The sequence below is a fragment of the Aotus nancymaae genome, unplaced genomic scaffold (genome assembly GCF_030222135.1).
Source record: "Aotus nancymaae isolate 86718 unplaced genomic scaffold, 86718_ANA_hifiasm-v0.15.2.pri h1tg000036l, whole genome shotgun sequence".
In the NCBI taxonomy this organism is placed as follows: domain Eukaryota; kingdom Metazoa; phylum Chordata; class Mammalia; order Primates; family Aotidae; genus Aotus; species Aotus nancymaae.
Genome location: NW_026988450.1, coordinates 51,701,275 through 51,772,944, shown reverse-complemented (window position 1 = coordinate 51,772,944; position 71,670 = coordinate 51,701,275). Strand labels below are relative to the sequence as shown.

General features: G+C 42.9%; 1 protein-coding gene across 8 annotated transcripts; it reads left to right on the top strand.

The window, feature by feature from the left end:
- The first annotated feature begins 13,481 nt into the window (after positions 1-13,481).
- Positions 13,482-52,876, top strand: AZIN1 (antizyme inhibitor 1). 8 transcript variants are annotated; one of them, XM_064384469.1, is made up of 13 exons: positions 13,482-13,879; positions 19,501-19,638; positions 29,334-29,479; positions 35,878-36,074; positions 39,094-39,267; positions 40,142-40,314; positions 42,961-43,095; positions 44,412-44,493; positions 44,911-44,985; positions 46,135-46,297; positions 49,354-49,466; positions 49,810-50,024; positions 50,590-52,876. In XM_064384469.1, exons 4-13 carry the CDS (start codon positions 35,973-35,975, stop codon positions 50,699-50,701), a joined length of 1,344 nt encoding a protein of 447 aa, XP_064240539.1. In that variant the 5' UTR covers positions 13,482-13,879; positions 19,501-19,638; positions 29,334-29,479; positions 35,878-35,972; the 3' UTR covers positions 50,702-52,876. The 8 variants fall into 8 exon arrangements, with proteins under 8 accessions (XP_064240539.1, XP_012311299.1, XP_064240542.1 ...); XM_012455876.2 differs by having other exon boundaries at positions 49,351-49,466; XM_064384472.1 differs by having other exon boundaries at positions 42,814-43,095; positions 49,351-49,466.
- Positions 52,877-71,670: the final 18,794 nt, after the last annotated feature.

Here is a 71,670-nt window from a genome sequence, read left to right as displayed (position 1 = left end):
CAGTGGAAACCCCAAGTAATGTCAGCTCATACCATCTGGAAGAACATCGATTTTGCTTTTCCAACCATTGTTCTCTAATAATTAAAAGGTTTAGTTCATGATTTTATGGCACTATGAGCAGTAGGATGTTGGATCCAAGTGCTCCACAGACCTGTAGCTCTGCTGCCAGTGGTTTCGGTGCCTGGGAAGCAGGAGGCATGCTACAACTGACTTACTCGCACTAAATCACCTCCCACTCAAGGGTGGCTGCTGGCAGCTGGAAATTTGATTTAGGAACCAATATATTGTTAAGCACCATTGTTTTGTGGACAAAGAACAATTCTGAGACTGTTTTTTTTAAGCATTCTTGATGTTATACTATTATAGTGTCTCCCATTTTCTATTCATTCACTTTATTTGAATAGCATTCTTGTCTCAGTAACTAGGAACAAAAATAAATATAAAACATACCATTTTTGACAGTTCATTTTCACTTTCCTGACTAAAAACTTAAAATTATATAAGTTTCTCTCAAATTAGGCATGTTTTGTTTGTTTGTTTTGAGACAGAGTCTCAAAAAAACAGCTCTGTCACCCAAGATGGAGTACAGTGGTGTGATCTCAGCTCATTGCAACCTCCCCTTCCTGGGTTCAAGCGATTCTCCTGCCTCAGCTTCCCCAGTAGCTGGGATTACAGGCATGTGCCACTATGCCCAGCGCCCCCCTCCTTTTTTTTTGAGACAAGGTCTCACTATGTTGCCCAGGCTAGAGTGCAGTGGAATGATTATAGCTCACTACAGCCTTGACCTCCTGGGCTCAAGCGATCCTTCTACCTCAGCCTCCCAAGTAGCTGGGACCACAGGCATACCCCACCACTCCCAGCTAATTTCTGTATTTTTGATAGAGACAGGGTTTCGTCCTGTTGCCCAGGCTGGTCTTGAACTCCTGAGCTCAAGCTATCCATCTGCCTCGGCCTCCCAAAGTGCTGGGATTACAAGTGTGAGCCATTGTGTCCAGTCAATACAAGCATTTTCTTATTTTCTTTCTTTCTTCTTTTCCTTTCTTTCTTTTTGAGAGACAACAGAGTCTCACTCTGCTGTCCAGGCTGGAGTGCAGTGGCACAATCTCGGCTCACTGCAACCTCTGCCTCCCAGTTTCAAGTGATTCTCTTGCCTCGGCCTCCTGAGTAGCTGGGACTATAGGCACATACCACCATGCTCAGCTAATTTTTCTGTATTTTGTACAAATCGGGTTTCATCATGTTGGCCAGGCTGGTCTTCAACATCTGATCTCAGGTAATCTGCCCACCTCAGCCTCCCAAAATGCTGGGATTACAGGTGTGAGCCACTGAGCCTGGCAATTTTTGTATTTTTTAAGTATAGAAGGGTTTCGGCATGTTGGCCAGGCTGGTCTCGAACTGGCCTCAAGTGATCCACCCGCCTTGGCCTCCCAAAGTGCTGGGATTACAGGTGTGAGGCACTGCGCCCAGCCATAGGCATTTTTTTTTTCTATTGTAGGCTGCTGATTTCCTACAGCCTCCTCCTACAGGGGAGGAGGAGAAATCAATAAAATGGCCAACACTGATTAAAAAGTATCCTAATTTTAGTATAGATAAGCAAGGCATTATAAAGAAATACAACTTATTTATATGTGACTATGCAATCATCATATTTAAAATTAAAGCTTATTATATTTTGAAAAATGTAATATGTAATGAACACTGGAGTTAAGGAAGTAAAGTGTTTAAGGAGTTCCTCTGGTCGAACATTCAATGTAGACATTCCCTCTGTATCGCTGAACAAATGTAGTGACATAATAGCTTTCTGCTCTATGAGACATCCCATTCCATTGTCAGTTACTTACCCCATGGTCAGGAAGTCACTAGAAGTCTGTGTACAAGGCACTGTATGGAGTGTTCTGTGAGATTAAAAAAAAAAAAAAAAATCCAAGCCTGGCGCAGTGGCTCACGCCTGTAATCCTAGCACTTTGGGAGGCTGAGGTGGGTGGATCACCTGAGGTCAGGAGTTCAAGACCAGCCTGGCCATCATGGTGAAACCCCATCTTTAAAAAAAAAAAAAAAAAGAAAAAGAAAAAAAAAATCCAAAGTTTTTGCCCTAAAAAAACTTAATACCTTGTTCACAGAGTTCAGACAATAATATAACAGCTGGGTGCGGTGGCAAGTACCTGTAGTCCCGATACTCAGGAGACTGAGGTGGAAGGATCGCTTGAGCCCAGGAGTTCTGGGCTGTAGTGTGCTATGTCGATCAGGTGTCTGCACTAAGTTCGGCATCAATACGGTGACCTCCCGGGATCGGAAGACCACCAGTTTGTCTAAGGAGGGGTGAACTGGCCCAGGTCAGAAAAGGAGCAGGTCAAAACTCCCGTGCTGATCAGTACTGGGATTGTGCCTGTGAATAGCCACTGCACTCCAGTGAGACCCTGCACTCCAGCAAGACTCTGTCTCCAAAAAAAAAAAAAAGAGAGAGAGAGAGAGAGAAAGAAAATAAAAGAAAAAGAAAAGAAAAAGAAAAATAGGCCGGGCGTGGTGGCTCACGCCTGTAATCCTAGCACTTTGGGAGGTCAAGATGGGTGGATCACCTGAGGTCAGGACTTCAAGACCAGCCTGGCCATCATGGTGAAACCCCATCTTTATTTATTTAAAAAAAAAAAAAAAGAAAGAAAAATAATATAACAACATCAGACAAGAAATTCAAAGGGCATGCTGTAACAGGATGTTTTAGACTAGATTGAAAAAAAAAAAAAGAAAGAAGATAGAAATTCAAAGGGCATTAGAAAGGCACCAACCAAACCTCATGGAAATTCAGAGGGAGAGACAAGATAGCCTGTCTGGCTGAGGGAACCACTGGTCCTCCTAGCTCTGTCTACACTGATGCTAATTTATTTCATGTACCTGTCAGAGCTTGATATATTCTTCAGTGAAAGTTATCCAAAGAGGTGGTATAGCTAAAGGGCTTGGCTTTTGGCATTAGACATGTTTGGATATGAATGTGGACCCTCTCTGTCTAGCCAGGTGACCTTGAGCAAACTACATAACCTCACTGTACTTCTGTTTTCTTATCTGTAAAATGGGCATAGTAAGACCTATCTGGATGAGCAGTTTACTGAGGATTAAATAACAATATAAAGTGTGTGAGCACAGTGCCTGGCACTTGGTGTTTAAAGATGGTAGCTTTTGCTTTTAGTTTTTTCCATTTCCCTTGTGATTTTTCACCAATCTTTCTCTAGCATTTTTATCGTTACTGATAATGCAATTTTTCCCCTAAATCTCCTCACCTTTATGGCTATCCTCCTCCAAACCATCTAGTTTTCATTCTCCTGTAAAATGTGCTATCTAGAACTTTACAACAACACAACTTTTCCCCAAAACAGAAAAGCTACAGCAAGGATCTGACCAAACATAGTAAATGAAACTGATACCTCCCTGCTGACCTATACTTTTACTATTGTAATCCAAATTGGATTCAAGTTTTGTTTTGTTTTAAGCAATTCTATGCCTTCATTGGTTCATGGCAGGCTTTTGGTTAACTAATATTTCTAGGTAGTATGCAAACTGTCAACAATCAAGCTTCTTGTGTCTTGTACTTGAGCAACTGATTTTTTGAACCTAAATATCTCTTTGTTTCCCTCTCTTGTATAGACCTGGACTTTTGGTTGCAAGTGACAGAAAGCTAGCTAGACTTACCTTAAATAAAAAAGAAAAATTTCTTTGTGTGGATGACTGAAGAGCAAGAAAAATGGGACAACTGGAATGCTGATCCACCCCTTATGATGACAAGTGGTGGGTTCATCTTCTCACATCAGTTTCTTCTGGGACCCCAGTTACCGGCAGCTCCTGACTCATAGTGTCATAAGTTGAGCCAGAGAAGAAATGAGTCCCTCTTCAAGTCCTCCTTCCTGCAACCATGTATTAATAGAAAAATCGCAGGGAAAGAATGGTTTGAATCAAACATGTGCCAATCATTATTGAGCTGCACCGACTCCCAAGATTGGGCAAGATAAGAAGTTGTCAGTCCTTATACCAATTACTTAGTCTAGTTGGCCCAGGTTATGATGACAGCTCACAACAGAACTCAGAGTATAGCAGGGGGAAAGTACTTCCAGAGAAATAGAAAATACATTTTCTGAAAGAAATGGAGGTGGTTTACAGTTAAGTCACTTAGCCACGTAGAGCTAGGACTGACTGAGGTCTTTAACTGCTGTTACACTATAGGTGACTGGATAATCTTTTTTTTTTTTTTTTTTTTTTGAGACAAGGTTTTTCTCTGTCAACTACCAGGCTGGAGTACAATAGCACCATCTCAGTTCACTGCAACTTCCACCTTCTGGGTTCAAACAATTCTCGTGCCTCAACCTCCCAAGTAGCTGGGATTATAGGCAAATACCACCATGTCCAGCTATTTTTTATTTTTATTTTTTGGTAAAGATGGAGTTTCACAATATTGGCCAGGCTGGTCTTGAATTCTCAGTGCTAGGATTACAGATGTGAGCCACTGCACCTGGCCTGATAATCTTTTTGAGTCCTATACAAAAAGATTATTTTTGTGAAAGAAAGTTGTTCATGTTTCTTCTCCCTATTTTGATAAAGAACTAATCTTTTTATTGTCTTTATTGCATGGATTTTTCTTCCTCCAGTTACAAAGGCGGCAAATTTAGATTGATAAAAAGGTTAACAAGCAAACTTGCAAAACATCAAATTAAATGACAAAGTAATCTTAAAAGTCTCATTCAATAAAATGCAGCCTGCAGTTACCATTATCAACACTCATTTAGGAAGCAGAATTAGCTCATGTGACAACATCCAGGCTACATTATTAAAGAATATAGAGTAAACCACAATTCAAACCCAACAAGACTCAACTTCAGAGCTCCCATTTTCTAAGCTGTTAACCAAAATTTTAGGCTGGCTGCCAGGTAGCTATTTTGAGACAGAGAGATACAAACCTATCTTACAATATTATCCAATAAACAATATACTTGCATCAGAAAATGCAAGTGAAAATGAAATTAATGTCACAAGGATTTACTAACTTCTAAAGCAAGCTCATGGATTTGTCCATTTGTCCATTGTTTTTTCTAATCATCTGTGGTGTTATGCTATATACATTGGTTTTTATCCATAATTCCTGGCTCATAACTCCTATAGCCCTTGTTATAAGCTTTTGTTATAATGTGAGGTGTGTCAAGCCTCAAGAGCAGGACTCTGACCTTCTCCTGCACTCCTTTCACCTGCCCTAAGACAGGACTCTAATCTTCTATCTTTCTGACTGTGGGTTTTAAGAGCTTTCTCAGAAAGGGTCTGCCTATACCCTGGGGGAAGGAATGCTGATGTCAAGAAGCCTCCATAGACACCCAAGAGAACTGAGTTCAGAGAACTTCTAGATAGCTGAACACATGGAGGTTTCTGGAGAGTGGCCGGCCCAGGGCAGGCATGGAAGTTACACGTCCCCCGACATCTTGCCCTACGTGTCTCTTCATTTGCATTCTTTATAACAAATCAGTAAACATAGGTATGTGTTTCCCAGAGTTCTCTGAGCCACACTAGCAAATTAATTGAACTCAAAGAGGAGGTCATGAGAACCCCAACTTGAAGCCTGTAGGTCAGAAGTTCTGGAGGCCTGGACTTAACGACTGGAGTTAGGGGTGGGCAGTCTTGAGGACTGAGCCCTCAACCTATAGGTTCTGACAGTATCGTCAGGTAGACAGTGTCAGAACTGAATGAGAACACCTAGCTGGTGTCTGCTGCTTGGCGCATGGGGAAAAAACCAAAATAAAACAAAACCCACATTTGGTCACAGAATTCTTCTCGTGTTGTTGATTGTTGTTGTGGTGTGAAAGTAGAGAAAAATCATAAATTTATTCTACACATCACCTAAGTTACATTTAACTTGTAAAACTGGATTCTTGCTTTGGCCTCTTACAGAGGTTTCTAAAGCTGTCCTTTTAAATCAACAGTGAGTAATTTGTTGTTTCTGGAAGTAATAAAAGCCATCAGTGTCTGCTTATGACTTGGTTATTGCAGAAATCTCCCAAGTCACTCAGAAGAGGGAAAATGCTGACCGACATCTACTGGCATACAGGGCCACTGAAATGAAAATAGGAAAAATGCTTTTCTTTTCCCTTACATGTGGATTTTAATCTGGACTCCATCACCCTTTGTTTGCCATGCACACCATTCCATAGGTTAAATTATCCTGTGGACAAAGATATAGGTGACAGATATGAGCCAGTGCTAGGATGCAGGGCACCTCTAGACTGAAATGGCATAGAACCCTATTGACCTACTGCTACATTTTCTGAAAAGAATTAAACATGACAATAAATAAAATGATTTCTCATCTGAGGTGAAAGCCAACCCAGGTAAAGAAATTACAACTCCATTTTGCTGTATATTACATGCAACAAGGCTGTATAAAAGAAAATAAAAAAAATTAAATAAAAATTAAAAAAAAAAAAAAGAAAGAAATTACAACACCAGGCTGGAGCCTCCTGGACTCCTCAAGTGATTCTCCTGCCTCAGCCTCCCAAGGAGTCAGGACTACACGTGCATACCACCATGCTTGGCGAATTTTTGTATTTTTTGTACAAACAACATTTCACCATGTTGTCCAGGCTGGTCTTGAACTATTAGGCTCAAGGGATCCTCCCACCTCAGCCTTCCAAAGTGCTGGGACTATAGGCATGACACACCATGCCCAGCCTTACCTATTATTTTTTCTATTCAGTTAAAAGAACAGTACGACTTACCCTTATCAATCATCTAATTCACTCAATCTTTCATATCTATTGGCACAACAGCATATGAGTTTGAATCAATGGACCAAGGTGATCTAAGTAGGAACAGTACTATATCATTTTAACTTAGGGTTCCATTTAATGATAGTATTTTTGCCGGTATTACCTGCATATTAGTGTATTAGTAACCTGACTTGGCAAAATAATCAAAATCCCAAACCCCAGATTACATCATTCTCATTAGATAGCTATCATTCCATTAAAGTTAGACTTCGTTGTCTGTATGTAGTATAGTTTTCTTTTCTTTTTTTTACATTATTTAATTTTTTTTTTCTTTTAACAAGGACAGCTTGGAAGTTAGAAGCCATAATTTTTTTTTTTTGAGATGGAGTTTCGCTCTTGTTACCCAGTCTGGAGTGCAATGGCGTGATCTCGGCTCACCGCAACCTCTGCCACCTGGGTTCAGGCAATTCTCCTGCCTCAGCGTCCTGAGTAGCTGGGATAACAGGCACGCGCCACCATGCCCAGCTAATTTTTTGTATGTTTAGTAGAGACGGGGTTTCACCATGTTGACCAGGATGGTGTCGATCTTTTGACCTCGTGATCCACCCACCTCGGCCTCCCAAAGTGCTGGGATTACAGGCGTGAGCCACCGCGCCTGGCAATTTTTTTTTTTTTTTTTTTTTTAAAGATGGGGTTTCACCACGTTGGCCAGGCTGGTCTCGAACTCCTGACCTCTAGTGATCCACCCACCTTGAGCCACCACGCCCGGCCTGTAGTATAGTTTTCAAGGCTCTATTGTATTCATGTAAAGCTAGCATTATTCTTTAAATTTGAGTACACAAATACTAATCATGTGGGCACATAAATGTTGTTGAGTTGCTTCATGGTGTAAACAACATTGGCTTAGGCCCCAGTCCAGTATCATCCACTTAAAGAGAGGTCAACATTCACTGACTTCAACTGTTCCTCACTCAACCCTGTACAACTTCCTATTTCTCCCAGTCCACTGATACTACTTTGTTAAAGGTTATAGAAAAAATTCTTTCCAGGCCCTTACCATTCTCCAAGAATGACTACAATGGCTTCTCATGTGTTCTCCCTGCCAAAAACTTAGAGTATTTTATCTTCCCAGCCCCACTTTCTCACCATTTCTAAAATGCAAATCATTTCCATGATTGAAACCTTTCCAGTGCCTTTGGAATATGAACCCAAACTTTTTTTTCCTTTAAAGATTAACAACGGTTTATTAGCTACACGTTACCCCAGACAAGAGGAGGAAAGTAGTGTAAGCTACACAGGCTCACATAGAGACTGCACTTGGGAGCAGAGAGAACAAACAGGGGGTCTGAGGAAGGTTTTATAGTGTCAAGAAGGTGAGATGGGCTGGGTGTGGTGGCTCACACCTGTAATCCCAACATTTTGGGAAGTTAAGGTGGGAGGATTGCTTGAGCCCAGGAGTTCCAGATTAGCTCTACAGCAACGTAGTGAAACCCCGTGTGTACAAAAAATTTTTTAATTAGCCATAGTGGTGCACACCTGTAGTCCAAACTATTTGAGAGGCTGAAGCGAGATGATTGCTTGAGCCTAGGAGTTGGAGGCTGCAGTGAGCTATAATCATGCCACTGCACTCCAGCCTGGGAAACACAGTGAGACCCTGTCTCTTAGGAGGAGAAAAAAAAAATGAAAAGAAAGTGAGATGCTCCTTGAATTTCAAAACAAAATGTTATTGGTTTGTCCGAATAATTCTGTGGGCTGGCAGAGAACTAAAACACAATATACTCCTAACTGTTTAGACTGCAATAATATACTATATAATACTACAATGCCATAATCTACTATATATAGTCATACTTAATATGGTAAATCTTCACTTGATGTCATCCATAGTTCTTGGAAACTGTAACTTAAGTCAAACCATGTACTGTATAACAAAATCAATTTTGCCAGAGACTAATTGATTTAAATAAGAGTTAGGTTCCTATGGCATATAGTTCCCATAGCATTGATAAACCCAAACTTCTTAATATGAGATTAGAGTTTACCAATGATTTGCCATTTGCCAAAATCAGAATCCCTTTTCCAACCTGTTTGAGGATATGACAACGCTGATCACTCACTCCATTTTGGAATAAGCATCCTCTTCCTTGAATAGCACAGGATTGCACTATCATGATTTTCTTTGGCCTCTTGGTCTTCTCTGCTGCTGTCTTTTCCTCTGGCATTCTCTAGATCCTATGCTTTGACCCTTTTCTTGTATACCTCAACAATTCCTTAATGATTATGTCTGTAGGAAAGGCTCCCAAATTTATACCCAAAAGGTCCCAGATCTCCCCATTTTTAAGGCCTCTGGACCATTTTTACCTGGATATTTCTTTCTTTTTCTTTTTCTTTTTTTTTTTGAGATAGAGTCTCGCTCTGTTGCCAGGCTGGAGTGCAGTGGCGTGATCTCAGCTCACTGCAATCTCCTCCTACCGGGTTCAAGTGATTCTCCTGCCTCAGTCTCCCGGGTAGCTGGGACTACAGGCATGTGCCATCATGCTCGGCTAATTTTTGTATTTGTAGTAGAGATACTTTTTTTTTTTTTTTTTTTTTTTTGAGACGGAGTTTCGCTCTTGTTACCCAGGCTGGAGTGCAATGGCGAGATCTCGGCTCACCGCAACCTCCGCCTCCTGGGTTCAGGCAATTCTCCTGCCTCAGCCTCCTGAGTAGCTGGGATTACAGGCACGCACCACCGTGCCCAGCTAATTTTTTGTATTTTTAGTAGAGATAGGGTTTCACCATGTTGACCAGGATGGTCTCGATCTCTTGACCTCGTGATCCACCCGCCTCGGCCTCCCAAAGTGCTGGGATTACAGGTGTGAGCCACTGCGCCCGGTCCGAGACAGGGTTTTACCATGTTGGCCAGGATGGTCTCAATCTCTTGACCTCATGATCCACTCATCTTGGCCTCCCAAAGTGCTGGGATTACAGGTGCAAGCCACCACACTCAGCCAATCCTGAATATTTCTTCAACAGCTCAAACTCTGTATCAGAGCAGCCTTAGGACTGGTGTGGTGGCTCATGTCTATAACCCCAGCATTTTCCAAAGCCAAAGTGGGTGGAATACTTGAGTCCAGAAGTTTAAAACCAATCTGGGCAACATGGCAAGACCTATCTTCACGAAAAATACAAAACAATTAGTCAGGCATGGTGCTGCACCAGTAGTTCCAGCTACTTGAGAGGCTGAGGTGGGACGATCACTTGGGCCCAGGAGCTGGAGGTTGCAATGAGCCGAGATTGTGCCTCCTCACTTCAGCCTGAGCAACAGAGTGACATGCTGTCTCACACACACACAAAAAGCAAAAAACCCCAAGCTCATCTTATTCCCTCCAAACTGAGTCCTTGTATTTCTATCTCTGTTTACAGCTCCAGAATTCTACCTGTTGATAAGCTTACTATCGCCAAATCATTTGACACCTTCTCATCTTTGAAAGTCGTTAACCTCTACTCTCTCTGTGCCTTTTCCCTCCCATCCATTCTGAATCCCCTTAGTAGTTTTATTATTGATAATAATTATTATTATTTGAGACAGAGTCCAGCTCTGTTGCCCAAGCTGGAGTGCAGTGGTATGATCGCAGCTCACTGCAACCTCTGCCTCCTGGGTTTAAGCAATTCCCTTGCCACCACCTCTCAAGTAGCTGGGACTACATGCATGCACTAGCATGCCTGGCTAATTTTTGCAGCTTTTTTTTTCTTTTTTTTATTTAAGATAGAAATAAAGATGAGGTTTCACCATGTTGGCCAGGCTGGTCTTGAACTCCTGACCTCAGGTGATCCACCCACCTCAGCCTCCCAAAGTGCTAGGATTACAGGCGTGAGCCACCGCACCTGGCCAATTTTTGTAGTCTTAGCAAAGACAGGATTTTGCTATGTCAGGCAGGCAGGTTTCGCTACGTTGGGCAGGCTGTCGAACTACTGGCCTCAAGTGATCCATCCGCCTCAACCTCCAAAAGTTCTAGGCCACCATGCCATCACTAGGCCACCAAGTATGCCACTATGCCCGGTCCCCTTAGTACTAAAAAAAGACAAACCAAAAAACCCCCACAAAACTGCTGTAAGAGTTTCCTTCACTTCTAAACTTTCTGCCTCTTTTCAATCCCATCCACTGGTGCCAGAGTAATCTTTTAAAAAAACGTATCTTTGGCTGGGCACAGTGGCTCACGCCTGTAATCCCAGCTCTTTGGGAGGCCGAGATGCATGGATCACGAGGTCAGGAGTTCAAGACCAGCCTGGCCAAGAAGGTGAAACCCCATCTCTACTAAAACTACAAAAATTAGGCGTGGTGGCAGGTGCCTGTAATCCCAGCTACTCAGGAGGCTGAGGCAGGAGAATCGCTTGAACCAGGGCAGCAGAGGTTGCAGTGAGCCGAGATCACGTCACTGCACTCCAGCCTGGTTGACAGAGTGAGACTCCATTCTCAAAAAATCAAAAACAAAAAACAAGACATACAAACAAACAAAAAAACCAAAACCCATCTCTTTGAGTATATTATGTTCCTGTTTATACGGTACATCTATAAACTTGGACTTTATATGGTTCCAGAATAAAGTCCAAGTTCCAATGTCATCTTTTTTTTTTTCTCCCTCCCTCCCTCCCCTCCCCTCTCCAATGTCATCTTGATGTCCCCTAATCTACCTTTTCAATCTCATTTGCAGCCATGCCCCTATGCTGGAACCAGAAAGGTTGCTCACAATTCTCTAAACCCACCCACTTTGTGCTTTCTCTCATCTGTTTCCCTTGCCTGGAACACTGGAACATCTGCTCTCAAAATCACCTAACAGGCGAGTTTAGTCAAACAGGAAACACCTTTGGAATGGCTTTTCTCAAAATCACGCTGTACCTTTCCCCAGCAGCCTTTCTCTCACTTAGCCGCAATCATCTCTTCCTTCGACTAGGTCTTTGCAACATTTTATTTGTATCTGTCAACAATTTAGTTATTTTGTATCGCTGTCTTATTTCCCCTGCTAGATTGTAAGCAAGGTTTCAAATGTTGTATTCATTGCTATTTTCCCTCTTCCACCAGAGAGGGTCTAGTGAAATTGCTGTGCTTTTAAATGTTCTGAATAGAAGAGAACTTTTTTTTTTTTTTTTTTGAGATGGAGTCTCGAATTGTTGCCCAGGCTGTAGTGCAGTGGCAGGATCTCGGCTTACTGTAATCTCCGCCTCCTGGGTTCAAGCAATTCTCCTGCCTCAGTCTCTGGAGTAGCTGGAACTACAGGCGTAGCTGGAACTACAGGCATAGCTGGAACTACAGGCGTGCGCCACCACGCTCAGCTGATTTTTTTTGTATTTTTAGTAGAGACGGGGTTTCACCATGTTGGGCAGGATGGTCTCGATCTTCTGACCTCGTGATCCACCCACCTCGGCTTCCCAAATTGCTGGAATTACAGGCGTGAGCCACCGAGCCCGGCCCTGAATAGAACAAAACTTTCAAGAAATGAAAGATAGAGCCAAGATATAGCTGAGCAAAATAAGGAAAAACAAAATCAGGAATGCGTCCCCAGCTCCTGATTTCTACCGAATACTCTCTCATCTGAGAGACTACAGTTCAGTCTTGGAAGATACCCTGCCTTTCCACTTAGGAAGGCCGCTTTCTTCTTTTCATATATGATGATTTATTAATCAACCACAGTGCTGCTCAAAGTACACAGAGGGTTGAAGAATGAAGGGGGAGAAAAAAGGGTCCTAATATCAAAGACCTTAACTTTGGAGGAATGTGCCAATTCAAATTCCATTTGTGCTATGTGGGTTGCAAAGCGCAGCACGAGAGAACTCGAGGTCTCTGATCACGATCACTAGTGCTAAGCCATCTAAAAACGATGGAAATAAATTAAAAACTATGTAGATCATCTTCGACCCCCTGGTAAAAATGTCTGTTGTGGAGTAGAAAAATTAAAACGATCGCAAAAATGACACCTAAGGGATTGAAATAATGCGCGCTTGTAACATCAGTAATCCCCTCGCCAACTCTGGTCCTGTTTGGGACTGACTGCACCAACCCTTTTTAAAAATGAAACAAAAGCCCCATTCCTTTAAAAAATTTCCACTGCACCACATTGCAACGTATGAGCACTGAGGACATTTTCACAACCCCTTTTAACACTGGAACACTGGGCAGGTCCTTTCTGGCCACGAGAAACTCGCTTCCCTAAAGGAGCACCGCATCCCCGAGTGCTGGCGCCTCAGTCTGGGAGGGCTGTCCCCACGGTGGATTACAGGCCTTACAAAGCCAAGGGAGCTCGACGGGAAGGCTCGGATGCGCCCACAGGCTTCCCCCACGACCACTGTAGGCCGCAGAGTGGTCGCGCCACCTCAGGCCCAGGACAGATCTCAAACGCCGCCAGCGTGGAGCCCGACTCCGCTCACCATGCTCTAGGCCCCGCGGCGTGAGCGTAGGCGCCTGAGAGGCGGGCGCGGGGGTGGGGGGAGGTCGGGCTGATGGCGCGCTCTGGCCCAGCCGCCTCCATCTCCCGGCCCACACCCGCGCGGCCGCCCTCCGCCTACCCGGGAGCTGCGGGTGGCGGGAGGGCGAGAAGCGGCCGGCCAGTCTACACCTGCATGACCTGGTCGCGCGCCGCCCCCTCCCCTTTCTCTCCCGGGCTCAGTCCTCCTTCCTCTTCCGCCCCCTCCCTTCTCTCCGGGCGACAACCGGGCTCCGCCCCGCTCGCGCGGCTGTCGGGCAGGCTGTGATGTCACCAGGCCACGCCCCCTGATGTAAATACTGGCGTCGGCGGCACCGCCTTCTCACATTCTCAGGCTCCCGTCGCGGCCCCAGGTTTACCTTTTTTTTCCTCCTGTCGTCGCCTTTTCTGCCTCTTCTCATCCTTTCTCTCTCTGCTGTTCGGCGGTGTGACGAGTCCGAATCCTCTCCCCACCCAGCCCGCGCCTTTCTTCTTTTGCTTGCGCTGTTCTATTTCTCTCTTTTGGCCGCCGCCGCCACTGCTGCACAGCTGGTGTCGGTGCCGCGCTTTTACCCCCACGTCGTTCCCGCAGCCTATGGCCCAGGCCGCCTTGGGTATTTCTGCTCAAGGTAACCACATCCCTCTTTAAAAATTCCGCCAAAAAAGAGAAGACGCTTTACCCGACTCTTTGGGCCGTTATCTCACGTGAGTACCGAGCCAAGGGGTGCGGGAGGGTCTGGGACGCGGGGTCGACCTCGGGGGGCTCCGTCTGGGCCCCGCCGCCCACAGGCGTCCCCGCAGTGCCCCGCGGCCGGCCGCCTCGAACATGGCGGCGGCGGCATGTGTGGCGGCTGTCGGTGCCCCCGGCGGCGGCGGCGGCGGGCCGAGCCTCGGGACCTTCGGGCGGCCTCCGGACGCTCGGCCGACCCAGAGCCACAGCGGTTGGGGCGAGGGGGCGTGTACGAGTGGGGCCGCGCACGGGGGTCTCGCCGCCGGGGGTCGTCGTCCCTTCCTGGCGGCGTGCGGCCCCCACCCCTCTCCCGTGGTGCATTGCTGTTTCCGGGGAGGGGGCCCGGCCGCAGCCCTTAGGGGCCGGGGTCCCGCAGTCCCTACTGCGCGCTGCGCCGCCGCCGCCTTCGTTTCTCGGAGCCCGGCTGGCGGGCGGGCTGCGCCGTGGGCTGCAACGGCTGGGGTCCTGGTTATGAATGGAGCGGGGCGGGCCCCGCGCCGGCCTCTGGTGACAGCTGCAGAGGAAGTCGTATTTCCTGGGGGGTGTGGGGAGCGCGGTCCCCCTCTGGTGGAGGAAAGTTGACGCCACTTGGGGCCTGGCGGCGGGGAAGCCCCGGTGTCAGGTAGCGAGCGAGAGGCCTTTGGCCCCTTCTGGAAGCCTCGGGCTGCTGCTCCGCCCCTGCGGTGTTCCTGATTGGGTCAAGTCGCCTTCACTCACCCCAGTCACCTCCTGGGGCCTGAGGATTAGTCACCATGGCTTCGTTTTTCCGTCCGCGCCACGATTCCTGGGCTGAAAGAAGGAGATTGATAGAGTGGCTTATCAAGTACTGTCTTGATTGCCAACAGTTATTGGTGGTGACGTGTCCTAACCCTTAACACTGTATCTATCCTGAACGTGTGTTTCATAGACTAAGTTGCTGATTCAGAAACCCAAAACAGTCGGGAACACAGTTTACTGTCCCAAGATGTTTCAGCACATTTAATTGGATTTTGTGGTGGCATCTTGGTTATATTCGTTCTGTGTCCCGTCGTGTTTCTATCGTGATTTCCCAGACTGGGTGGTAATCTTAAGGACTCCAAGGAGGGAGAATTGCTGTGTGCTCAGCAAAGGTTGTCGTAGAAATACATCAAAGCACATCAAACACAGCAAGGGTTGGCAGAAGTATGGCTCTTGATTGTCTAGAAAGGCCCTCATAATTCATTAATTTCTTTTACATATATGAGAGCGTGCATATGCTGATCATGAAGAGAAAGCCCAAGGAGTTTAAGTAGGAAAGATAGACTCCAAAAGAAAATGATTATCGGTGGTGATAAGTGAAGTCAAGTAGTCAGTGCCTTTCTCCCCCAAGGTTTCATTACTTACATTTCCAAACAGAAGGTAAGAATGATACCTCCACCTAGTTTCTGCAGTTAACATTTTGCCTTATTTGTTGATGCATTTCAAAGTAAGTTGGAGACACCAGAACACTTCACCCCTCCAACTTTAGTATGTGCATGTTAAATAGGGCTCAGTACTGCTTATTTATTTTTTAAATCTTAGAGGGTAAAGTTCACATCAGTATGAATCCACAGTCTTAAGTATGCAATTTGATAAGCTTTGACAAAAATACAGCTGTGTAACCTAAATCTCTTACCAAGATGTAGAACATCGCCAACACCCTTGAAAGTTTTGTTTTTTCAGATCGTATTCTACTTACCACAGAACCAACCACGATCTTGATTTAAAAAAAAAAAAAAAAGACTCTTTTCGCTTGTTCTAGAATTTCTATATAAATGGACTCATACAGTATGCATTCTGTGGTGTAAAAGCCCTCTAACTCAGCACGTTTTTAATATTCCTGTTGCCTTTATCAGTAGATTATTTGTGTTGCTGAGTCCATTAGGTGACTATCCCATGCTTTTTTTTTTTTTAAATAAACTTTATTTTGGTATATTTTAGTTGCACAGCAGTCGCAAAGATACAGTTTCTGTATACTTTCCACCCAGTTATTTTATTAGTAACATTTTATATTATTACAGTACATTTGTTAAAACTAAGAAACTAGGCTGGCTGAGGTGGCTCACACCTGTAATCCCAGCACTTTGGGAGGCCCTGGCAGGCAGATCCCAGGTCACCAGTTCAAGACCAGTCAGTCTGGCCAATATGATGAAACCCCATCCCTACTAAAAATACAAAAACTTATCTGGGCATGCTGGTGGGCACCTGTAATCCCAGCTACTCCGAGGCTGAGGCAGGAGAATTGCTTGAACCTGGGAGGCGGAGGTTGCAGTGAACAGAGATTGGGTCATTGCACTCCAGCCTGGGCAACAGAGCGAGACTCTGTCTCAAAAAAAAAAAAAAGGAACGGACGTTGGCACTATTAACTACATTCCAGACTTGCCAGTTTTTAGTGTCTTTTCTGTTCCAGAATCCGAGTTACCACATTGTATTTAGTTGCCATGTCTTCCCCAGTTTTCTTTGGTCTGTGACAGTTTCTCAGTCTTCCCTTGTTTTTCATTACCATCACAGTCTAGAAAAGTGCTGCCAGGTATCTGGTAGCATACTCCCCTCCCCTAAACTAGGGTTAACCCAATGTTTTTCTCATGATTAGACTGGGGTTTGGGGTTTTTATAAAGAATACCACAGAACAATTTTAAAAATCACTGTTGAAGGCGTTGTGTTTTCAGAGACATACCGATAATTTTGAGATACTAAGTTTGGAATACGAAGTTATTTGTAGTTGAGCACGGTGGCTTGCACCTGTAATCCTAGCTTTTTGGGAGGCTGATGTGGGTAGATCACTTGAGCTCAGGAATTAGAGACCAGCTTGAGCAATGTGGTGAGACACCGTCTCTAATTTTTAAGAAAATAAAAAACAAATACTTGGCGTAAAATACTTCTTGTATGTTACTGACCAACTGAGCTGTGTGCTAGCTATTCTCTAAGGTATTGTTTGAGAATTTGCAGGGCTTACATACACCATTCTAAATGAAAATAATTTATCTTTTTCCATACTGCTTTTTCTATATTTAACAACTCATTCTTGCTTTTTTATCTTTTTTTTTTTTTTTTTTTTTTTTGAGACAGAATCTTTCTCTGTTGCCCAGGCTGGAGTCCAGTGGTGCAGTCTTGGCTCACTGCAACCTCCACCTCCCAGGTTCAAGTCTCCTTTCTCAGTCTCCTGAATAGGTGGGACTACAGGTACATGCCACCATGCCTGGCTGATTTTTTGTATTTTTAGTACAGATGGGGTTTCACCGTATTAGCCAGGATGGTCTCCATCTCCTGACCTAGTGATCCGCCTGCCTGGGCCTCCCAAAGTGCTGGGATTATAGGCGTAAGCCACTGCACCGCCATGCTTTATTATCTTGACTGTCCAGACAAACATTCTATTTATCCTGTATGTAAGTGCTTACAAGAAGTGTTTATCTGTGGGGTGTGCCTGTAATCCCAGCACTTAGGGAGGCCCCAGTGGGCAGATCACAAGGTCAAGAGATAAAGACCATCTTGACCAATGTGATGAAGCCCCGTCTCTACTAAAAATGCAAAAATTAGCTGGGCATAGTGGCGTGCACCTATAGTCCGAGCTACTTGTGAGACTGAGGCAGGAGAATCGCTTGAACCTGGGAAGCAGAGGTTACAGTGAGCTGAGATCCCACCACTGCACTCCAGCCTGTTGATAGAGCGAGACTGCCTCAAAAAAAAAAAAGTGTTTGATTATCCTGTAGGTAACTGCTTATAAGAAGTGCTTATCCTATGTGCTTTTTCAATATACAGGGTCTTGTTGTGTTGCCCAGGCTGGATTTAAATTCATGGGCTCAAGCAGTCCTCCTACCTTAGCCTCCTCAGTAGCTGAAATTATAGATATGTACATCCTGACACACCTGGCTCCTTTCTTTCTTTTCCTTCCCTTTCTTTCCCTCCCTCCTTTCCTCTCTCTCTTTATCTCTCTCTCTCTCTTTTCCTTTTTCTTTTGTCTCTCTCTGTTGCCTGGGCTGGAGTATAGTGGCACAATCTCTGCTCATTGCAACCTCTGCCTCCTGGGTTCAAGCACTTTTTATGCCTCAGCCTCCCAAGTAGCTGAGATCACAGGTGTGCTCCACCATGCCCAGCTAATTTTTGTACTTTTAGTAGAAGACGGATTTCACCGTGTTGGCCAGACTGGTCTTAAACACCTGGCCTGAATTGATCTGCTGGCTTGGAGCCACCGTACCCAGCCTTATTTTTTCTATTCAAATAATGCCTTTCAAATTCTAGAGCCTTCATTCCCTGCTAGTGTCTCTGTTAAATGGAAATGTTGGAGGGTTCTCACTGAGGAGCATTCTGGAATGTCTGAAGTTTAATGTCCTTAATGTTTCACATCATTGCTCTTGGGTTGCATTAAGAAGCAAAATAGCTGTGGATCTATGTATTGAGGAAAAGATGAGTAATGCCTGACCCAGGGTATCTTATCCTATTCTTTAGGATAATTGAGAATGATCTATTCCCAGCATGACTCAACTTTTTATTTATTTTAAAAATTATGTTGGTATTGAAAGAATCAGAATGTTATGGAGTAGTACATTATTTGGAATCTAATGTAGGATTATTATCATTGCATGTTTGTAGGAGTTCTTTCCTCATCACCCATAAGTGTCATTCATTGAGCATGTGATCAGTTTCTCCTTCTAGACAGAATGGAACATTTTACCTCCACCAGGAATGTCTTGATCCTGGTGAGATACACATTAGGTATGCCTACAATGCTTTTGAAATCCCTACAACTCTTATAGTTTCTGGTTTTCTGGCTTCCTTCTTACCACCCCTTTCTAGGAAATACTGTGAGATTATATTACTTTAAAACAGTAACCATTGAATTTTAAATAGAAACATAGGTATATCATTTTAACTTAGTAGAGGTGATGAGTGGTAACAATGTCTAAAGCTCATCTAGCATGTTGCATAGTGTGTTGTGCACTTACCACATTTATTTGCTGCTGGTGATAATAAAACGAGTTATGTCTAAGTAAGTTAGGTATGAGGAGATAAACCATAAGAGAATACTTGCTTACTATTATAAGGTAGTTATCAAGTTATTTTTTTCAAAAGTTAGATACGTATATAATGGATTAGCTAAGTTATAAAGTCTTCTTTTGGTATTGTGGTGGAATTGTACACTTAAAGTATAAAAAGCAAAGAAGTATTTGAGGAGTAAGAGTGTCCTGGGTGGTTCCAAACTATTAGGTCATGCTAGTACATTGTTCATATAAAGACTTGCATGTTGGTGAGGGTACTTGGAATTTTTAAATTCTGGTCCACTTAAAAATGTGGAGTTTCATAGGACAAATGAAAGCAAAAATGAAGTTTTTTTTTTTTTTTTTTCAATTTTCAAAAATGAAGGCTGGAAATTCATGAGTAAGCAGATAAAACAATTTGGAAAGATGGCCATGACGTCAGCTTCTGTGAATGTTATAGTACAGCAGCTTGGAAATGTTTACTATATAAAGTACTTGGTACTTTGGTAAACTCTTTGAAAACATCATTTGTGTAATGCGACTTTAATGAAACATTGTTAAGTTAGCCTAAATGTTTTTTTAACATAAAACTGTCTTCTGCTACTTCTATTTCCTTCATTTAGGGCGAACTTTCTGACCAAGTATACAACTACCCGGAGGGCCTAGGAGAAGTGCTGTATAGAGAGCAGTTCGACTTCAACGCTGAGCCACCTTGGGAACCTAGCTGATGATAGGGGGGTTCCATCTCCCAACTTGTCCATGTAAGTATTTGCACTTTTGTTGGGGGTGAAGGGGTCTTAAAAATTGAAGGAAGAGTGCTGCATTGGTTAATATTTTTCAGAATTTGAAATTGTATTTACCTCTTAAAGTGCAGTGACTTTTAAATTTCTAAAATAGAGAAATGACAGTTCCCAGTTACAGACTTGACTGATTTAGTTGTGTGTATTATTTACCAATGACTGGATCATTTAAAACATTATCTTGAATGCATAATTTAGAAAATACAAGTTGAAGAGGGGTTTGGGGATTTAAGTTGTAGTTTATCACATCATTCAACCACTTAATAGTGAAATGATTTTTAATACTCAGCTGGTAGGAAAAATGAATTTTTTTTTGTGGACTTACTGAAAAATGATATATGTATGTCTCCCAACATGCCACCTTCCAAACAGATTTTCAAGGATGGTTTTTGACTGTACGTGGTTTTCTACGTGTGGATTTGACTTTAGAATTAAGCCCCTGCGCAAAATGTAATTCCACAGTAAACTGAATTTGAGCTGCTAGATTTGTGTGGGTTCATTAAAAAATTCTGTAGTATGTTGACTAATGGAAATTTGGATTTTGGTATTAAAATTTAAGTGTTTTTGAGTTTGATTAGAAACTTGGAGGGAATAATAGCATTTGAAGTTTTCAAGAAAGCTGAGGGTATCAGTTTTAGTGTTCCTAATCTGATCTTGTTAAACAGATTCCTATTGGATAAAAATATTTGCTCTAATTAGAGTATATTAAACATTTGATGGTAATGCAAGTTAGAATTTTAGACTCAGATTTTTAAGGCTAAAGAGAAGGAAGCACAGTTTAAATAGTAAGATTTCTTGAAGACTTTGATGTAGAATGCTGACGAGAAGGTTTCCCATACTGGCTTTCTTCTACCTGTGTAAATTTGAGCAAATATGAGTGTTTTGAATCCCAGCTATAACATAATGTTGTACTGGCATAGCTTCTTTTTTGAGTGCATTACTATGTTTAGTTATGCTGTATAGTCTTCAGATGAATTGCATTAGCATCCTCACCTAGAACAGAAATACAGAATCTCAGCCTCACCCATACCTGAATCAGAAATCTGTATCCAGGTGGCTTGTGTGCATATTAAAGAGAAGCAGGGTCATTGCCATTTCAATACTAAGTCGGTTGCCTAATTTTTGTTAGTCCATTTTTTCTATTTGCAGCATACCTGATGTTTTTGTCCCAAGTTGGCTTGGAGATTTAAAACCTTTTTGGGTGGTAGGATCTATTACAGTTATGTTACCATCATGGTTACAAATAGATTCTAAGGCAGTAATTTAAGAACAAGCTTCATTTTTGTTGGGAAGACCATAATTAGAGGATAATCCTTCTGTTCAAGTTTCTTGCTTTAAAGAAAACTTACCTTGCATTATGTTTAATATTTCTACTGGTGTTTCCTCTTAGAAACTTTGAGACTGTTGTCAGTGAGCTGAATGAGTGCAAAATCAGGGAAAAATAGTCTTTAGATTAGTAACATAGAATTCAAAAAGCCTGTAGTGTCTCCCTCCTTTTGGGTAGGAGGGAATGGGAGCAGGTGGAAGCTAAAGATTATTCTGCAGTTTCTGGCAGCCAGAGTGACTGGCTTTTAACTTTGTTATGCCCAGGTACAATGTATATTATGTCAAACAAATGTAACTTGTTTAAATATTCACATTTAGTTTTCTAATTTTGCATGTCTGTTATTTGATGCTTTGCTATAAAGCTACAGGTCCACAATACCTTTTTCATAAAATTGTGAAATCCAAAAAGTCCTAACAAGAAATTTTTTTTGTAACTTCCTTGATGTGACCTGAACTGATTTGGGGGAGGGGGAGAACTTGACCTGAATATGTGCTGATTTGAGGCTATTTTTGTCTTTACTTATCCCATTTAGTGTTAATATTCCTAAATTTTGCTGCAGAAATATTGTAGTTGCAGGGTGCTGACTCATTCTCCTGAAGAGTATTATATAACATATGTAAAGTATGTGTACTACATTATTGTTCAAAAATCTAAAGAACTCTGAATTCAAAAAGATACCTGGTCCCAAAGCTTTCTTGACTAGAATTAGTAAAATTGACAAAAGAAAATTCCACATTCCAGAAATGTGTTTATCTTTACATATTAATAACAGTTTGCTCTATTGGACACTGAAATCGTGGGGTTAGTTTTCTGTAGATCAACAGTATTATTTGGAAAGCATTAAAAGGAGTAAAAACGGCCTTCATGGGAATTATTTGGCCCATAGCATTGCAAAGAGTGTAGCTATGTGAACTCTACTTTAACTGGTCCACTAGGATTTCCGTCCAGGTGGTCTGAGATTCAGAATTGACTTCCGGGTTAGGGTTTTTTTTGTGTGTTTTTTTTTTAAATTATTATTTTTCTTTGGTATTTCTGCTAAATCAAGCATTCAGAACAGGGTTAGATTTTAAAGCAACCAGCTGAAATTTGAGATAGTTCATACCATTAAGTATCTGGAAACTTGGAAGTTGCTTACATAATCATTTTCTTTCATAACTTAGAATATGTGTATGATTTAGTGTGTGAACACTGCAAAAATATCTTAACAGAATATTTTGAGGTCAATATCAAAGATAAATGTAATGGGCCCCTAATAAAGAAGTTTTTGCATGCCTTTAAGAAATCCCCTAGGACTTGATGCTGGAGTAAAGGTTTTCTAGTAGGCTAGTTTTCTATTTGTTTTGGATATACCTTCAATTATAATTAATGAATTAGGGCCGGGCGCGGTGGCTCACACTTGTAATCCCAGCACTTTGGGAGGCCGAGGCGGGTAGATCACGAGGCTAAGAGATCGAGACCATCCTGGTCAACATGGTGAAACCCTGTCTCTACTAAAAATACAAAAAATTAGCTAGGCATGGTGGCGCGTGCCTGTAATCCCAGCTACTCAGGAGGCTGAGGCAGGAGAATTGCTTGAACCCAGGAGGCGGAGGTTGCAGTGAGCCGAGATAGTGCCATTGCACTCCAGCCTGGGTAACCAGAGTGAAACTCTGTCTCAAAAAAAAAAAAAAAAATTAATGAATTAGCCTAACGGAAGATATTTTAAAACTTGAAAAGCTAAGTTTGCTTCTAATAGTGGATCCAGTGATGAGATCAGATTGAATTAACCATTATCAGATAACCTTTAATGTTGTGCAATATGGAAAAGGGAAGGGATTCAGTTTATTGATTTGCTTAATGTATTCCTTACAAGTTTGCTTAAAAAAATTTATTTTTGCCTTGTCATTAGTTGAATCTATATGTATATGTGGGAACTTTAGAAGAACATCAGCATTTTAAATATTCTCTTTTTGTCTTCTAGTCTTTAGTATTTATATATTCCCTAGTAGGACCTGTCCTACCTAATTAGGATGATTTTAACTAGGAAAGATTTTTTTAATTTTACTTTTTCAGATGGAGTCTCCTTCTGTCTCCCAGGCTGGAGTGCAATGGCACAATCTCAGCTCACTGTAGCTTCTGCCTCCCTGGTTCAGGTGATTCTCCTGCCTCAGCCTCCTGAGTAGCTGGGATTACAGGCACCCGCCATCATGCCCGACTACTAATTTTTGTATTTTTGTAGAGACAGGGTTTCACCATGTTGGCCAGACTGGTCTCGAAATCCAGACCTCAGGTAATCCACTTGCCTCAACCTCCCAAAATGCTGAGATTACAGGCGTGAGCCACTGTGCTGGGCTGGAAAGATAGTACTCCTCCTCATGTTTCACTGTTAATTGTCAGTAGAAGAGAGGTTGTTGCCAGGTGTGGTGGCTTGTGACTGTAACCCAACGCTTTGGGAGGCCCAGGAGGGCATATCACCTGAGGTCAGGAGTTTAAGACCAACATGGCAAAACCCCGTCTTTTGCAAATATAAAAATTTGCTGGGTGTGGTGGTGCATGCCTGTAATCCCAGCTACTAGGGAGGCTGAGGCAGGAGAATCGCTTAAACCCAGGAAGTGGAGGTTGCAGTGAGCCAAGATGGTGCCACTGCACTGCAGCCCAGGAGACAGCAAGACTGACTCCGTCTCAAAGAAAAGGGAGGTTGTCGACTCTGACTACAGAGAAAGGAGAAAATTTTAGTTTTGATGTATGGTACTTAACGTTTTTCTTTTCTCCTCCCCTTGTCCCAGATTTAATTCCTCACAGATATTTGGTACTTTAAAGATACTGTGATACAAGCATATTAACAGAACATTCATTAATGGTGTAGATTGTGTTTGACCAAAAAGATGAGTAAAACCACTGTCGTTGAAATAGTCTGTATATCCCCTTGGCATGCATAAAGTAGTAGTCAGTGGCATGTCAATGCTTGGGTAAAGTAGCAGAAAAATATTCTGTAAAAGCACAATGTGAATGATAGCATATTAGTGGATAAACAAGGTTTTAGAGACATGGTATTTCTTGCTTTAAGCAAATTTAGCATTTTTTTCTAGGAAGGCCAAAACGATTGGAAAGAAATGTAGACCAGTTTTTTTTCGCCCCTTATTTGAGACGGAGATTCATTCTTGTTGCCCAGGCTGGATGCAATGGCGTGATTTCGGCTCACTGCAACCTCCGCCTCCCGGGTTCAAGTGATTTCCTGCATCAGCCTCCCAGATAGCTGGGATTGCAGGCATGTGCCACCACCCTTGGCTAATATCCTATTTTAGTAGAGAGGTGTTTCATCATGTTGGTCAGACTTGTCTTGAACTCCTGATCTCAGGTGATCCACCTTCCTCCACCTCCCAAAGTGCTGAGATTACAGGCCTGAGCCACTGCACCCAACCGTAGACCAGTGTTTAAAGGGGATAAATGGCTTTTGCATTTATAAAGGTTACTTGAGCTGAGAAAATTAATAGTGACTACCAATCTGTGTGTTCCATTACAGTCTTCACCTAGTCTGGTAGTCCTCCCCCACCCCTACCCCAACCCAGGTAAACCAATCTCTTTTGGGGCATTTAATTTACATTAGAATAAATGAGATATTGCATATAAGAAAGGCTTGTAAACTGTAAAATCTAGTATATGGTAGGCTACTGTTCTAGACTGGCCATTGTTCAGATAAGCCTAAGGAGGCTCTTCCAGGTGAGGGGGTTAGGTACTGGTAAGGCCCAGGGAGCACAGATATTTTGTCCTTCCTTTATTCCAGGGTCATCCATGTCCACTCAAATCAAGCAGTTTGTCACATGTTAACTAAAGCAGGTATTTAGCTATCCTTTTCGCTAATCCACTGTTCTTTACATTTTGCATGAGTGAAAAATACAGTATCGTGTACTGGGTTAAGGGATTAGGATAGTCAAGTTCAACCTGCCCAGGCCATACCCAGCCATCATGAGGTTTAAAGTGCCTTTAACTTACTTGCAGCAAGAGCCAAGACAAACCTTTTAAACTTTAAATTTTTGCCTTATTTTATGTAAGCACATATTTCAAGTCTCTGTTCAGGACTTGATAAGGAGTTTGTTACATACTGTCTTTGTCAACTTGTGAATTGATATTTGTTAGCTTAAGCAAAATCATTTTAGGGACAAACATCTATTTTATTTTACGTTATTTTATTTTTATTTTTATTTTTGAGACAGAGTCTCGCTCTGTCACCCAGGCTGGAGTGCAGTGGCATAATCTCGGCTCACTCTGCATCCTAGGTTCAAGCAATTCTTCTGCCTCAGCCTCCCGAGTAGCTGGGACTACAGGCAAATGCCACCACACCCGGCTAATTTTTGTATTTTTAGTAGAGACAGGGTTTCACGACATTGGCCAGGCTGGTCTCGACTCCTGACCTCATAATCCACCCACCGGGGCCTCCCAAAGTGCTGGGATTGCAGGTGTGAGCCACCACACCCAGCCCAAATACTTTTTAATTTGTGATGTTTGTGGACTTGATCTTAGTAGTTTGAACATAACAATAACCTCTAAAACTGCTCTGTTAAGAACAGTAGCCATTAGACAAGTGGCTATTCACATTTACTAAATTAAAACTAAATAAAATTAAGAATCAGTTCCTCTGCTGTATGAGCTCCACATTTCAAAATGTTTGGGAGCTATATGTGGTTAGTGGTTATTTAAGCATCACAGGGAGTTCTGTTGGACAACACTGCTCTAGGATAATAGAGTAGCATTAGCTATAATAGTCTTAAAACATACATAAGAACTGTATAAGTCACACATGCTTTGTTCTTTCTCTTTAGATATGTCTTATAAAAACTTAATTGTAACGGCTTTTTGGTTTTATATTCTAGTTGAATTCTTTAGTTGCTTAGCATGTTCTTAGGATACAGCTCCTTATAGTGACTCTGCTCATGTAGACCAAAATTAATTTTAGCCCCCCCACCCACCCATTATTTGTTTTGAGATGAAGTCTCACTCTGTTGCCCAGGCTGGAGTACAGTGGTGCCATCTTGGCGCACTGCAACCTCCGCCTCCCAGGTTCAAGCAATTCTCCCTTCTTCAGCCTCCCAAACAGTTGGGATTATAGGCACCGGCAACCATGCCTGACTAATTTTGTATTTTTAGTAGAGACAGAGTTTTGCCATGTTGGTCAGGCTGGTCTCTTGACCTCAGGTGATCTGCCCTCCTTGGCCTCCCAAAGTGCTGGGATTACAGGCCTGAGCCACCGTGCCTGGCAGTGTATGAGCTTTATGTTGACTTCAAATACTTTTTTTTTGAGACGGAGTTTTGCTGTTGTTGTTGTTTTTTTTTTTTTGAGACGGAGTTTTGCTGTTGTTGCCCAGGCTGGAGTGCAATGGCTCAATCTCGGCTCACTGCAACCTCTGCCTCCCAGGTTCAAGTGATTCTCCTGCCTCAGCCTCCCAAGTAGCACATGCCACCATGCCCAGCTAATTTTGTATTTTTTTTCATTTTTTGAGACGGGAGTTTCGCTCGTTACCCAGGCTGGAGTGCAATGGCGCTATCTCGGCTCACCACAACCTCCGCCTCCTGGGTTCAAGCAATTCTCCTGCCTTAGCCTCCTGAGTAGCTGGGACTACAGGCATGCGCCACCATGCACAGCTAATTTTTGTATTTTTAGTAGAGACGGGGTTTCACCATGTTGACCAGGATGGTCTCGATCTCTTAGCCTCGTGATCCACCCGCCTCAGCCTTCCAAAGTGCTGGGATTATAGGCGTGAGCCACCGCGCCCGGCCCTAATTTTGTATTTTTAGTAGAGATGGTGTTTCTCCATGTTGGTCAGGCTGGTCTCAATCTCCCAACCTGAGAAAATCCACCCACCTCGTCCTCCTAAAGTGCTGGGATTACAGGCATGAGACAGCGGGCCCAGCGGACTTAGATTACTTTTTTTTTCTTTTTTTTTTTGAGACAGAGTCTCGCTCCGTTGCCTGGTGCCAGGCTGGAGTGCAGTGATGTGATCTCGGCTCGCTACAACCTCCACTTCCCGGGTTCAAGCAATTCTCTTGCCTCAGCCTCCTAGTAGCTAGGACTACAGGCGTGCGCCACCACGCCCAGCTAATTTTTGTATTTTTAGTAGAGACGGGGTTTCACCATGTTGGCCAGGATGGTCTCGATCTCTTGACCTCGTGATCCGCCCACCTCGGCCTCCCAAAGTGCTGGGATTACAGGCCTGAGCCACTGCACCCGGCCCAGATTACTTTTTATCTACTTCTTGATCTTTATTGAAAGGATCCCTTGATGCCCAGTTTGCAAAGAGGTCCTAAACAAGTATGGTATCTTCTTGGCTCAGGTTCCTCGTGAATATGCTATATTTGGCATGACCAAAGGTAGGATGGCATTACTCTGGTGTGTTCAACATGGAAACTATGACAAAATAACAATCCCACCCCCAAAATAATCTTCCTAATGAGAGGTTTGCTATCCTAAATTCATAAAGAGCTCCTATAGATAAATAAAAGTCAAAAACAAGAAAATGAGCAGAAGACTTGAAAACTGTTTGGCATTAACAGCCTAGCAGTTCCAGTCCCAGGTATGTGTTCTAGACTATATGCTACTTAAACTGCCACTCAATGGAATATAAAGTACCACACTGCCCAACACTGTTTTAGGGTCACATAGAGAATTTAAAAATTAAGTAACAAAGGAATGATGATTAGAGACGGTCTGAACAAATTTTAAGGGATATGTACCCATCACCACCTGGGAGAGATGTACAGGGGCCTCTGAGGTATTGCATCTTATTTTATTTTTTTTGAGATGGAGTTTCACTCTTGTTGCCCAAGCTGGACTACAATGGTGTGATCTCGGCTCGCTGTAACCTCTGCCTCCCGGGTTCAAGCAATTCTCCTGCTGCAGCCATCCGAGTAGCTGGGATTACACGCACACACCACCATGCCCAGCTAATTTTGTGTATTTTTAGTAGAAATGGAGTTTCACCATGTTAGATAGGCTGGTCTCAAACTCCTGACCTCAGGTGATCCACCCACTTCGGCCTCCCAAAGTGCTGGGATTTCAGGTGTGAGCCACTGCACCTGGCTGCATCTTATTTCTTAATAACCTACTTAACTTGGTCTTCTTTGCAATTACTGTATTGCACATGTATTACTTTGTTTTCCTTGGGTAGGTAGGGGATAAGCAGGCAATGAGCTCTGCCCTAAGGTAGCCAAAATAGTGCGTCTCTTTAAAGGATTATTCCCTATGCTTGATTGAAACCAGGAAAACTAGAAAACTTGAAATTAATATGATTATGTACTTCATGTTGTATTGTAATAGTCATCTTTAATGTTATTAAATTGCCAAAAGGGATGTAAATATTTCACTTGTGTGCAGGTAAACACATACTTCAGTACACACAAATTTTCTGCAGAAATAAACAAGTCTACACATTTAATAGTCAAGACAACATTTTTAAGGGAGTCTAATTGTGTTAATTCCATATGCAAAAGTAATAACGCTGTGAGAATTGTGTATTTCGTTTTCTCATTAAGCTACATTTTAGTATTTATAGTGAGGCAGTGCGTTGGGCAGTCTTTACACAAGCACTATCAGACTTAGCCTGTTAGGCTTGTTCCCTTTAGGATTTTTCACCCCCTTACATATTTTCTATTCATTCTTGTTCTTCTCCTTTAAAACAATTACTTAGCAGTCACCTTTAGTTTTCTTCCTGTAGGGTTACTTAGTTTTTTGCAACCTTATCACCTGAAAAATAATTTTAGGAGTATGCATCGTGATTGCTGGCTTTCTTATTGAAGCAAGCCTTGTCCTTGATTATTCTGAGTACTCGATGTAGGCTGTTGTTACTGTCTGTCACTTATATTGGGGTCCAGGGTAGCAGAAGTTTGATCTTATGATCACCCAATTTATAGGGTTTTTCTTCCAGTTTCAGTATGTAGCTTCACTCTTTCGTAGTGATTCAGACCTACTCGAGGCTTCACATCTATAGTACCAGAGTCATTGTTTAGAAGCTTCTAGTGCTCTTCTAGTCAATTACTTTTAAAGGTATTCTGTGCGGTAAGTAACATTATTTTCTGTTGTAGGTAGAACGCAGAGGGGACTTAAGCAACATTGTGTATTTTTAAAGCTGTGAACTGAGTGCCAAATCATCAAATGCCTATGTAAAAATAAAAGTAGAAATGTGCTTAGGCATCTTCAGAGTAACAGTAATAGTGTAAATTTCAGAATATCTTTTCTCATTTTTAATGAGTAAAAATCCTTTTAGAAAAATAATTGATGTATTAAGGTTGGGTTTCCTGCTTAGGTATCTCTGAAACAGTATTCTCAACCTTTCAGCTCTCCCTGTTCTACTTCCAGGGAGGTCTTCACTTCAGAAATCCAAGACTCATATTCATCCAGCTTGGTGTCAAGTGGGCTGTTGCTGCCAGAATTATCTTGTGATTATTTGAAAGATGTATCAGTTTCTTCTGAAGTACAATCAACTGTAGAAGCCTTTGTAGCAGGTGTGTAACAAGGCAAGTGCCCAGCTGCTGCAGCCACTACTCTTGGAGCTACCCTCTCAATGAACATGAGGACTCAGCGGCCTCATGAAAGGCTCCAGGGAGCAGTGTGTGGTTCTTTGGAGCCTTTTGTTTCTTTTGGCAGCTCTTCATGGAAAATGTATTAACAAAAAACACCAATATGAAGGTGTGAATAAGGAATGTTACATATTTTTTCTTCTCAGTTATGAGTCTAAGAGGAAATTATTAATAAAAGTAGTATTGTGGTTATAGCTACTGTATTAGTGTAAAGTAACCTGAGCTTTCTCAACCGTGTGTTAACAAGGTGGTTGAAAATAGCTTAAAAGTGCTTGTGAGTAGAGAATACTTTCTAGTGTCTATTGATATTACTAGACATCAGAGCTTTTATTAAAAACAGATTTGCTGGCCAGGCACGGTGGCTCACGCCTGTAATCCCAGCACTTTGGGAGGCCAAGGCGGGCAAATCATGAGGTGAGGAGTTTGAGACCAGCCTGGCCAACATAGTGAAACCCCGTCTATACTAAAAATAAAAAAAAGAAAAAGATGGGCCTGGTGGCGGGCACCTGTAGTCCCAACTACTTGGGAGGCTGAGGCAGGGGAATCGCATGAACCCAAGAGGCAGAGGTTGCAGTGAGCTGATAGCATACCACTGCACTCCAGCCTGGGTGATGGAGTGAGGTTCCGTCTCAAAAAAAAAAGGAAAAAAGATTTGCTGTTCGGTTCTAATGAAGAGAAACTAAGATTTACATGGAGAAGTTTTTTTTTTTTTTCAAGTTTAACTAATTCAAGGTCCAATAACACCAAAATATGTTGGAGCCAGTAAATAGTCCTGTTTCTGATATGTAAACCAGAAGTGGTACAGTTTCTTCTGGGAATTATTTTCATCCAGAATTTTAGGGAGAATGTTTGGTATATCACCTTGGTTTGAGTCTGCATTCTTAGTGGAGAGTATGGAGATGTCCTGGAAAGAGTCCCTGTGGTGTTTTGTTTTGTTTTTTGAGACAGATCTCGCTCTGTTGTCCAGACTGGAGTGCAGTAGCACCATGTTGGCTCACTGTAACCTCCGCCTCCCGGGTTCAAGTGATTCCCCTGCCTCAGCCTCTGGAATAGCTGGGACTACCGGCGTGCTCCACCACGCCCAGCTAATTTTTGTATTTTTAGTAGAGACGAGGTTTCATCATATTGGCCAGGATGGGTCCTGATCTCTTGGCCTCGTGATTCTCCCGCCTCAGCCTCTCAAAGTGCTAGGATTACAGGCATAAGCCACGGTGTCCTGCCCCCCGTGGTGTTTAAGATTGAGGTAGATTAACTTAGTGAATCTGGTGTAAGGTATAAACTGCTCACCCCTGACACATGCACACTTATTTTCATGCTTGCATCCTAGAACATGCTGTGTCTATGACTCTTGGTTTAACATTGTCACCAATTAACTTTAATACCTCCTGAAACATTTTAGCAAAATATTTCTTCACTTAGTGCTTTCAGTAAGGCATAAATGTCAGAACATAAACCTTTCTTTTTGTAACAGTGGAACTGTAAACTATTTTTGCTAATATATTAAGAAAACTACAAACAGTGATCCCAGAGGTATGATTTGAGCTGCTTTTTTAGGATTCTTTCAGTGAGATTGGGGCACAACATATAGGAAAGACTTGAGCAGCCTACCTCACCCGCCTACATTTTCAATTTTTGGAAATGTTGGCCTTCCAAGTGGCATTTTATTGGGACAAAGAGTTTGTTGCCTCAAGATATATTAGAAAATTTAACCAGGCATAGTGGCTCATACTGGTAATATCAGCACTTAGAGAGGCAGAGGCAGGAGGATAACTTGAGCCCAAGAATTAGAGACTAGCCTGGCCAATGCAGTGAGACCCTATTGTCCACAAAGAGGAAAAAAAACACCTGTTGTTGAAGGTATTTGTGTTTTACAGATTCTTTTGAGGGAATTGGCTTTTTCTTGGCCTTTTGGTCTTTTTTTTTTTTCCTTTTTCATTGGTTCTTTGGAACGGCCAGTCCTGCAGGCCTTCTAGTCTTTAACAGTAGCTGATAGTTGAGCTTTGCATTCACAGGCATCTGTAACTTAATGACAGATACATTCTGAGAAATGTGCCGTTAAGTGACATTGTAGTTGTTTGAGCATCATAATGTATGTACAGAAACCTAGATAGTACAGCCTACAACACACCCAGGCTGTATGGTGTAGCTTACTGCTCCTAGGGTACCATCCTGTATAGTGAGTTACTGTACTGAATACTGTAGACAGTAGTAACACAGTGGTATTTGTGTATATCTTAACATAGGAAAGTCACAGTAAAAATATGGTATTATAGGACCACTTTCATACATTTGATCTGTCCTTGTCAACATTGTTATGCAACACACGACCGTACATCTGGATTGCTTGCATATCAAGGAAAATAAAAAACTAGTTGTACGTGGTGGCATGTGACAGTAGTCCCAGCTACAGGGACTGACTGAGCTGAGGTAGGACTGAAGGCTGTGGTGGGAGGATCACCTGAGCAGGTTGAGACTTCAGTGGGCTGTGATCATGCCACTGCACTCCAGTCTGGGTGACAGAGTAACACCTTTTCTAAAAAAAAAAAGGAAAAATAGACCTACTTTTTCAGTACACTTCCGGGGATTTCATTACCAACACCCCTAAGTTTAAGAACTCCCCACTCTTTGTTGTGAATTCTTTTGTCCATTTGTTTCAGAGTACCTACTCTGGCCTAGGAATTTACAGTAATCTCAAAGCCTTCAAGAGAACATCAAAGAAAATAAACCTCCCTTAGAGCTTTATCGGTATTGGTTTTTATTGTTTTTTCTTTTAGAGATAGAGTCTGTGTTGCTCAGACTGATCTCAAACTTCTGGCCTCATAAAATCCTCCCGCCTCAGCTTCCAAAGTATTGGGTTCAGTCAGCTATTTTATTGTAGTTTTCTGTATGATGAAAGAAAACAAACGTTAATATACTGCATTTGTGGATTCAGGTGATCCTTAATCCATTTTGTCAAGTACTGCCAGTATAGCAAATCAATTTTATTTCATTTTTCCAACAGAATGATTTTGTCACTCAGCTGGGACTTGGTTAACAATTCTGCTGTTACTTCTGAAGTGAGAGTTCCATTTCAAAGATGAATAACCAAGTCCACAAGCATTGTATCTCTCCTTTAGAGGAGGTCATGTTTTTCACTATGTTTATATTGATAATGCCACTATATATGTTAGCTGATTTGGTTTAGCCTTCAGTTGATGTTTACAATTATTTAGCTTTTATTTAAAAAAAAGTCTACTTTATGGTGACAAGAAGCTGGTCAGTGGTTGCCTGGGGTGGAGTTGGGGATTTGCTGCAAAAGGGACATCATATGAAGAAAGGCTATGAGTAGGCATGATAATGTTTTTATACCAGTGTGAATAAACTTAGCATTTTTCAACAAGTATGAGTGAGTATTCATGTGTCTGAAATGGGTTGATTATGTGGAGATGATAAAGTTCTTTTAAAGAGACTGAAAACTGTGTTGGATTTCCAAAAAAGGAGTCCTATGTTTTAACAGGGATGGGGTTTGGGGAAGCAGAGTTTTCATCTTGTTTTAAATGTGGCTTGATCATTAGTGTCTCTAGAGCTAACCTACTTAATTATTCCATTCCTCAGTATATAAATGGGGATAATACTGTCATTGTGGTGTTAAGTGTTAAGATAATTAACATTGAATAAATGAAATACTTAGAACAGCTGGGAGACTGCTATAAATAGGTTTACTATTAGATTTAAGCTTGCTTAGCAGGCAGTAAGAGTTGAACCTATGAAATTACATGGTTTGAAAATATTTGAGAAAAAAATTTATCCATATCATCATACTACTATGGAAGAAGCTCTGAAGAATGTAGGTAGTCAGCAAGTAAGACTTGATCCAGTGGGCCTGATGTTTTTATAAGTACTCAGGATCCTGAATGTTACAGGAAAATTGCTCTTCCTAAGAATACTGTGGCTAGGAAATGGAGGCTTATCTTATACCCTGACTTTGAAAGCTAGACCTTCTGTATTTGGCAGCAGTTGCCTGTGATGGTCTATAATCAATAACCAAAGGTTTTCAAGTGAATACCGAATACTACATATATATTAGACTTAGGAACTGAGATACAGTTAAGTCCTCACTGAACTTCATCAATTAATTCTTGGAACTGCGACTTGAAGCAAAAAGACATAACAGCAAGCTCTCAAAAAACATTTCATTATAGTGTCAAGAAAAAAAAAATCGTTTCGTTTTACCTCATTTGCTTAAAAGACACAGTTTGCTTATTTTTTTTTCCATTTCAAAATATTTTATTTAGGCCAAAAGTCTTGATGGTGTATTTTTTAAAATCTATTCATAGTAGAATAAATGAAAACTGGCTGCTATGCCAAAAAGGTTAGTGATGCTGAACCTAACAGGAAGTTTCTACCTTACTTTCTTATATTATCTATTTAAATGAGTGACCTTTATTTTTTTTATTGTTCTTAGTGCCCAGCTGACTATCCCCCAAAAATTGGTGTTTTGAATCGCTTAAAATACCCATATATTCTCAGCCTAAAATGTCTATTTTCTGGGCACAGATTTACAGCAGTCCTGTTACAGCAACCTTTTGAGGATGTGCAGACTGTGATTTGACTTCACTGCATAAATACTAGATCTATTCAGATAGGCCTCAATTAACTTGATAAAAACATCCTCAACTTTTCAGTCCGTGCTATAGCATGAAAGAGATCTCATGAGTTGAACTGAACGCAGTTGGCTTATTGAAAATGAAGCTGTCAGTATTTTAAAAGTTAAAACTGAGCATTTGTATTTCATGAAATTTGACTGATACAGCTTATTAAGGACTGTTTTTGTTGCAGCCAAAATGCTAACACTTTTAAGAACCGTCAAAATGGAGTATACTTTCAGGACAGTGGCCATCAACCAAGGGTGAACTCTAGCTTGGGGCATTGGAGAAGGTGAAAGGGGGTGGTAGGAGGAATCAAGGACACAGGAAAGGCTGTGCAGGTTTTAAAATAGGCTGCCAAGACAGCTGGACTATGCCCATTATTAATGTGACAATCAGAAGTTAGTACCAGATAGTGAGTAGTATTCTGTCTGGTGGACTTGTTTTATCTCATTTATGTCAAAGTTATTTCCTAAAGTAACCTAAGGACCAGTGAAGTTCAACAAAGAAGATAAACCTATATGTCAGTATGTGCTGCCCCAGGGGAATGAGTGCTCTGTGGGAGTGGGCAGGTTTATTTTATTGATATCATTGGAGGGTTGGGATTTAGCTTAAAGCTTTTTTTAAAATCAGATTTCTTAGTAACTGGCTTAGGATGTACTGATACCTAGCTTATAAGCCTAGTTTCTAATTAGGTTGTTTTTGCATTTCTGATAACTGACAACTTAATTTTAGCTCTATTCTATCTAGCCAGCACATAAACAGATGTTTTTAATTCATATGCTTTATGTTTTTTTTTTTTTTTTTTTTTTCACAACAACCTGTTGAAGAAATAATTAAGATAGTTAACTGAGGTTTAGAGAAATTGCTGTAGATACTAGGAAATTATGCAGCCAGGACCAGGTCTTCTGACTCCTAGTCCAGTGATTTCACCAAAGCAACTAACCTCATAACATTGCTAACTTGATGTAGCTAGTACTATTTTAGCTTGAGGTAAGGCCTAGGCAGTCTGTATATCAAAGATTCAGATTGTTCCCTAAAGCCATCCTCCACCCTCATCCATTTTTTTTTAAATTTTTGTTGTTGTTGTTGTCCTTCACCCGTTTTTATTGCTTTCACCTACTTGGGAACTTTTTTAGGAGAGACAGGGTCTTGCTGCATTGTCCAGGCTGGTCTTAAACTCCTGGGCTCAAGCCATCCAGCCTGGGCCTCCCAAAGTGCTGGGGTTGCAGGTGTGGGCCACCATGCCCATCCAGGAATTTCTGCAATTAACTGGCAGTGCTGTTAACGTGGCTGACAGTATATTAAAATTTTAGACTGGTATTTTGATTTCTTGGCTGCAGATATTTCACTAGCTTTCTTTCCTTTTAAAATGGGTAAAATTATGTGTTATAGGAGTACAAAATAATATAATACAGATTGGGTCTGCAGCTCTGTAAATAAGGTGATAATATAGGCTTGTATTATATTGTGTATATATGTGACTTACTCCTTCAAATTATATTGACCTTTTTGGATAAACGTATAAAACATTAATGTGTTTGCTTTTTTAAATGGGTGTTAAAGGATAATAATCAGGTGTTTCTGAATTTGTTAAACGATTGCATACATTTCTCACTAAATTAGGCACTTAGAACACTTTTATACATTATGTCTATTGATATAATACAGACTTTAATATAACTTCTATTTTGACAGTTTGTTGCATATTCTAAGGACCCAGACATAGGCTTGGTGGCCCGTCTCTTGTTTTTCCTGGTTTATGACTTTCGGCTTTGTGGAATACGGCTGAGATGAAAGGATTTATTGATGATGCAAACTACTCCGTTGGCCTGTTGGATGAAGGAACAAACCTTGGAAATGTTATTGATAACTATGTTTATGAACATACCCTGGTGAGTGCCATTTCTCAAATACAGTGTCATTTTCTAAGCTCTGAAACATCAGTGCTTTTTAATTTCCAAGATGGTAATTGATCAAAAGTAGTTGGTTCAGATGTTAACTTTTCCAGGTTGATTTAACTTGACCTTCCTCCCCAACACCCATTCCCCTTAGTGATCCATTTTTCTTTCTTGTACGCATTTAAAAATCCTCCCTATGGCCCTTTCCCTGCTATGCCTTTTAGCATCTGGCACTCAAGTGCGTTCTGTTTATTCTGTTGATGTGATGCCAGCCAACCTTCTAATCAGTACCTGGCTTGTTACTCATTTTTCTCAATTTGTTTTCTTTTTTGGAGACGAGTCTCACTGTGCCATCCAGGCTGGAGTGCAGTGGTGTGATCTTGGCTCACGTGCAACCCTCGCCTCCTGAGCTCAAGCAATTCTCCTGCCTCAGCCTCCTGAGTAGCTAGAATTACAGGCACATGCCACCACACCTGGCTAATTTTTGTATTCCACCCCGCCAACCAGAGACAGAGTCTTGTTCTGTCACCCAGGCTGGAGTGCAGTGTGCGCAGTCTTGGCTCACTGCAACCTCCATCTCCCGGGTTCAAGTGATTTCCCCTGCCTCAGCCTCCCGAGTAGCCGGGATGACAGGTGCCCACCACCACACCCGGCTAATTGTATTTTTAGTAGAGACAGGTTTCACCATGTTGGCCAGTCTGGTCTCGAACTCCTCACCCTGTGATCTGCCTGCCTTGGCCTCCCAAAGTGCTGGGATTACAGGCGGCAGCCGCTGGGCCTGATCTTAATTGTATTCTTCAGTGGATATAAGTTTACTTTCAGATAATCTTGGTTGTGTACATTCATTGAAAATTTGATAATTTATCCTGAATGCTTACACTCTACTACTCTAAGAGTCAACTTCTACAGAATCATATACTCAATGCTACTTAAGGTTTTTTTCTTTTTTATTGATGAAATTTTGCTCTTGTTGCCCAGGCTGGAGCACAGTGGTGCAATCTCAGCTCACTGCAACCTCAGCCTCCCTGGTTCAAGCAATTCTCATGCCTCAGCCTCCCGAGTAGCTGGGGTTACAGTGCCTGCCGTTAGGCCTGGCTAATGTTTGTATTTTTAGTGGAGACAGGGTTTCACCATATTGACTAGGCTGGTCTTGAACTCCTAACCTCAGGTGATCCACCTGTCTTGGCCTCCTAAACTGCTGAGATTACAGGTGTGAGCCACCATGCCCGGCCTAGTCATTTTTTTTCATATTAGACTTAACTGATATAATTTCTTTCTTTATTGGAGAAAATTTTTGTATTCCCCCAAGCTTGTTAGAGAATTGTTTTCATGTTACTGGTGTCGAGTAATTGAATATCCAAAAATCATCTCTCCTTCTCTTGACCTTCATTCTACAGACATGTTCATCTTCCCCTCATCCATCCAAAAATCTCTTTGTCTTCCTCTGCCATTCAACTTCTTGAAACCTGACATATTAGTCATGAAATTTATCATATTGGCCAACCAATTTCTGCCGAGCCATTCTTCAGTTAATTGCCACTGGGAAGCTCCTTGTCAAATTTTGATGATCTTTCTCTTAGTCACTTAACTTTATTCTTTTGACTTTTTGTAACACTTTTCAGGGGTCAGATAATCTTTGAAATATTCCTTTCATCCATTCTTGTTCCACATCTAAATTGTCCCACATTAGTAACATTCAGTGAGGATTAGTCCTCAACCCTGTTCTCTCCTGGCTCTGGGGTGATATTTCTCTGTCATTCAGTCCACCTTTTGTTTGTCCTCTCTCACTTAACCTTGGTCTTGCCTCCTTAATGTCCTTGATGAATACAAGGGGAACCTCCTCCATTCCCATTATTTATAGTGTTTTCAGGTGTCCTTATAGTGACCTCCTAACTTATCTCCCTTTTCATTGTCCTCTTGTTTGCCAGTGTCTGCTTAATTTAAATACAAGGCTTCCCTGCTCCCTAAACTTGTTTTTCATTGCCTGCTGATCTAGACTCATATCATACCTAGGTTAAGAAAAGAAGCTGAATACCTTGTTGTTTCATCCCATTTCTCTTGGTGTGGTACCCATAAATACCTTTTTTCCCCCATCAAGTTAAATACAAACTTTGTGTCTCCATAATACTGTAGATATCAGGCCTTGTGAGGATGGATAACTTAATACAACTGTTAAAATTCTGTTGCACATAACATATAATTTGCATTTATATCAATTGGGCACTATATTCTGATAATGGAGAATTTCAATACTGTGAATTAAAGAGTTGAAAGCAAAAAATTGTCTTCATGGCTTCTCAAACAGTTTTTGGATGTTGTATGTCCTAAATAAGATTTCTTTGCCTGCCATCTAACACTGAGTAATATAAGTTCTGTTCAACACGCATAAGTCATCGCTCTAGTTCTAGAATAGCCACAACTGTAGGAAAATTATTCTTATTTAGGTTTATCTGATATTCGGTAGACCTTTAATCCCAGCATTTTGGAAGGCCAAGGTGGGAGGATTGCTTGAGCTCCAGGAGTTGGAGGCTGTGGGAAGCCATGATTGCACCACTGCCCTCCATCTGGGCTACAGTGACCACTCGACTCTGAAAAAGTAATAAAATAAGAGGTTTACCATGTTGTCTTAAGGTGCAGTTTTAATGGTGATTAGGAAATTGCATCCTGAACTGCCAAGGTATTTTAAACAGTGGGGGAAGCATGTGAGAAAATTGGTTTCCTTCCTTCAGCTATCAAAAAGTAAAATCAAGGGAATTCACTCTGACTTCTGTCACTGCAATTGATAATAGTGTGCTAGTGTAGCACAACAAAAAGTAATCAAATATAAGAGAGTCTCTTAATGTTTACTAAATCTAGTTAAATCGCACTTAACAAGCTTTAAATGTACTATTATATGTAAATATATGTCTTGGCCTATGTTTTTGTGGAGGAAAAGAGATATTCTTTCCTGTTTTGGTACTTGAGTTTCAATGGTTTTTTGTTCATGTTTGTCTTTTTTTCATAACCATAATAGACAGGGAAAAAGGCATTTTTTGTGGGAGATCTTGGGAAGATTGTGAAGAAACACAGTCAATGGCAGAATGTAGTGGCTCAGATAAAGCCATTCTACACAGTGAAGTGCAACTCTGCTCCAGCCGTACTTGAGATTTTGGCAGCTCTTGGAATTGGATTTGCTTGTTCTAGTAAAGTAAGTGTTTTACTTTTTTTTTAAACGAAACGGAAACATTTAATAATTTAACATTGTAGTTACAGCAGTTGGAGAACAAATGCAAAGAAGTTTGACTTTTTGGATGGAGTTTTAAAATAATTGTTTAAATCTGCAGCCTCATGTTGGAAAATTACAAGCTTTTCAAGTGCACCAGTGAAAGGGAAGTTTCTGTGTGATGAGTCTTTGAAACATTGTATCTTTATTAATTGAAAACTTTAATTTGTATCTCCTTCTTAGTCAAGAGCTACTTCTAGACCAAACTACTACTGACTGCAGCAAATATCTAAACTCAGATTTCTCTGGTGCTTCTTTTTAACAATTTTTAGCCCAGGAACGATGGCTAACACCTGTAATTCCACCACTTTGAGAGGCTGAGGTGAGAGTTGCTTGAGCCAGGAGTTCAGGACCAGCCTGGGCAACAAAGTGAGACCTCATCTCTCTATTTATTGAGACAGAGTCTCGCTCTGTCGCCAAGCTGTAGTGCAATGGTGCCATCTTGGTTCACTGCAACCTCCGCCTTCCAGGTTCAAGCGATTCTTCTGCCTCAGCCTCCCGAGTAGCTGGGACTACAGGTATGTGCCTTAAATTTAAAAATTAGTTTGGCCAGGCACGGTGACTCACACCTGTACTCGTAGCACTTTGGGAGACTGAGGTAGGAGGATCACTTGAGCAGCTCAGGAGATGGAGGCTGCATTGAGCTATGATTGTGCCACTGCACTTTAGCCTGGGAGACAGAGTGAGACTCTGGCTTTAAAAGGGCTAGGGGTGGTGGGGTTAATAGAGTAGTAGAGGAAACATTACCAGAATACGAACTGTGGCATTATGTATTCTTAATTTAACCTCATTTTTACAGAATGAAATGGCTTTAGTGCAAGAGCTGGGTGTATCTCCAGAAAATATTATTTACATAAGTCCTTGCAAGCAAGTGTCTCAGATAAAGTATGCAGCAAAAGTTGGAGTGAATATCATGACATGTGACAATGAAATTGAATTGAAGAAAATTGCACGTAATCACCCAAATGCCAAGTAAGTATAAAGCTAAGTACTTGAAAATGTTATCTTACCACTTCGAGGATTGGGTCTGTCTTTTGTCTGTGAAGAAGGAGCATTTGTGGTAGGGCAATAGTGTGTATCATATTTATAACTTACTTAAAAGGTCCTCTATGGGAAGCCCTAGTAGCATTTTATTGGCTCTCTACCTCTGAACCTTCATGTGGAATTGGGATTAAAAATAATAAGGGGCTGGGCACAGTGGCTTGTGCCTGTAATCCCAGCACTTTTGGAGGCCGAGGCAGTTGGATCACCTGCGGTCAGGAGGTCCAGAGTAGCCTGACCAACATGGTGAAACCTCATTTCCACTAAAAATATGTAAATTAGCCGGGCATTGTGGAGCACACCTGTAATCTCAGCTACTTGGGAGACTGAGACAGGAGAATTGCTTGAACCCAGGAGGTAAAGGTTGCAGTGAGCCAAGATTACGCCATTGCACTGCAGCCTGGGCAACAAGTGAAACTCCATCTCAAAAAAAAAAAAAAATGGCATGGCAGTTTGGGGATATGATCTTGTAATCTTCAAGGAATCCTTGATAGTTGATTGGTGTGATAATCAAATTAGGGCCATGGCTATATTTTCATTATTGCAATAACCGAGTTTGAAAATATGTTACAAACAGGATATATTTTGGTCAGCTTTTTTTTTTTTCTGTTTAGCTGAGGGTTTAATCTACCCTAGGCCATAGTTCCTGAATGCTCGTCTTTACTGACAGTGTCTTAGAAGCCTAGTCCATAGATTCGGGGGGTTTTGTTTTTAAGGCTTATACTTTTCTTTTTGAACATGAATTTTATTTTTTTACTTGCATTTTCATGTATCCAGGGAATTTTTTTTTTATTTAAAAAGTTTACTTTTTTAAGGCTGGGTGCGGTGCCTCACACCTATAATCCCAGCACTCTAGGAGGCCAAGGAGGTTGTATCATTTGAGGTCAGGGTGGCCTGTGCCTGTAATCCCAGCTACTTGGGAAGCTGAGGCAGGAGAATCCCCTTGAACCCAGGAGTCAGAGTCTGCAGTGAGCCAAAATTGTGCCATTGCACTCCAGCCTGAGCAACAGAGCAAGACTCCCTCAAAAAATAAAAAAAAAGGTTTACTTTTATAAAAGCAAAAGGTTTTAAGGCCAAGATTTATGTTTTGACAAAGTGGTATGTCAAGAGGACTTAAGAATATACTATAACCGTATTGAATTATACAGTTGTTGGCTTTTTTAATGAGTTATGTATGTTTCTGAAAATGTATCCTCTCTGTATTTTCTTTGTATGTCCATAATTTTTGTACTGATTCAGTGGTGTACTTAAGATATCCTGACAGCATTGATTACTTTGGAAAATCTTTGTGGATAAAAACCTTGTTGGGAAAATTTTAGGGGAACCACTTGTTTTTCTAAAAAATCTTGTTCTGTGATCCTGTGAAGACAAGCTGTGATTTTTATGTTTAGAATGTTAGACTGGGGACTGGCACATTCTTGGTGGAGCTGATTCTAACCTTAGAATAATTTTTGCTTTTATCAGTCTTGCCCTCTGATTATCAAATTAGGGCCATAGCTGTATTTTCATGGTCACATTATTAACCTTCTTAGTTTATGTAATTAAGACATCCATGGGAAAACAGCTATACAGAAAGAATTTGTTTATTTGGAACTTCTAGTAGTTTGTAATTTGCTCAGCTCCTGAAAATAGAGAAATTTAATCAGTCTTGATCATCTTGCCTTGGTTGTCATGGTTTGGAAGGAAATACCAAGTAGATTTGAATCAGTAGACTAGAAGGCTGCTGTTTAAACACATAATTTTTTTAAAAAAAAGCTTTCTAGGTTGGGTGCAATGGCTCACACCTGTAATTCCCAGCACTTTGGGAGGCCGAGGCAGGTAGATCACTTGAGGTCAGGAGTTTGAGAGCAGCCTGGCCAACATGGGGAAACCCTGTCTCCACTAAAAATACAAAAATTAGCTGGGCATTGTGGCTTGTGCCTGTAATCGCAGCTACTCAAGAGGCTGAGGCAGGAGAAATTGCTTGAGTCCAGGGTTGCAGTGAGCCGAAATTGTGCCACCGCACTGCGACCTGGGTGACAGAGCAAGACTCCCATCTCAAAAAATAAATAAATAAAAATAATTTAAAAAAATTTTAAAGAAGCTTTCTAATTTTCTCCAGTTAGAAACCTGCTGGGATTTAGCAGTGTTAGTAGGAAGAATGTTTGCGATAAGCAGTGGAGGTTTATTTAGCACAATCAAAGAAGTTTGAAGACATTTAAAGCCCTGATATTCTTATTGAAAGACAATGATGGCATTGCTATTCAATTTAGTCTTTCTAGGTGGATTTATGGACTGATGGACTTCATTTGAAAGTAATGTCATCTTTCATTACAGAGCCCAACCGACTCTTGATGCTACAACAGAGTCTTAACTTGCTGCCTTTTCCAAAATCCCATCCTTGTAAGCTTCATGCTTTAGGCCCTAATTGCTAGTTTTTTCTCTATACAGGATTGTTTTTCATTAGGTTTGATTCATCCGTCGCTGGATTTGGGAGCACTGGCAACATAATCAACATACTTCCTACAGTCTTCAGGCTTCACATGTGCTGATGATGATGTAAACCAACTCTGCCCCAATCATCTCCCCTTCTCTTAGGGTCTTACTACATATTGCAACAGAAGATAATATTGGAGGTGAAGAGGGTAACATGAAGTTTGGCACTACCCTGAAGAACTGTAGGCATCTCTTGGAATGTGCTAAGGAACTTGATGTCCAAATAATTGGAGTTAAGTGAGTATTTGTTTGTTTTACACTTTTAAAGCTGTGAACATTTACAGTGATAGCCTTTCTGGTTGATTTAATATCTTATTTGCCTGAAATCTAAGATTTAATTTTTATTTTTTAACACACATTTTGCCAACTATATGTCCTTCTCCCCAATAAAAAGAATAGTAAATAATATTTTGATTAGGTTAGTGCAGAGTAACTTACATTGCTGCCTTTTAAATTGGATAGGAGGGGATTTGCTAGAATTCTTATGAAAATAGTATCATTTAACTTCTAATTTGTAGGTGTCATTCTATTTTATTTTCTATCTGAAGACTTTCTCCTCCTTTAATTCCTCTGGGGCACTTCAAAACAAAGAATTGGAGCATGCTGTGCCCTACACAATAGATAAAATTCCATGTCAGTCTATTTTTAATCTACCTTAGGTAACAGTATTGACACATTTGAGAGTTTTGTTCATATTTCAACTAAGTTTTAATTTTTTAAGTTAACGTAAAAATTAAGTACTATCTTGAATAAAGGGAAAAAAAGGAAGTGTTCTGTTCTGTGGATTTTAACATTTGTGTAACCACTGCCACAATCAGGAGGTACTGTATTCTGAAATTTTATCACTAGTAATACTAGTGAACAATAGTGATACTATTAGTCAGCTTGATTAATATTCATTTTTTTTATCGTTTACATTATTTTTATTTCCAGAAAACTACAGTGTATATTTCACCCCATTCAGTTTCAAGTTCTTTAGCCTTTGCTTTTTCGAGGCTTGGCGATGCGAGCCACAGACTTGGGACCCAGGACGTTGCCACCCCATTGGCGGCAGATCTCATCGTATCTCTCACTGTAATTTGTCCTGATAGCTTCCACCAGCTTAGCCAAAGCGATTAATATTCATTTGTATTTCTTTCGCAAGAGACACATTTTGTATTTGGTTGAGTAAAATTGAATGTTCAATTTTATGCTCAACTGAATGTGATACAGTTTGATTGGTACTACTTGTTACTTCACTATATAAACAAAAAAGCCACACATACATAAAAGTACACCCTATTGTATAGGGTGGAACAGTACTAATGATTGACTTATTGTTAAGAATTTGTTTATAGAATTACACTTTTATGTTAGCATTGCCTTTTCTTAAAAGCTGGTACTGTAACTTTTGGGTAATTAGAGGCTAATGCTTTATTTGGTAAACTTTAAATATTTGGTAAAGTTAATGTGGATACTTAATGGTGTCAGTATGATGAATGACAGTTGAAAGAAATTACAGGAAGTGCCTCTAAAACTTTCTGCTCTTTTAAATTTATTATTCTGTGTTTCAGATTTCATGTTTCGAGTGCTTGCAAAGAATCTCAAGTATATGTACATGCTCTATCTGATGCTCGATGTGTGTTTGACATGGCTGTAAGTTCTTTTTTTAAATTATTTGGTATTTTATTTAAACCAGGATATTAAGTTAAAAACTTAAGTATCTTTTTCTTGTGTGAATTACTCTGACTACATCCAAATGACACACACCTCATTTTTATTATTATATAAGCTTTCAGAGCTCTATACAGTCACAACTTTAAAATGGGTAAAGGAGTGAAATTGTAATTGACTTGTGTAAGTCTAGAAGAATCAAATAAAATCAAAGAGGCTGCATACCTAACATTGAATCAATCTGTTTCTATTAGTAAAAAAAAAACAAAAAAAAAAAACAAGAACTTGTACTAAAGATCAGAACAGATAATTTACCTCCCTAGGAGGAGGTTTTAAAAATGTTCTCATATCCATTACAATTTGGAAAAGCATTTAAATATTTTTTTTCCCCATCTTCAGGGAGAAATTGGCTTTACGATGAACATGTTAGACATTGGTGGAGGATTCACGGGAACTGAATTTCAATTGGAAGAGGTAAACTTTTCAGTAGATGACATATCAGAATAATTGCTTTCTTTGCTACTTAAGTGGTGTAGAGTAGGATTTTTATGATGGCAGAAACTGAACCCTGTAACATCTCTCTAAAATTCTTAAAATGAACAGGCAGGCAGTAGACCTAGCTAACTTTCAAAAGTTTGATAGAATTCTTTGAATATTATCATAAAATATATTCTAGTTCAGCTATGTTTCTGTACTTAATGGCACACATGATTTAATGACTTAAAAAACTTTACTATGTTTTATTTTATTATTTTTCCTTTTTTTTTGGGCATTAACCTTGATGTAATTACTCTGTTTTTTGTCTTTTTTTTTTTTTTTTTTAAAGAGACGGCATTTCACCTTGGTCAGGGTGGTTTCGAACTTCTGACCTCAGGTGATCCACCCACCTCGGCCTTCCAAAGTGCTGGTATTACAGGCATGAGCCACCATGCCCGGCTTTGCTACTACCTTTTTAAAAATAAAGTCTTGCCCAGGCTGGAGTGGAGTGGTGCAATCATAGCTCACTACAGCCTCCAACTCCTGGGCTCAGACCGCCCTCTCACCTCAGCCTCCCAAGTAGAAAGACTTTTTTTTTAAATAATATAGAATTATTATTATTTAGAAAAATAATAAGAGTTTTTCTATATTGCTCAGGCTGGTCTCGGAACTCCTGGCCTCAAGTGATCCTCCTGCCTCAGCCTCCCAAAGTTCTGGGGTTACAGGCGTGAGCCACCACTCCCAGCCAATTTTAGCCCTTAGGCCAGATGAACGTCACACTTGTTTCTCACCTTCCTGCTCTGCCCTCTTTCCTTCTTCTTGTAATATCTAGAAACTATGATTTGAAAATTTTGCTTCTGTTATTAGTGATTAAGTATAGAAAAATGACTTTAAAAAAACAAATACCAGTAGGTATTTGTTATTAGAGCTATATATTTTTTAAATTAGTGCCATTCTGATAGTTAGAAAATAAACTGACTTGAAAGCATACCTAATTAATTGCTTGGAAATAATTGCAAAGTAGCTAAGGTTCATGGTCTGTAATTGGAACTGCTCCATTTTCCTAGAAAATTAATATCAATCTCTGAATATTGCGAATTATCTAATTCAGTATTGAAACCATAATGTGGCATTTAAAATCCATAGGTTAATCATGTTATCAGTCCTCTGTTGGATATCTACTTTCCTGAAGGATCTGGTGTTAAGATAATTTCAGAACCCGGAAGCTACTATGTGTCTTCTGCATTTACACTTGCAGTTAATATCATAGCAAAAAAAGTTGTTGAAAATGATAAATTTTCCTCTGGAGGTAAGTTATGAAGTTTATAGTTTTATTTTTGTTGGTTGATAATTGCAGTTAGTTTGGAAATGAGCAGATGGTCATGAAGTTGTAGGTGGTTTTCAGCTTCTAAAAATTTTAAAGCCAAGGTCCCATTCCATAAGACTTCTAAATCCAACTTTCTTGGTACTGATGTTTAGATATGGCTATTTTAGATAATGTCTACCAGATGACTAAGTCTCATCCATTGTTCAGAACTACTTTTATTGTGATCTCTTCTGTTCTCCGTACCTCACATGGGTCACAAGGAGACTCTATTCTCATACTTTCTTACATAAGGGCGGCAAAGAGTTCTTGTGATCTAACTCAAGTCAAACCAACAAAAAGCCCCTAGACAGTCTGTCTTGTTGGCTATTATTACTGTAGGAAATACTGTTTTACATTAACAAGACTTTGGCGGGGGGGCTGTGGATTAGTCCTTAAGAAAATGGTCCATTTTCCCAATATTGTCTTTTACAGCTTTGTTTTTCTTTGTTTAGAATCCACTCCAGGACCACATTGAATTTGTCATTTCTTCTTTAATCTAGATAAAGTTTCTTAGCTCATTACTTTGTATTTCTTAACTTTGACATTTTCAAAGAGTGGAAGTTTCATAGCTGATTATTAATTTGGATTTGTTTGATGCTTCCTCATGATTACATTTTTTAGGCTATGCATTTAGGGCATGAAGTTCACCAAAGTGTCAGTCTGTTCTCCTCACTGCCTCATATTAGGAGGCACGTGATAGTGTTGAGTTCTAATATTGACGATGCTAGTTGTTTTTTTCTTGGTTTGTCACCCAGTTTGGAGTACAGTGACTCCATCAGGGCTCACTGCAGCATCAGCCTCCTGGCTCAAGCAGTCCTTCCCACCTTCAGCCTCTTCCATAGCTGGGACTACACCTGGCTAGGTTTCCTATTCTTATTTTGTAGAGGGTTTCGCCATGTTTCCCAGGCTGGTCTAAACTGAGCTCTAGTGATCCACCTGCCTCAGCCTCCCAAAGTGCTAGGATTACAGGCTTGAGCCAATACGCCTGGCCTTGTGGAGTTTGTGTGACTTTGTTTTTTCTCTAAGACAGAGTTTCACTCTTGTTGCTCAGGCTGGAGTGCAGTGACACAGTCTCGGCTCACTGCATTCTCTGCCTCCCGGGTTCTAGCGATTCTCCTGCCTCAGCCTCCCGAGTAACTGGGATTATAGGCGTGTGCCACCACACTTGACTAGATTTTTTTTTTTTTTTTTTTTTTTTGCTAGTTTTGAGCACTTGTTTAAGGTTATGTCATGCAGGTTTCTCTCCACTGTGAAATGGCAAGTTAGAGACTAAACAAACTGTTTCTTTTTTTTTTTTTGGAGACGGAGTTTCGCTCTTGTTACCCAGGCTGGAGTGCAATGGCGCGATCTCAGCTCACCGCAATCTCCGCCTCCTGGGTTCAGGCAATTCTCCTGCCTCAGCCTCCTAAGTAGCTGGGATTACAGGCACGCGCCACTATGCCCAGCTAATTTTTTGTATTTTTAGTAGAGACGGGGTTTCACCATGTTGACCAGGATGGTCTCGATCTCTTGACCTCGTGATCCACCTGCCTCGGCCTCCCAAAGTGCTGGGATTACAGGCTTGAGCCACCGTGCCCGGCCCAATAAACTGTTTCTAAGCACACTTTCACCTCATTAGTTTTCAGCATCTATTGATGAATTTCTAACCCAATTATTGTTTATATTAGTTGGACTTGTAAAGAATCTTTTTTTCCTCCTGTTTGTTTATATTAGTTTAGACTCATAGATCTTTATTCAGTAGGTTTATATAATCTATTACTCTTCATTTTTCTCTTGACATGTTTCCGTTATTCTCTCAACACTTCATTTTTTGATATTTCAAGATGTCTCAGGCTCATTTTAACCTTTTTCTGCCTCAGTCCTGTAATCAGTTGTTTCTCCAAGGAGCCTTGACTTGTTTTTGTGGAGAGCAATATTTTAAAAACCTAAAAATGAATATTAGTGTGCTAAGACTGGAATAGTGTTGTGTTCTAGAATGAGTGTTTTCAAAGGTTTCAAAGTCTGAGGTGAGAGGATCTGTTGATCCCTGAAGCTTGAGGCTGCAGTGAGCTATGATCATACCACTGCACTGTAGCCTGAGTAACAGTGAGACCTTGTCTCAAAACACACAGGACACACACACAATTTCCCACTGGCAGTGTACACATGTGAACTCTGGTTGCTCCTCATGCTCACTGATGTTTGGTATTGTTAAGTCTTTAAATTGGTCTAGTCAGTAGGTATGTGGTGGTAGTAGAGCACTATTTTGTTTTCCTTTTTTTCCCTTTTTTTTTTTTTTTTGAGACATGGTTTTTGCTCTGTCACCCAGGCTGGAGTGCAGTGGCACAATCTCAACTTTTTATTTTTAACTCCACATTCAAACATATATTTAATTCCTTGAGCATATATTATATATTGCCTTTCTCTTCCTGATGTGAAAAGAAACTAAAAATTGTTTTTCCTTGCTGCTTGATCTTCTTTCTCTTTTTTGAAACAGCAACTACCAGAAAGGCTTTTCTAGAGTCTTAATACATTTTCTCTCTCTCTCTCTCTTTTTTTTTTGAGAGAGGGTCTTACTCTGTCACCCAGGCTGGAGTGCAGTGGTGCGATCTTGGCTCACTGTAACTTTTGCCTCTGGATTCAAGGGATTCTGATGCTCTAGCCTCGCAAGTAGCTGTGATTACAGACATGTACCACCACACTTGGCTAATTTTTATATTTTTAGTAAAGACAGGTTTTGCCATGTGGTGTTCAGGCTGGTCTTGAACTCCTGGCCTCAAGTGATCCCCCACCTCAGCCTCACAAAGTGCTGGGATTATAAGCGTGAGCCACTGTGTCCAGCCCTAGATCACTTTTTTCTTGGGCTTGTTGGTTATCTTCCTTTGTGAAATGCGTGCTCTATGTGTCTTTTTTTTTTTTTAATGTAAATATTTTGAGAAACATGAAAATTACATTAATTTGTTTTATATTAGCCATCTAACTAAAAATTCATTTTCTCCTTTCCTGTTTTATTTCAGTAGAAAAAACCGGAAGTGATGAACCAGCCTTCGTGTATTATATGAATGATGGTGTTTATGGTTCTTTTGCAAGTAAACTTTCTGAGGACTTAAATACCATTCCAGAGGTTCACAAGGCAAGTTTTATCAGAAATACCAAAACCTGTTTGGCAGTTTATAAACTGAGCTGTTAGTTTTAAGATGCTTCCCAATTTTTTGAAAAACATTTTAGAATGGGAGAAAATGCCCTTTTTGAGGATTTGTGTTCTTCTGGTGGTGTCTCCTTTTTAGTTTGTTGCCTTTGCATAGAGTTAATGGTACCATTGAGGCTTAAGGAGCACTCTGCCCTTGGCTCTAGGCCTTTTTTCCATGAGCACATTGGATCTGAGACAGTGAAAAATCCTTAATCTGCTCACAAATTCAATACCTGTGTAGGTATGAGTAAAAATTAAATTGATTAAAACTATTCCTTTCCTACAGAAATACAAGGAAGATGAGCCTCTGTTTACAAGCAGCCTTTGGGGTCCATCCTGTGATGAGCTTGATCGAATTGTGGAAAGCTGTCTTCTTCCTGAGCTGAATGTGGGAGATTGGCTTATCTTTGATAACATGGGAGCAGATTCTTTCCATGAACCATCTGCTTTTAATGATTTTCAGAGGCCAGCCATTTATTACATGATGTCATTCAGTGATTGGTAAGGTGATATTATTTTAAAGCAGGTGGGATATTTGACTATTGTTAAAGACTTCCTAATAAGCTTTAATTCTGTAATGAATGCTGAATTTAGAAATACAATTATATATTGCTTATAAAGTATAATTGCTTAATGATGGGAATTTTTTCTGACAAAATGCAACATTAGGTAACTTTATGATGGCATAGCCTACTACATTCCTAGGCTCCTAGGCTACAAACCTGTACAGGATGGTACTCTGTTTAGTACTATTGGCAGTTATAACACAGTGAGATTTGTGTATCTAAAGATACTTAAACATAGAAAGGATAATACATTGTGCTATGATATTATGATTGCCACCATGTAACGAAGTGATAAGAATTTAACTCCACTGTAATCTTAAGGTATACCCTTTCATAAATTAGTCTTTGACCAAATCACTCTGCAATGCATGACTGTAATAGAAAAATGACAGGTTTTTTTGAAGACTAGTTTTGGTCCTATTTCATTATCCATTTGTTATGTGATTGTGTGGTCTTTGGGCTTAAATTCAGAATTTAGCTTATTTTTTTTTTCTTTGTAGGTATGAGATGCAAGATGCTGGAATTACTTCCGATGCAATGATGAAGAACTTCTTCTTTGTGCCTTCTTGCATTCAGCTGACCCAAGAAGACAGCTTTTCCACTGAAGCTTAAACAGGCATTAACGCTTCTTTAGATCTGAAGTTGCAGGTTAAGCTTGTCTGGTCAACATTCCAGTGTGGAAAAATAATTTAAATGATCTTATTCTCTTAATTATTTGGCAACAAAAACTATTAGTAATAGCTATTTGGGACCAGACAAAATCAGCTTTCATCTATAATTCATTGGGGATAATGGGAGATTTAGATAATGTATCCAGATTTAAACCTACCAGTTTGTCCTACCCCTTAAGCGTTTAAAATAAAATATGCAACAAAATGGATGACTTAGTGGAGATGGAAGCCCATTAATTGGGTTCCCCATTAAATCGTTTACATACAAGAACACAGTTTTTATACTAAGGATTTGTGTTTAAAAGTCTTGTAAAGTTCATGTCTTTCACCCAGATATATCAAATGTTAGCAGAAGACCAGTGTGACTTCATTAGATAACGTTTAGTGTATTGAGAATGTGTAAATTTGTGCTTTGAACTGTAGTTTAATAAGTGTAAAATTGCATCATAGTATTTGTTGTATTTGACCTAATGTAACCCTTGTATGATTGCAATAAAATTTTGTGTAGATTTTACTGTCTTTTCAGGCTAAAACTTTGGGAAAGGGGCTAGCTAGCAAAGGTAGTTTTGAAATAGATGTGTATACGGACTGTTTTGAAGGTTGTTGTTGTTTTTTTTTTTTTTAAATAGCCCAGTTAAGTTTTGTTTGGCTCAGTGCATTTTTCAGTTGTTTAATTAGTAATTTAAGTAAAGTGTTTGGTAAATCATTGTGAAGTTCAGATTCATTATGGAGAGTTGATGTGCAGTAAGCATGATGTTTAACAATTTTAACACCCAAAATGTCAATCCTGCATAAATCAATTGTAATAATAAATAGGTGTTTCTGTATAGATAGACTGCATAGAGTACCTTAGTAAATCTTTGAATCACAATCTTCTGGCTGAAATGGAAGATTCTGTTAAATACTTTGAATAAACTTAGGGGGAGGAAAATAAAATTGCAGAAAACTGCAGAGCACTAAAACTTAAAGAAGGGCTACATCTTTATCCAGATACCTGTTGCTCTTTTGCACGGAATGTTTAAATTCAGAGTTGGGATGGGGTTGGGGTGAAGCACACTTATTTTCTTCAATTGCAGTGATTTCAAATTTAGGAATTTTTATTGTTGGTTTGAGCTGTTCCCTTAGCTTCTTGTTATTCCCGATTTGTTCTGCTTAGTCATTACTTTTAATTCTTTTCTTACTAAAATTTTATGGTGATTGGGAAAGGGAGTTAGCATCACTAACCTGACAGTTGTTGCCAGGAATTTGCTTTGTTTACTGCTAGTATATTAGTAATCCTAGATCTCAGAATCACAATAGTAAAAACAACAGGGGTCATTTTTTCCTAACTTACTCTATGTTCGGGTGCAGAATTTCTGTCTCCCAAGAGGAAATGTGACTTCACTTTGGTGCCAATGGACAGAAAATTCTACCTGTACTACATAGGAGAAGTTTGGAATGCACTTAATAGCTGGTTTTTACACCTTGATTTTGAGGTGGAAAGAAATTGATCATGAATCTCTAATAAATTCTCTTAAACCAGTAGGTGCTTAATATTTTTTGATTTGATTAATGCCCATTTGAATTTCATGGGTTCTATTAATTAAAAAAAAGTAGGACCCCAATTTTTCACCATCAAATTGCCCTTGGACTTTTCCAAGGTATAATATGGAGTTTTATGCAAAATTCCAACCTACCTTGTAGATTTTTTTTAACCATAACAAGGAGGGGGAACTGTTTCCTACCTTCTTTACATGTTGTGCATTGTTGTGGTCCAGAAATGCCAAACCTTTTTAAAGATGGTGCAACTTTGAGTCCTTGGCTCGGCTATACCAGCTTTCAACTTCATGGCATATCGACTTTGCCGTATCTGTAGGAGAGCTGTTTGTGTGAAACAGCTCAGAGTTGCAAATACCACTTGTGAATGATAGGGTAATTTTAAGGAATGTCTGTATTGTATTTGAAGACTGTTTGCCATAAATCTGAAATTTGAACCTATGTATTTCAATTTGGTATGCTAAAAAGTTCTGAATTAATGTAAAGTTTTTGTTATAATATTGTAATCTCAGTTCAAAAAGTTAACTGAAAATATAAAACCCAAGTGATTTCTATATAGTAAATTGAACTGTAAAGGTAACTTGTGTGTGATTCTGAATGCATAGATAAATGTTTTTATTCCTAACATTTTGCTTTGGCTTCTATCCAAAATAGAGGTAAAATTTTACATTACATATCAGCTTCATGTATATTAACAGACTTGCTTTATTGGAAAGTAGATTGATTCTGCTTTTAAAAAAAAATGCTGGGAGTTACGTATAGAACAATGAAATTTTGATAAAGTCCAGTATATATGTGAGCACTGTTTCCAGGACAGCCTTTTCTAAACACTTCAGTTCACTAGCCTCCTAACAATTTTAAACTTTGACTAAATGAATAGACTGATACAAATTAAGCTAGATTTATTCCAAGTAAACATGGACATTAATACCATTAAATGGAAATACTGGGTTAGAAAAGCCACACATTGCTCAATTCCTTTTTTCTTCCTTGTTTTTTATAGTTTTAGTTTGCTAACCTGTCTTGGCCTTAAGAAGTCTTCTGAACTCCGCTGAAATGAAAAGCAACATCTCTGTTCTTTTGAACACTTTAGTTAACTGGGTGACTATTTTTCAGAGTGACTTTTAAAGATTTACTTCATTATTCAGGCAGTACAGTATTATAGAGGGTAAAGGTGTAGACCTTGCTTCCAGTCTGCTTGACTCAAATCTTGCCTCTTCCATTTACTGTCTGTCTGAACAATAGGCTAGTCACCTAACCCTTTTGTGCTTCAGTTTTCCCTGGTGAAAAATGGTGGTAAGGCAAGGCACAGTGGCTTATGCCTGTAAGTCCCGGCACTTTGGAAGGTCGAGGTGAGAGGATTGCGTGAGCTCAGGAGTTTGACCAGCCTGGGCAACACAGGGAGCACCTCTGTCTCCACACAAAAAATGTAAAATTAGCCGGGCGTGATGCGTGCCTATAGTCCCAGTACTCAAAAGGCTGAGGTGGAAGGATTGCTTGGGCCCAGGAGGTGGAAACTCCACTCCAACCTGGGTGACAAAGTAAGACCCTATCTCTAAGAAAGAAAACGATGGTAGTAAAAGTAGCAGCTTCATAATAAGGTTGTAAGGATGTAACAGCTGTAAGGTGCTGCTATAAACAATTTTTTTTTGTTCTTTTTTTCCCTCTTTGATGCCTGGGAAAAACAACTCTTATTACCTGTTATGTTATGTTGATTTAGACAAGTTGCTCTGGGCCTTGGTTTTCTGCTGTAGAATGAAGACACTAGAACTTTACCAGGCCTTGAAAGTGCCTGGCGCATGGAAGCAAATGGCAGATAGTGCCCATGGTTGATGTTTGGTGTTAAGATCGCTTTAGCATGTACTTGACCATTCTCCTTTGTCCTTATAAGTTGGATTTTTGGTTGGGCATCAGAGGAAGGTTTTGTATTGCTGCTTGTTACTTAAATTAGTTGATTTAACTATAACCTTAGAGTATTATCTACAAGTACAGGCTTGGCACAGTGGCTCACACCTGTAATCCCAGCACTTTGGGAGGCAGGCAGATCACCTGTGGTCAGGAGTTTGAGACCAGCCTGGCCAACATGGTGAAACCCCATCTCTACTAAAAATACAAAAATTAGCTAGGTATGGTGGCACACACCTGTAATCCTAGCTACTTGAGGCTGAGGCAGGAGAATAGCTTGAACCTGGCAGAGATTACGGCACTGCATTCCAGTCTGGGCGACAGCAAGACTCCATAAAAAAAAAAACAAAAACGCACAGTAATAGTAGAAACTTAAATTGGCGGGAGTCGGTCAAAATATAAAACAAAAATTTAGTCTTACACATTTTAATTGTGAATAAATTCTATGAATCGCATCCATCCTGAGAGGAAAGCGGTGTGGTGCAAGTAATTACAGAAGCAGGCTTTCATAATGTGGATAAAGCAGGCTTAGGAACAAGAAATGAACTAGTTCTGGTCTTGACTAGCATTTGCATTGTTAAAGCTAACCTGAAAAGTCTCACTTCCTACTCAGACATACCGAGGAACTGTTTTTTTCTTTGCATACAGATGGCCTGTACTACACGTATCTTCTAAATCACACTGCGTGTCCTCACCCAGAAAGGAGTGTAGATAGAGGAACACAAACCACCTAGGCCCAAAAAGCAATGTGACTTTAGTGTTACACAGTTGAGGATTTTGTTTCGTTTATTGGTAACAGACTAAAAAGTTTTATAATGATAATTTGTAGAAAGCTTAAGCTATACAACATGCTCCTTTTTTTGTGGTCTTAGAGTACTAAATGGAGAGAAGAAGAACATCTTTATACTCCTGAGTTCCTTGACCTATATATGTAACTGGCATCAGCTTTAAAAGCAATTCCACTCTTAAGTGGTCTTTCAAACCCTGATTCTACCATGATACTGCTTATGTCTGTCAAAAAGCTTCATAGTCGATTTGCTGATGACCTAATGGGAAGATAAGCACTGGATCAGTTATGGGCAATTAAATAGTTAAGTATCTGCTATTGAGTGGCAGATAAAGTGATCCCACATGGCAATAGAGCAAGAGGGGTTGTGTAGGAAAGATACTGCAGTATCTTTTTAAGATTATTTTTAACCCCAGAGTCCCCTGACTTCATCTGGTGTGCACCTGTGCCTACAACTTTGTGCCTGTTCAATTTTTAGCAATATGCAGAGGAGGGGACACTTGGCTGAAGTTCTGTGAGTTTATTGGTTTTCTCCAATCTATTTTCTGTTTCTCAAATTGCTCTACTTTCCATGGGGAGTCTTGAGCTCCAGACCTGAAGTGATAGCAGGCGTGAGCCACCACACCCAGCCTACTCTGGTGTTTTTATGTCACAATCAACCTGTCTCAGTACACTCAAGGCATTTTCTCTATATGTTTTAGTGCTGAGTGATACCCTTCAGATTTACTTCATGATTGAAACCTCACCTTTCATATTGTTAGATTCTCAACAAAAATGAAGTGAGAGCATTTTCTAATTCTGTGGTTCTGCTGGAGGCAAGAATGTAAGCAACACTTTAAAAGCTTGCTAGAGGAGGGAAGAGAACTTCAGTGGTCCCCAAAGAAAGACATTTTTAAATAAGAACGGGTTTAGGTAGGCCAGGCACCATGGCTCACGCCTGTAATCCTAACACTTGGGGATCACAAGGTCAGGAGTTCAAGACCAGCCTGGCCAAGATGGTGAAACCCCGTCTCTATCAAAAATAAAAAAATTAGCCATGCACCATGGCAGGCACCTGTAGTCCCACTACTCAGCAGGCTGAGGCAGGAGAATTGCTTGAACCCATGGGGGCGAAAGTTGCAGTGAGCCAAGATCATACCACTGCACTCCAGCCTTGGTGACAGAGCGAGACTCCATCTCAAAAAAAGATGTTTAGGTAACATTAGCTGCTTGTTGCCCCATATGACAGGATTTGGGACCAATGTATAGGAGGTCAGGGAAGGGAATAATAGTGCAGAGCTTATGAGAAGTTCACACTGAGGAGGAAAACGGTGCTCTCCTTTCCAATTGGTATGATGCTACCACTCCCTCCCGTTTATGTGTTGCTATAACTTGACATATGCTTTCCTAAAAATCATGAAATTGTACAATAGAAAAAATGGAGTTCAGGCATAGCACTCAAACTTTGTCAGTGCAACATTACAAAACTCAGAAACTAAAAATGTAGTTAGTACTCGTTAAATGGTAAAGAAATACACAAATATTACAGTCTTTTAGGAAAAGCATCATGGGCCCTTTTTGAAGGTAAAGTATTACAGGAGTGAGAGAGTAGGTGTGGCAAGGTTACTCATGTCAAGCCTTTCAGGGGGTAAAATAGCAAGTGTCTCTCATCTATATGACCCAAATCTTTAGATATTTCAAGGTTTGATCTTAAATCCATGTTCTTACACTTAGGCCATAGGGCCAGGATGGGTAATGGGTGATAAGAAAACTGATGTTGACCTCTAAAAAGCTGAGGACTCCTGTTTTCTTGACTGTAAGCCCTGTGCCATACGGTGGCACCAATGAGAAGACCAACATTACTGTAGTTGTATGTAATAGCAGCAAGGAAGTTCCATTGCCCAGCTACGGGACTGCAGGATCACGCAGCCAATGCAACACTGCTTCTCCCGTTTAGTTTTCTAAATGAACTTAATCTTCAGAGACATCCTATCAGAGATAGAAACTCATGGCCCCATTTTTCAGAACTTAAGTACATACAGACCAGGCGGGGTGGCTCACACCTTATAATCCCAGCATTTTGGGAGCCCGAAGTGGGCAGGTCACTTGAGCCCAGGAATTTGAGACGGCCTGGGCAACATGGTGAAACCAATTTCTATGTTAAATAAAAATATTTAAAATGTTTTTTTAATTATTTTTTTGAGATGGAGTTTCGATCTTGTTGCCCAGGCTAGAGTACAGCGGCACAACCTTAGCTCATTGCAACCTCTGCCTCCCAGGTTCAAGTGATTCTCCTGCCTCAGCCTCCCAAGTAACTGGGATTACAGATGTGGGCCACCTCGTCCGACTAATTTTTGTAATTTAAATAAAGACAGGATTTCACCATGTTGGTCAGGCTGGTCCTGAATTCTTGACCTCAGGTTATCCACCCACCTTGGCCTTCCTGCTGGGATTACAGGTGTGAGCCACCATGCCCGGCTGTAAAATATTATAAAATTAAAAAAATTTGTTTAAAGAAGGTCATATAGATAGCTAGGAGTAAGCGGTAGAGTTAGGATTGTAGCCTGGCAGGCTGGCTCTGGATCTGGTCTCTTCCCCATCACCCTACAGCATGCCATTCAGACTTCACCCACATTTTGAATTGCCTATAGGAAGTTCCATTCAGATAGAAAACCCAGAAACAAAACATTCTGTGAAGCTGTGTATCTTTAATATTTTTAAAATTCTTGTTAACTGTTACTTTCAAATTTAAAAACCGTACAAACCTGAAAAGAGTGATCAACTCCATGGTTATCATCAATCATATAGTACTATGGGTATAACTACTGAAGCTGTCATTTTTATCACTTCCGCAAGAACTATTGGCACCAAGTTTATATGGGAGTTTTAAGGTTTATATGGGAGTTCTGGAGCTGGGATGGCCCTCCAGAGCTGAACCAAATTGAGACAGGACAGCTGGGACTATATGCCAGCATTAGCCAGTCATTGGCTACAGGCCACTCCTTTCAAGGAGGCATAACCTTGGATAAGCAGTCCCTGTGGCAGAGGCTAGTTCCCAGTGATGGACACAGTAATGTGCTGATTCCCAGTGAAGAATGCAGCCCTGAGCTACAACTGTGAGTTTGCAGCAGCTGACAGTGCTGGTAGCAGGGGAATGGGTGCACAGGCAACCATGGTGCCATTTTCCAGTCATTGAAAGAAAAAAGCTAGGGGGCCGGGTGCCTATAATCCCAGCACTTTGAGAGGCTGAGATGGGAGGAACACCTGAGCCCAGGAGTTCAAGGCTGCAGTGAGCTATGCAGCCTTACACTACAGCCACTGCACTACAGCCTGGGCTACAGAGGGAGGCTGTGTCTCTGAAAAAAAAAATAAAAATGAGAAAAAGTCTATGTCTTGTTGTCTACTTAAGAAGGTCAAGACTGGGCATGGCGGCTCACACCTGTAATTCCAGCACCTTGAGAGGCCAAGGTGAGTGGATCGCGAGGTCAGGAGTTTGAGACCAGCCTGGCCGACATGGTAAAAATACTAAAAATACAAAAATTATTTGGACGACGTGGCCCACATCTGTAATCCCAGCTACTCAGGAGGCTGAGGCAAGAGAATTGCTTGAACCCAGGAGGCGGAGGTTGCAGTGAGCCAAGAGCATGCCATTGCACTCCAGCCTGGGTGACGAGAAAAAAAAAATGAAAGGTTCAACCACACTTTCTGCTGATGTGTGTACTAGCTTGTTAGGGCTGCCCAAACAATACACAAACTATAAACAGGGTGGCTTAAACGTCAGAAATGTATTGTCTCACAGTTCTGGAGATCAGAAGTCCAATGGTCAGCAGTGTTGGTTCCCTCTGGGGCTTTGAGGGAAGGCTCTGTTCCTGGCCTCTCTCTGTGGCTTGTAGGTGGCCGTCTTCATGTTCACATGCTTTTCTCTCTGCACACTGTATATGAGTCTCTCCAAATTTCCCCTTTTTATGACACTGGTTATATTGGACTTGGTCTCACCTTAATGACCTCATATTAATTGGACTAATTACATCTGCAATGACTCTATTTCCAAATAAGGTTACATTCTGATGCTGGTGGTTGAGATTTCAGCTTATGAATTTTGATGGGGACGCAGCCCATAACAAATATGTTTGTGGCCATTTGGGACAGGAGCACTGTATTGATCCTTGACCCCTGACTGGCCCCTGCACTTCCACTCCCAGCCCTTCTCAGTCACTGTTCCTTTCTTTCCTCCCTCTCTCCCTCCCTTCCTTCCTCACTCTCTCTCTTTCTTTTTGAAATGGAGTCTTGCTCTGTCACCCAGGCTGGAGGGCAGTGGCATAATCACAGCTCACTGCAGCCTCAACCTCCCATGTTCAAGTGATCTTCTCACCTCAGCCTCCTGAGTAGAAGGAACCAGATGTGTGCAGAACCAAACCTGGCTAATTATTTCTTTAAAATTTTTTTTCTGTAGAGATAGGTTCTTGCTATGTTGCCCAGGCTGGTCTCTAACTCTCATCTCATTTTCAAGCTCCCATTGTATTCCTGCTTGCTTTTGTCTTTTTTCCCCCCGATAAAGTTAGATCTTTGTTTTTTCCCATTATAAAATCGTTTTAAGTTACCAAAATTCCAGTAATACAGAAAAGTATAAAAAAGCTATTTTTTGTTTCGCTCTTTCACCTAGTTCAATGGCATGATTTTGGCTCACCGCAACCTCTGCCTTCTGCGTTCAAGCGATTCTCATGTCTCAGCTTCCTGAGTAGCTGGGATTACAGGCATGTGCCACCACGCCCCGCTAATCTTTTTTTGTATATTTAGTAGAGATGGGGTTTCTCCATGTTGGTCAGGCTGGTCTTGAACTCCCGACCTCAGATGATCTGCTCACCTTAGCCTCCAAAAGTGCTGGGATTACAGGTGTGAGCCACTGTGCCTGGCCTAAAAAAGCTATTTTTAAACATCCCCTGACAGCTTTCTAACAGAGACTCCTGCCTTAATATTGTGTGGCACTGCCTTCCAGACACCTCCCTGTTTTCATTTTGTCATTCCAGCCCCCTTTTCTCCTTTTCCCAAACCAAGAAAAGTCTGAGTTTATTATTTTTTTAAGACAGAGTCACCCTGTTGCCCAGGCTGGAGTGCAGTGGCACGATCTCGGCTCACTGCAAACTCCACCTGCCGGGTTCAAGTGATTCGCCTGCCTCAGCCTCCTGATAGCTGGGATTACAGTCACCCACCACCATGCCCTGCTAATATTTGTATTTTTAGTAGAGATGGGGTTTTGCCATGTTGACCAGACTGGTCTCAAACTCCTGACCTCGAGTGATCCACCCACCTCAGCCTCCCAAAGTGCTGGGATTACAGGCGTGAGCCACTATGCCCGGCCACAAAGCCTGATTTTATTGTTAACGCTGACTGCCAACATTTTACCTCTGCCACTTCCAATTCTTTTATGCCTTTCCTTTCTAATACAACAGCTAATAGCCTTCAGGTATTGTGGGAGGCAGGTGACTTCCTGGCCTCTGAGGTCACTTCGCCCTCAATCAAATAAGCCCTTGGGGACACCTGCTCCACAGTTTAGGAGCCTGGCCCTTCCAGAGGGATGTGGCTGTTTGGCAACCCTCCAGCGGCCTCTCCTCTAGCAGAGGGTGAGCCCCGGGTCCAGTCTCCCGGCTGAGGCAGGGCCTGAGGGCATGAGATTTATTTAACCTGAATGACCCCTTTTATCCTCAACATCGTCATTTCTTTCTCCCATAACTCAGCCCTGAAACCAACAACTCGGAGGCCCATCACCCAGTTGTCTCCTTCCCCTCTTGCAGCCTCAGCCTGATGACAAGGCACAAACAGCCTGGCCCTGGTCTGTACCCAGGGTGGTCAGAACCCATGCCTGCTTCTAGAACCTGGTCAGCTCCACCCTCCCACATCCTGGCTGGGCTATTTTGGTGGTTTCAACTGCTGTCTCTGCCACCAGGATCTCTTCTCGGGCAACCATCCTTGTGGCTGTAGGATGAGCGTCTGAAACTGGCTGGATGAAGTCTCTCACCTGTGGTAAGCTCTCCCTTCACAGTCTTGTCTGGACTGTGACTGGGGTTGAGCTTTCCAGGTTCTGAAGGACCCTGCAAGGTCCCTCAGCCCCTCTCACACTCCGTGACTCCTGACAGCCCAGCCTGATGGAGGCTTCATCATCCATCCATTCATTTATTTATCCAGCCAACAAGTTTTTTTCTTTCTTTTTTAATTTAAGTGGCAGGCACTATTCACGATTCTTGCACCGAGACAGCAGCAAACAAAATAGCCCCAGTTCCCTGCCGCATGGCACTTCTATCCCAGTGGACTTTGAGAGCCTTCCAGCTGAGTTCTTGGTTCCACCAAAGAGACAGGCCTGCCCTTCTCGATCACAGTGCCTGGCACCGTGGGCGATCTGACTCGTTAGGTGAGACTGCCCCTCTCACGTATCTTATATCTGGGATGCCATGCTGGGCAGGTGTCAACAACTATAATGCCCATGCAACCCCAGTCACGTACGAGCAACCACAGCTTGTTCTGTGCCCCATAAATCCCCAGCTCTGGCAGGGCACAGTAGCTCACGCCTGTAATTCCAGCACTTTGGGAGAGGGAGGTGGAGTGATTGCTTGGGGCCAGGGGTTTGAGACCAGCCTGGACAACACAGCAAGACGTCTCTAAAAAAATAAAATTAAAAATTAAAAAAAAAAAAATATATATATATATATATATATATATAATTAACTAGGCATGGTGGCACATGCTTTTCAAGTCCCAGCTCAGAGAGTTCCCTTCGAGGCTTGTTTTCTACACTGCAGAGCAGAATGCCCAAGGCAATTAGGCTAAATGCTGTCCCTGGGAGATGTGGATGGCTGCCCATCTCATCCTAGTCCTCGGGAGCACTGAGTGCAGACTCCTCACCCGGCAGGGCTGCCGCTCAGAGCTCAGGGCTTGGCTGGCAGTGACAGATCCTACCACTAAATGGCGCTCGTGGATTACATTTGCTATAGTGCCTTGGAAGTTGCAGAAAACAATTGCTGAGTTTCTCAGTGTTCAGAGTTGATTTCGCATAGTATTAAGCTCTTACATTCTGTCACACTTCTGAGCATCACAAGTGTCTCCGGTTCCCTGACCTTTGCATCTCTACAACCCTGTTCCTGTCCTTTGTGGAGGAGCCGGGAGAAAAAGGGGATTCCTGCCTCACTTTCCTCCCCTTTCTAAAGCCCTTCTTTCCCAACTGCAACCCCCCCACTGGCCCCGCCCCCATCCCCAGTAGCAAAAGCCTTTGCTATTGCAAGTCCCCAGCGAAGTACAGTATAGGTTTCCGATTACCAAGACAACTGCTGGACCTCTGAGCAGAATGGGAACTGGCAGTGGGGATTTGGGAGGATGTTCCAGAAGACCCCAGCCTCAAGAGATGGGATTGTTAAATGTTCAGTTCAAGGCATGGCTGTTGAGACGTCAAGCCCGCCAAGGATGTGCCTATGGTCACAAAAAGCCAAGTTTGCTTACTTTGATGCATCAAAGGAACCAACATGTTGGGCGAGCCGTTGGAGCCACTCAATGAGAGGGTTAGGAAGGGTTTTTTGTAGGGTTAGGTGGTTGAGGAGGTACCTGGTTAGCATTGGTTGGCTGGGAGAAAGCGGGCTTCGGCTGATTCATTCAGGCTCAAAGCAGGGATCTTTTTAGCTGTAGGAGACAGTTCCCCTGTGGCTTTGAGAAACATTGCCTTGTGACTTTGTGGGTCTATTTTTGTGTTTTAGAAGTTAAGATCTTGAAGGTAGCACTCAACTGGTTTCTCAGAGACCAAGTCTTAAATGTCTTTGTAAGCCACAATAAGTCCAGCTGGGTGTTTTGTAAGCAAGTTTTTTGTTTGTGTAGTTTTTTTTAGCGATGGGGTTTCACTATGTTGCCCAGGCTAGTCTTGAACACCTGGGCTTGAGCTGTCTTCCCACCTAAGCCTTCCGAGTAGCTGGGACTACAGATACATACCCAGCTGCAAGCAGGTTTTGAATATGTTTTTTTTCTCCACTAAGCTTTCCGATTTACACCTAAGATATGCATTCATTGATTCACCAGCGTGACACATTGCCTCTGTCCTCCACCTTCCTAAGATACCCGGCTTGTGTGTGTGTGTGTGTGTTATGCATTTATCCTCCACGTTTGCAGGTGAATCTTCCCATGAGGTATCACCCTTGGCATGGTCCTCCATTTGGAGAGTCTGGGTGAGGTGACACTTCCTTTTCTTTGTCTTACACTGAGCTTTGACAGTATCATATTTTGTGCTTTGGCCTCAACTTTACTGAATTTGATGACACCCCCTCTTGCAGGGGTCATATGCTTCTGGTTTCTCTCTGCCTGCCCAAGCCCAGCCCAGGCCAAGCCTGTGGTCATGGTATCTGTGACTGTGATCACATCCTCCCTGTTCCTGTTGCCTATCGCAGCTGCATTCTTGGTGCTGGATAGCTTCCGGCTGCCCTGCCGCCCACCATCCAGCCTGCTCTGCACCTGGAGGCTGATGTTTGTGGACTGCCTCAATGCTTCCCCTTCCTCTTTGCTTTGTGATCAAGCAAAGCGGAGTGGAGAAGCCTGGGGGAGGACAGTGAGGTCAGGGAAGTCATTCCTGGGCTCACTTCCTGTCTAGTTGCCTCTGGCGGGCTGAATCTCCCAGCAGAGGCTGGAGCCCCTGAAGGGGCCCTGCACCTAGCTTGCCCTCTGCCTCTCTCTAGGTATGGTTAATTGCTCCCTCCTCTTGCCTTTCCCCTTTGGTTCTCAGGGAACTGGACCATTCCCTGGCTATCCTACCCACTGTCCACACCCTTAAGTATGCCACCTGTTCCCTGCTTCACCCCTGCTGATGTGTCCTTTCAGTTTATATATTTTGGTAGCTCCTGAAGACACATGCTGCATCTTTTTTCTTTTCTTTTCTCATGTGTGCCATTGCTTTTTATTTTAAAATATTTATTTATTTTTGAGATAGAGTCTCGTTCTGTCTCCCAGGCTGGAGTGCAGTGGCAAGATCTCAGCTCACTGCAACCTCCCAGGTTCAAGTGATTCACCTGCCTCAGCTTCCCAAGTAGATGGGATCACAGGCACTCACCACCACGCCTAGCTAATTTTTTTTTTTTTTTAAATAGTAGAGACGGAGTTTTGCCATGTTGTTCACGCTGGTCTTGAACTCCTGACCTGAAGTGATTCACTTGCCTCAGCCTCCCAAAGTGCTTTGATTACAGGTATGAGCCACTACACCCGGCCGGCATCATTTTTAGATCCCCAGAGCCTAGCACAGAGCCTGGCACATAACAGATGCTCTCTGTTAGATGGATGAGCAAACAAACACCTCCCCCTTTCTATGATTCTGGTTCTCCTGGGCTTGTCCTGAGATGGCGTGACCAAAACTCCACACATGACTCCAGGGAAGGCAAACAGGACAGAATATTCATCATTCATTCATTCACACATGCATCCAACATATATTTATGGAGCACCTACTCCATGCTGGGAATACCACGATGAGCAAACCAGACAGTGCAGTTTCCTGAGGGAGACAGGCATGGATGGGATTATCATAAACTTGTGAGACTACAGGAGTCACGGCTTTGAAGGAGCAAACTTGTGATGGGACTGAGCACGGTAGAGAGTCACCTTACATTTGCACTATGAATAATTCTAAATTCCAAACACATCTGGTCTCCAGATTCTTGTTAAAGAGGCCAATGGACTATCCATGTCTCACATACTCTCATTGAGGGGGTCAGGGCCTCATACTAGGAAATTTAAGTATGCTAAAAATGATGGGCCCTACTGTATAAGGCATAATCACATTTTGGTAGAAACAATAAGTGGTTTTTGAGCACCCAGACAGACAACTACGAGTGTTCCAGGCACTGAGGATAGAGCAGTGAACAAAATAAGGCCTCTGCTTTCACAAAGCTGACAATATTGTATTATTTATTAATTTGGAGATAAGGCCCTACTCTGTCACCCAGGTTGGAGTGCAGTGGTGTCATCATAGCTCACTGCAACCTTGAACTCCTGGGCTCAAGAGATACTCACCATCCTCTCGATCCTCGCGCCTCGGCCTCCTGAGTAGTTGGGATTACTGGTATGAGTCACCACCGGCCTTTTTCGTTCTCTAAAGAATGCATACAAGCACAGATTTGCAGATAGGAAGCCCTGGAAAGACAGACACGGATATTCTAAGTGCTTCTTTCTAGATAAGGGTATGATGAATGATTCTTTTTCTTTTTTTCTTCTCCACATTTCAAAATGTCCTGCAACGCCTATGACTCATTATTAAATTAGGTTTTTCTTAGTTTATTTCAATGTATTAAACAATGTTTTTTAATTGACGGATATTAATTATAAATATTCACAGGGTATACAGAGATGTTCCAATACGAATTAGGTTGCTTTTTTTTTTAAGTGGATGATAGTCTTTAGCCTCCTGCGGGCCGGCGCCCAGCCTCTCCCGCCCCTCCCGTCTCTACAGTCCCTCCAGTCCCTCCAGTCCTCTGGTGGCCGTAGGTCCGGGCGCGGTCTTTGTGCAGTTCTGGGCTCATACCAGCAGAGGGCGCTGTACCCGCGGGCCTCGGGAGGGGCCGTGCCGCGCTTTTCTCCCTAGCAACACCCGCCCGCGCACCGCCCTGGAGGCGCGGCCTCGCGGCTTCCCCGGCTGGGCCTCTCCCCGCCCCGCCCCCGCTCGCAGAGCACCCGGCAGGGGCGGTGGCTGCAGCTCAGCGCCTCACCCGCGCCTCTCCCGCGGGCGCAGCGGGCGGGGCGGGGCCCCTGAGCAACCCATCCTCCCTTCCCCGCCCTCCCACCCGGCGCGGGGTCGGCGCGGCCGCGGCTGGCTAGTACTTTAGGGCCGGATGGGAAGACGTGACCGCCGCGGCTCGAGCTGCGCCGGGAACAGGGGCGGGGGCGGGAGGGGAAGCCAGGCTTCGGGGCACCTGGCGGCCGAGGCGGATGGAGGGGGCCGTGGCCGGGCCCCATCCTCAGCGCCGCGTTCCCAGGGGAGGAGGAAGGGAAATGGGCGCCTCCTCGGAGCTCGAACCCCGCCTGGGTCTCCGCGAGTGCGCGCCAAGCCCGCTCCTTCCGCTCCACGCCCTGCCGCGCCTCGGCCGTCCCGCAGCCGGGAGAGCCCTGCCTGGGACAGCGGGCGGGTTCCCCTGCGGTCCACAGTCGGTTGCCAGGGCCTCTTTTCGGGACCAGGTAAAGAATTTATGGATCGGAGTCAGTTCCATCCCCGTGATGTTTCTGTCCAGCCTCAGTTTCCTGATCTATAAAATGGGAAAAGGAGTATCTTTCCTTCTAGTAGGGCCACGGGCTATCGCATCAGGAAGCTTGTGACCTACAAGGAGAGGTGCCAGGGAGAATCCCAAGAGCAGAATTACCAGGCTTTGTCTTTCTGCCGCCAGTGCCTAAGGGGAAGCAGCACTGTCCAGCCCGCCATCTAAGAAGGGGCCGTCTTCTGCACCCTGCTGTATATTTCCAGAGGCCGTTGACAATCGCCTTCACTTTCTTGCTAGGAAATACCCTCCAGTAAATACTGGGTATACTTCACAGCATTTTCTTTCCTTGGTGGGATTCAAAGGGAGAAAAGTGCGGGAAAGTTCCAATAACATGCTTTCTCCCTGGGTTTAAAGCCCGCACCCCTAGGATTAGGCGTGACTTTTGTAGGACTCTGATTCCGAGGCTTGGGCAGAAAAACACACAAGCCTCGGCTCTTAGAGCTGAGAGTCAGGGAGGGTTTGCCCCACCACTTTTAACTGCTGATCTTCAGATTTCAGCTACATGGCGCACTGGTTGTTGCTTCAGCAAGTTATTACAGGTATCTCAGCCTCAGTGTATCTCAGCCTCAGTGTTCTCAGCTGTCAACACTCCCTGGTGATGAAGGGTCTGGTGCTCAGGAGTTTCTTATTTTCACAGAACCTCATGAGTCCTTGAGGCAACACTGTCCTTTGTCAGGAAATTCTTCCTATAGTTCTCTCAGCCCCTCTGGGCCCAGGGCGGTATTTCTGCTTTTGAGTCTTGGAGAAGGACAGCTGGTCACCTCGTTGGTAACGGATGTCATTTCTCTTGCAGCAGGGAGGCCAAGTGTCAAGTTCCTCAGCCTGACCTTCCCCTTTCCGGGTCCTCTATGAACCCTGTAGATCCGGGAGGTGGGGATGGTCAGATGCTGAGTGAAGAGTGGTGAGGCCCAAACTTGGAGACTCCCTAAGTCTTCCAAAAGAGTTACTAGCCAAACCTGAGGAAGGGAACGGTCACTGAAAATTCTCCCCATCCTGAGCACTGCTAGGAGATTTATCTCAAGACTCCCAACAAGAACCTTTGGGGGCAGGAATCTTCACCTCCATTTTCCCAGAAAGCAGATGACCTGTTCCCCAGATCCCCCATCTGGCCATGGCTGGGCCTCCTCCTTCTCTGAGGCCTAGCGTTGCAGGGGAGGGTGCCACATCCGCCTTGAGGCCCCTTGCAGATATGTGAGGTTGTTGGGAACTGGCTGCAGTGCCTCGTTCTCCCAACAGTAAGGTTCGTGGTGGTTATCAGTAGCTTCAAAGGTCAGCTGCCTCTTGTGAAACAAATAGAAGCCTCACCCTCCCTTCCTGTTGGAAACTTTGGCCTCTGCTGCAGAGTGGATGCCTGGAAGAGACTGCAAATCCCAGCTCAGGGAGCCCAGCTGCCCCTGGAGGTCTGCCAAGGCTGTTCTCAGGGTTTGTCCCAGTTGGGTCTGAAGGCCAGGAGGCTGTGCTCTTTTGTGGGGGTCTGACCTGGACACTCCCTGGTGAGCACCTCCATTAGTGGTTCTCCTCTCTAACTGCTCTTTAAAAGTCTGCTGATGGCTGGGCCCCACCCTAGACCAATGAAATCAGATTTCCTGGAGGGGCACATGCATCAACATTTTTGTTTTTTTGTTGGTTTTTTTGAGACAGGGTTTCGCTCTTGTTGCCCAGGCTGGAGTGCAGTGGCATGATCTGGCTTGCTGTAGCCTCTGCCTCCCGGGTTCAAGCAATTCTCCTGCCTCAGCCTCCTGAGTAGCTGGGATTACACGCATGTGCCACCACACCTGGCTAATTTTGTATTTTTTTTTTTTTTTTTTTTTTTGAGACGGAGTTTTGCTCTTGTTACCCAGGCTGGAGTGCAATGGCGCAATCTCGGCTCACCGCAACCTCCGTCTCCCGGGTTCAGGCAATTCTCCTGCCTCAGCCCCCTGAGTAGCTGGGATTACAGGCACGCACCACTGTGCCCAGCTAATTTTTTGTATTTTTAGTGGAGACGGGGTTTCACCATGTTGACCAGGATGGTCTCGATCTCTTGACCTCATGATCCACCCGCCTCGGCCTCCCAAAGTGCTGGGATTACAGGCGTGAGCCACCGCGCCCGGCCCTAATTTTGTATTTTTAATAGAGATGGGGTTTCTCCATGTTGGTCAGGCTGGTCTCGAACTCCTGACTTCAGGTGATCCGCCCGCCTCCACCTCCCAAAGTGCTGGGATTACAGAGGTGAGCCACTGCTCCTGGCCCATTTTTGTTTTTTTAAAGCACCCCTAGGTAATTTCAGAGTGCTGTCAGGATTGAGAGATGTGATGTAGATCAACACAAACGTTAGTGATCAAAGGACAGAATAGGAAAAATATTTGAAATCTGGACAAAAGAGGATCTGCATTAGACAGCAACCATCCAAGGCCAGGAGTCTTGGCGGCTGGGACTGAGCAGGACTGTGGAATTCTTGGAAGGAATCCATCTGTCTGGGAACTGGCATGACTCGGTTCCCCCGGGGCAGCGGGCAGAACCCCGTGACTCCTGGGCCACTGTGCCTGTGTCTGAGGTCCGCATTTGGGCCGCTGGACTGTGATGCATCTCTGAGCCTCAGGTCTTCCAGTCAAAGTGGACTCCCTGCCATTCCCAGAATGCAATCTGCTCTTTCCTGCTTCTCGGTTTGGGTTTCAGGTATTTGTTTCTGTTTGGAATGTCCTTACCGATCTGTTCAAGTCACTCCTCTTCAAGGCCCCTGCCCTACTGCCCGCTCCACCAGGAAGCCCCCACCGCGGCGTCTGCGTGGGCCTGCACTCCACAGCGCCCTCGTGCCGCACTGCTCAGGTGTGCTCAGACTATAAATGCAGGGAGGGTGAGGACCGGTCAGACCCCTTCCTCCACCTGTCCCGGGGGCGGGAGGCACCGTGCAGAGGAGTCTCCCCCCTCTTTAGAATGCCATGGACTGTATCCCTGTTCCAGGACAGGGTGGAAGCCTCTTCTCTGTCCACACCCCTTCCTGAGAGTTCTCCGGCCCCCCTGCCGCATTTCCTGAGTGCCACAGGGCCTTGTGGTTAGCAGTAAGTGACAGGAAAGCGTTGGGACCGGGCCTTTTTACCCAGCACGTAGTGTCTACAGTGCCAGTGGAGCCTCCCCCGGAGAGGATCGGGGTGGAGTGGGGCTGGGAATGAAAGCTCATCCCACAGAGGACCCAGAATCTTAAGGGGAGGGGAAAGACCCCAGCGACCTCGGGTGCCACCGAGGCCCGCGCTGGTGCCCAGAAACCGCTTTCTCCCGATAACGCCGCGTGTGCGACTCGGGGCGGGGGCGCCTCGGCACGCTGGCTGGGGGCCCGCGGGGTGCCGCTTGGCAGTGGAATGGGGCAGGCTTCGGAAGCGGCTGCTGGGGTGGGGGACTGGCTCCCTCCTTCGGTCGCCAGCCGTCAGCCCGCGCTGCAGGTGACCTGGTCAGTGCCGGTCGCCCCGCCCCTGCCCAGCCGCCTCCTTGGGGTTTTCCGGCTCCGCGCGCCTCAAACGACCTCGGCTGCCGCCTGCCTGGCCGCTCCCTGCGGTCCCCCACGTCCCCCCGCCCCCGGGCCGCGCGGCAGGGCTTTCTGATGAGTCAGCGGGAGCCCGGGAGCCTCCAGTCGCCCCGGGCATCTGCTCCGGTGACGCACCCTGAGTCATGGGCGCCCGGGCCACCGCCAAGGCCGAGCGTGCAGCGCGCAGCCTGGAGCCTCGAGCGCAGCCCCCACGCCCGCCTTCGGCGCCCACCCGGCCCGGCCCCGCGCCCCGCACCCTTTCTCCCTCGCTCCCAGCGCCGCCCGCCTGCACTCCCTGGCCCAGCTCCAGGCTGACATCAGACGCTGGCCGCCCGGCCACCCTCTGAGTCAACAGTTTCCGAAGCGGAGCCCGCTGCCAGGGGCGGGGAGAGAGCGCGGCCGCCGGGGGAGGCGGGGGCAGGCACCGGTCTGGCAACCGCGAGAGGGCGGAGGTGGGTGAGGGCGCTGGAGCCTTTTACAGGAAGTCACGGGGAAGGGGGAGAAGAGAGGACGAAAGCCACCCTCTGCAGAGCTGCCAGGGCGGGGAGGAAACCCGGTGCCCCACAGCCACGTGCTGAAGCCCGCACTGAGTGGGTGGCTGGGCCCACCCCAGGGTGGCCTGGGAAGGGAACCCGACGGCGGGAGAAGGGGGAGGCGCTTGCTGGGAAAGGCCCCGGGCCAAGTTTCTGGGGGAGGAAAAGAACCACCTTTGGACACCCTGGGCCCCAGGGCCCCAGCAGACATTTGTGTCTGGATAACAGGGCCCACCCAGTTCCCTTTGGTGGGAGCAGCTGTGGCTGAGCCCTACTCTTGGGAACTGGTGCTGTCTGCTTGGGGTCAGACTTGAAGAACTGCACTGGTCTAACCTGACCCCCACCATTGATCAAGGACCCTGTCACCATCGTGGATGGGATTGGAAGGATGTATGTCCCAGGGTAAAGGAATTCAAGAGCCGCAGTCCACTGAGAGTCACCTTCCTCAGTGTAACAAGGCTGGGCCCTATGGTCTGCCACTGAATTGGTGCTCAGTAAGCACTCTGAGAGGCTGCATCTGTGGTTCTAGAATGCTGAAAGGAGCAAGAGACCCTTAAAAAAGCATCTACCTGCAGGGGACTAAGTGGCTTCTGGAAGCTTCTTTAAACCCCGTAGATTTCCCTGACCACACCAGGCAGGCAGGCAGGAAGGAAGGGTGAGGTGGAGCCAGGAGGACAGAGTGAGGCAACGAGCACCCACAGGTGGTTGAGTTTCCTTCTCCCTACCCCATCACACCCCGCCCACCCATGTCATGCCCCCCAGGATAGCAAGACAGGGCTGTCATTGGTGGGCCTCCAGCTGGAATTCAGCCTCTTTCTTGGATTTGAACTTGTTCTTTCCAAAGCCATGCCTCAACAAATGATGCCAGCCTGGGCAGGGGGAGGTGTCTGTCTCATCTTGCAGGCAGAAGAGGCATAACAGCTGGGTGAACAGAACGGGTCTGGATCTGTCCCGAGCTGTCTGTCAGCACAGCTTTGCAGGGACCATGTGAGTGTCTCCTTGCTCTCTCTGAGCCCCCATTCAAACTCATGCTGAGAAAGAGCTCCTGGTCCACCTCTGGTGCGGCAGCCTTTTCCCAAGTGTGACTTTTCCAAGGGTGGGCGGTTCATTTCTGCCAATCTAACCCAGCTCAAAATAGCATTGAATCAGACTTCTGGGAAGCCCTGTGCTCCAGGCGCCTGTAGAAAAGAGTTCAGAATGACAGCTCTTGGGAAACCAAGCGGTCTAGTTTTGCTGAGATGGGACAAGATGCAGAGCCCTGTGACATCAGAGGGAAGAAATAGTGGCCAGGGATAGGTTTGGAAAGTGTCAGTGGTGGAAGGTCCTGGACTTTATGTGTTGGCCTTCGGGAAGTCTGTGGCCTGGCCCAGTGAGGGGTGGGTATCCTGGGAGCTAAGG

Excerpts from the sequence above, each read along its gene's own strand:
- AZIN1 (XM_012455876.2), top strand. The coding sequence starts at position 35,973 with ATGAAAGGATTTATTGATGATGCAAACTACTCCGTTGGCCTGTTGGAT. Across the intron at positions 40,315-42,960 it reads CGTAATCACCCAAATGCCAA|GGTCTTACTACATATTGCAA; the intron begins GTAAGTATAAAG and ends CCCTTCTCTTAG. Across the intron at positions 50,025-50,589 it reads ATGATGTCATTCAGTGATTG|GTATGAGATGCAAGATGCTG; the intron begins GTAAGGTGATAT and ends TTTTCTTTGTAG.